The following is a 72,089-nucleotide window of genomic DNA, read 5'->3' on the forward strand; positions in this document are numbered from 1 at the left end:
TTCCCTATCTGGGAATATTGCCTTCACTTAGCAAGTGAAGGATATCATGGCTAGGTAACAGAGACTTACATAATACCTAGGTGCCAGGCACTGTTCTAAGCACATTAGAAGTATTGACTCCTTTAATTCTCACAACCCCATGAGTTAGATGCTGTTATAATCCCTAGTTTACACATGAGGAATAGAAGTACAGAGAGATTGAAAAATTTGCCCAAAGCCACAAGCTGGTAAGTGGCAAAACCTTTCTTTCTGCTAATATCAGCCAGTGTGCAATATAATATTAAAAGCCATAGCAAAATAAAAAGGTATTATATAGACAGTAGCAATTCGTGCGGAATAAAATGGTCATAATTCTATAAGCACTAACAGCATATGTAGATAGGTTTGACTTTAAGAAAATTTAATTTGTGAATGAGATAAAACTCAGGCCATTAAGTGATATACTTGTATAAGTATTTATAATGTGAAACAAATAACTCTAAGAAAATAATAGTAAAGAACAACTTGACAGAAACATGGACTCAGGATATAAACATGCAGAAGAGTAAAAAGCAAGAGAGAGGAGAGTAAATCCAAATACACATAGGAAAATATTTTCAAAACATTACTATACAGAGAAAAATGAAGTACCAATGACATTAAGATTCTATAGTCATCAGATGATCAAAAATTAAAAGCTTCAGCACCTTACCAAATTTCTTACTATGGCTGACAAGGCCTTTGGTAATCTAGCCCTAGACCACCCCTGCTGCCATCATTTCTTTCTTTTCTCCCCCTATCACTCCACCCCAGCTACATGTTCCAGCTAGTGACCTTCTAATAAAAACACAGTCTTGTCTGCCTGAAATAGTACCTCCTTAGATACTACCATGGCTTGTCCTTCACTTAATTCATGTCTTTACCCAAAAACCAATTGCTCAGAAATTTGCCCTCATCTCCCTAAAAGAGAACCCCCTTGCCATAATGCTCTGCCTGCTTATCCTACTTTACTTCCCTCTATAGCACTTAGCAGTCATCTTTCGTAACTGTTTCATCGTATGCATACAATATTTATTAGATTGCATTCATTACTTGTTTATTGCCCGTCTTCCTCAATAGACTGTCAACTCCATGCGGGCAGAACTTTTTCACTCTAGTGCCTGGCTCTAGTGCCTTGGCTCAGGTCATGATTTCAGGTCATGAGATCAAGCCCTGCATGGAGCCCGACATGGGGCTCCGCAATGGGCGTGGAGCCTGTTTAGGATTCTCTCTTTCTCCACCTGCCCCTCCCCAGCACATTCTCTCTCTCAAAAAAAAAAAAAAAAAAAAAAAAAAGATTGACTGAAATTAGACCTATGTCCATCAACTTTAGAGGATCTGCACTACATAGTAAGCAAGAAAAGGAAGAGTCAGATTAATGTATATAACATGAGCCCATTTTATAAAACAATGACTGAACCTCCACTCTATACCTGGGTGGATTTATAAACACAGTGAAATGTGAGCTAACAGATTCGTAATAATGCGTATATGGGGTTTGGATATTGTAAGAAAAAAATAATTCACTTTTGAAAAATGTCCACACCAAAACAAACATAATTTTAGGCACTATTGGATACTACTGCACATATACTAAGCGACAAACACTGTAGATCATCTAACACTCATTCCCTACCATTCTTTCTTGATATCAATGTCTACCCATTAATATGGAAGCAGAACATGCCAAAAGCACTCTTTCCCAATCTCACTTGCATCTGAGGCATAACCACGGAACCTGACCAACGGAAAGTAAGCATATGCTAGGGTTTCCTAGGAAAGATTTCATTTTTCCTTAAAAAGAGAGACACAAGGAAAAGTAGCTTATTTCCTTGCTTCCTGCCTTTGAACATAGTTATCTGAGTAAGTCGTGGCTGGAACTGTGAGAGCCATCTTGTGACTAAGAGAGGAAAGCCAAGAAAATCAAGAGAAGCCAATCCAAAGCCCTAACCTTGCTAAGTTGCTATAAACCCTGTAACTGTCAACTGGCAGTCTTATTATATGTTAGGTATTTAATTCATAAACCTCTATTGTTGATACTGCTTTTCATCAAATATTTGGGTCAATTATAGCTTAACATCTAAACTAGCCCTGGGTTTACCTGGGTTATTATGAATGCATGAAAATTTGACCACCAAAATATTAACAGTAGCCCTCATACTTTTATAAATTGTTTGAATTTTTGATGAGTAAATAGCATTTATATAGTCAGACCAAAATAATAAAGCTGATTTCATTATTTTTTTTTTAAATGATGACCTTCAGGGTCAGGTAGTAAATAAAAAATAGAGATAACTTTTAATGCTGTGAATGTGTTCATAAAACAGTATAAAAAACCCCGAGAATTCTAAGAATTGGAGTATTTTCTTAAACAAAAGGAGCTAAAAATGTTAAATCTCAGAATGGTTAATACTAACAAAGAACACAAGTTAGAGAATGCTTTGAAAACTTAAAATATCCACTACAAGAATCAAAAACAAAATACATTTAGGAAGACAAAAGCAAAGCAAATAGTTTACACCAAGACACTGAAAAATGCAGCAATCAAGCATTTAAGAAAAACTAAAAAGATGACTATCATCAAACACATTAGTTATATGGATACATTAATCTTCTGTATTAAAGGCAGATGAGGGGTGTCTGGCTGCAAAAGCATGCAACTCTTTATCTTGGGGCTGTAGTTCAAACCCCAAGTTGTGTGTGATTACTTTAAAAAAAAGTAAAAACAAAAAAGATGGGTATCTCGGAAAGGGTTAAAATGACCAAAATCTGGTTTCCCGTTGAAAATAACAGACTGAGGATAAATTTACCTAGAAATAGCTAAACCCCAGCATCTTTTCCTTTCTCTTCTTGGAAATTGTACAAAAACAAGAATATAGGGAGAAAGGAAACCTTGTGGCCTCTCCCAATGAAACATAGGAAAAGTATAATCTGCAGACACCGAATCATAGATAAGTACTGCCAAAAGCGCCTGAGCCTACACAGAAGTGAACATACAGCCTAGCAGTGGCAGATCTGAGAGAGCACCAGAAAAAATACACTTGCACCCTAAAATGCATGGCTTTCTTTACAACAACCAGCACAAGAACTAAAGTGAGGACAGTCGCAGACAAAGGGGAATGGAAAGCTTAGACAGTATCAAAAAGGCCCAGCAGAAGAAAATGTGAGAAATAACCAGTAAAGTACAGTTACATTTTGCAAATAACTAAATTTTTAAATGGACATAAAGATACTACCAGAAGTGAAATAGCAGTGCCTGGGTGGCTTAGGCACTTAAGGGTCTGCCTTTATCTCAGGTCATGATCCCAGGGTCCTGGAACTGAGCCTTGTCAAGCTCCACATCGGGTACCCCACCCCGTAGGGAATCTACTTCTCCCTCCCTCTCAGCCCCTCATTATGCTAATAATAAAAATCTTAAAAAATAGAAAAAGAAAAAAAAACAACAGAACTGACCAATAGATGAATACTCCTCCAGAGAATATGAAAAATTATGATAAAAAAGAGCCAAATGATTTTCTTTTCTTTTTTTATTTTAATTTGACAGAGAGAGAGAGATCCCAAGTGTCAAAGAGGCAGGCAGAGAGAGAGGGGGAAGCAGGCTCCCTGCTGAACAGAGACCCCGATGCGGGGCTCGATCCCAGGACCCCGAGATCATGACCTGAGCCGAAGGCAGAGGCTTTAACCCACTGAGCCACCCAGGTGCCCCCAAATGGTTTTCTAGGCTATTCTGGTAGTAATGAAATCCAATGAATTTAAGTGAAAGGCAAGCGGATTTATTTGCTTCAATGCAGAAACTGTTGAACAAAAAATAGAAAGAGCAGGGAAATATATGGGCTTTAGGAACAACTGGAACCAGGAACTGAAACCACCAGTTCCCACATTATCCTTAATGATTCTAGGGCATGCATGCTTGTGTGCACGTGCGTGCACACACACACACATATTTTGGGAAAGGAGTATAAATGTGGCCAAAGTGGAAAAGTATTATAAGAACAGAGCAGGAATTTTCAGTCGTGGTTGCAGTTGATAACCTGGTAACTACCTGAGGGGCTGTTAAATATACCAGAAAAATTATAAATAAGAGACAAGAACAAATTTTGAAAACACACAAACTCAGCCCTTAAAGTATATTCAACATCACTCAGAGTAAGAGAACATTAAAACTATATCAAAATATCACTTCTCCACTTTCCAGTGGCAAATATTCAAATATTAACAACATGATCAGTTGGTGAAGTAAAGGAAAAACAGGCACTCTCATTTACTGCAGGTGGCAATGTACATTGATGCAAACTTTAAGGGACCAACAAAAACTTATCTTTTAATCAAATAATCCTGTTTCTAGGAGTTTAACCTGAAGATGCAAGAAAATTTAACTGCAAAAGAATATCCAGTGCAGCACTGTTTGTAATTGTATATATTGGAACACATACAGTCATACATAGGAGAGTGGTTGAATTAACTATGGGACAGACAATGGAGTACTCTGTAGCTATAAATATGAATAAGATCTCTATGAATTGATGTGAAACAATCTCCAGAACACACTGTCAGGCAAAATAAGCAAACACAAGAGTGTCTGTAGTACATCACCCTTTGTGTAAGAAATAAGAGGAAGTAAAATATATATATGAATCTACTCCTTTGTGCAAAAATAATACAGGAAAGACAATGCAGGGACCCACGAACTGAGTTACCCAAGGGAGGTGGGTTGAAATGGGGTAGGGAGGACACAAGGAATGAGGGGGAAGACGAGGATATTATTTTTCTGAGTATAACTTCATAAGCAGTTCTGCCTCTTGGAATCATGTTAACGTTTTACACATTCAAGAAGATGAAAGAAAAGAAGGGAAAGGGGAGAAGGGAGGAAGAAAGAAAAAAGGAGGGAAAGGAAAAAGAAAGGGAAAGGACAAGAGAGAAACAAGAAGTGATAGGGCAAGGGAACCTAAAATAGAATACAAACAAAACCAATGAACAGAAGGGCATTTCAAATGATAACGTAGTCACACTGAAGGAAGGGACGGGTAGGAGCGAGAACTGAAGTTCTGAACACAGTATTTGAACTAAAAGCCCTGCATCAAAAGATCAAATGAACTCTGAACATGTCTTGAATTCTTAGATTTCTTTTTTTGTAAAGACAAAGGGTAGCAATTATGAAACTATTTTCTATTCCAGGACAGCACAAAAAATATATTGGGGATGATGTCCTGTTTTCTCACTGTACACAGAAGAGAATTATACATATGAAAAGAGAGAATACAAAGAGAGAATACAAAGACCCCTGTGAGGTATTTGAGTTAGAATTAGAGATACCAGGGTAAACTCATGGATACACACACACACACACACACACACACACACAGAGTTTATATATATATGTGTGTGTATGTGTGTGTGTGTGTGTATATACAATTATATATAAAGGATTATAGGAAGACATGTATGTAAGTACATACATACTTCTATTTCCTAGTTCTACTATGAGAACTTTTAAGGAATGACAACTTGGTATCAATGAGTATAACAACTGTCCAGATCTCAGTTATAAATTCCATTCTTCACTAAAAGAATCAGGGCTCCATGGTGAAATTACCAGTTTCAGAGCTGAAGGAGATAAAGTACATGAGTCAAGAAAAGTCTGGAACATTCGTTTGCATCCAAAAGTAAATTCCACTCAAAGAATGATTATGAACACACCAAAAGGACAAGGAGCCAGGTTGAAGGAGCTCCCACTGGTCAAATCTGGGACAGTATGAACATCAAAATCAAATAGAAAGCACGAGTCTGCACTTAAATAAGACAAAGTTCTAACAATAGGAAACCAACTAATACAGAAGGATAATGAAGTAGAAAAATCACCATTAGTCAATCATCATAAATGAAGATAATACCATCATTGAGTAGTAAAACCTTGTGGGTAAAATTTGTGAAGAAACAGGAAGTTCCACAACAAGATACTCATTAACTACAAAGTGAAAATTATTAAGTTTACAATGGAGAAACCCACAGAAATTACCTTACTCAAGTGATCAAAATTAACATCACCAGTAATGGAACAAATTGGCATCATTTGTCCCTGGTAGGATGCCCTGAGAAAAACACCTAACTTCGATTGTATACTTGCCAAAAGTTCATAACCTCATTATAACCATGAGGAAACATTCAAACCCAAACTAAGAAATATACTGCAAAATAGCTGGCACGCTCCCTTCAAAATTGTTACTGTCATTAAGCCAGAAGGAGGGCTGATTAAATTTAATTCCAGAATAAAGGAAACTAAAGGGATATGACATATAAACTGGTTTTCAGTTGCCATCAAGGAAATTATTGGGACAGATGAGAATATCTGAGTAAGATCTATGGATTATACCATTGTATCAAAGCTAAATTCCTGATTTTGATCATTGTATTATGCTTAGGTAAGAGAATGTCCTGGCTTTTAGGAAACATGCAGTAAATATTTTAAGAAACATACTGAAGTATTTAGGCAAAGGAGGACATCAGCTATTCTCAAGACGTTCACAAAAGTATTAGAATAAAATAAATGTGGTAAAATGTTAACACTGATGAATCTGGGTGAAAGTATATAGAAATTTTTTGTATTATTAGTTTTTCTGTAACTTTGAAATTATGTCAAAATGTTTTCTGGAATTCACATATAGGTAACTAATTATTGCTATGGAAATAAACTGCCTATTTAAAATCCTAAGCTATAGGAAAGCTGTAGAGACTTTAGGAAGTAGGGAGTAGAGGAGAGGGGTTCAGGGTAAGTAATATCAGTGGTTATCTACTGCAATGGAGAATCATTAGCCATTGAAATGTTATCTGTTAGCCTCAAATAACTTTGCACGGAACTGATAAGGCAAAAACTTCCACAAATACAAAGGGAAAATGAACATATCTACAGATCTATTAGAAGATTTATTATTTAAGTTAGAGATTTTTGTTCTGCTTTGTTAGTATAAACTACCCTGGCATACAGTAACCATTTAATAAACCTATTATCATTTACATTATATAAATTTACAGATTATCATCATCATGGGGGGGATCATGCCCTCTTTTGTTCATTGTCTATTCAAGACTTAGCAGTGCCTAGCATATAATAGGTCCTCAATATTTGTTGAATGGCTGAATACTGAGCCTGCTCATTAATACTAGTGGGAGACTGAGTACTAAGATTATCTTTAAATAGATCAGAATTCCAGCTGGATAAAGCTAATGAGCATATTCCTGCACTTTCTTTTTAATTTTTAAATTAATAAGTTGATACCACACTTGGGATGAAGAATATAGGCTCTTTTGTTATACAAAGTGAAGTATTCAGGTTATTGCAGATGATCCAGGTTTACTGTCATGAACTGTGACCTTAAGCAGGCAAGTAGCTTGCAATGTAATTATTGTTTCCACCCACCCGTCCCAAAAAGCGTTCCAGGGAGTATGTATCTAAAACCAGCATTACTGGGGCACCTGGGTGGCTCAGTGGGTTAAGCCTCTGCCTTTGGCTCAGGTCATGATCTCAGGGTTCTGGGATCGAGCCCCACATCAGGCTTTCTGCTCAGTGGGAGCCTGCTTCCCCCCCTCTCTGCCTGCCTCTCTGCCTACTTGTGATCTCTGTCAAATAAATAAAATTAAAAAAAACAAAAGACAAACAAACAAACAAACAAAAAAAACGCCCAGCATTACCGGGGCAACCTGAGCTGCTCAGCTGGTTCAGCATCTGACTCTTGATTTCAGCTCAGGTCCTGATTTCAGGGTTGTGAGACCAAGCCCTGCTTCAGGCTCCCTGATGGGGGTGGAGACTGCTTGGAATTCTCTCTCCTTCTGCCCTTGCCCCCCTCCCCAACGCACCTGCACCCTCTCATAATAAAATAAAATTAAAATAAAAATAAATAATACAATCAGCATTATCAGTTCTTACAATGTTGTTACTGTTTTAACTGATTAAGACTTAACAGTACCCACTCATTTACCTAGGAATAGATTTTGTATTTGTTAGCATCTAATTAAAATGTGAAAGAATTCAAACTACTTAATAGCAAAAAAAAAAAAAAAACTTATTAAAAAATGGGCAGAGTCTAAATATACATGGAAAATGGTATGGAGGTTCCTCAATAAATTTAGAAATAAATTAAAAATAGAACTACCACATGATCTACCTATTCCACTTCTGGGTATTTATGCAAAGAAAACAGAAACACTACTTTAAAAAGATACATGCACCCCATTATAGTCATTGCAGCATTATTTACAATAGCCAAGACACGAAAACAACCTAAAAGTCCATCAATGGATGAATGAATCAAAATGTGGTATACACACAGAACAGAATAATACTGAGGCATTAAAAAAAAATGACATCTTACCATATGAGACATGGATGGACCTTAAAAATATTATGTTCAGTGAAATAATCCAGAGATAACAAATAACACAATTTCACCTACATGTGAAACCTAAAAGACAAACTTACAAACAAAACTCAGATACAGAGAACAGACTGATCACTATCAGAGGAGATGAGGACTGGGGGGTGAATGAAATGAGTGAAGTAAGTCAACCGTATGGTGAGGGACGGTAACTAGACTCATTGTAGTGATCACCTTATACTGTAAACAAATATTGAATTATGTCATATGCTTCAAACTAGTATTATATGCTAATTTTACTTTAGTTTTAAAGAAGTTACACTAGGGGACCTGGCTGGCTTAGTATGAAGAGCATGCAACTCTTGATCTCAGGGTTTTAAGTTCCAGCTCCATGCTGGGTATAGAGATTACTTAAAAAAACTAAAAAAGAAAAAAAAAGTTAACCTAACCAAGTGTAAACAAACAATGAAGGCTTTATACTTTTCCATGGCCGATGTGCTCAAATGGTATAAACTGCTTTATAATTTTAGGGTGGTGCAGTTAGTTAAGCACTGGACTCTTGATTTCAGCTCAGACTGTCATCTCAGGGCCATGAGATTGAGCCCTGGGTAGGGCTCTGTGCTCAACACAGAGTCTGCTTGGGACTCTACCTCTCTCAGATAAATAAATCCTAAAACCAAACAAAACAAACCTACTTTATAATTTTAATAGGTTCACATTACCAGGGATATTTCCTATGGTATTTTTTTCAAACTGCAGATTGTGACTAATTAGATGAAGATAAAGACCAGCACAAGAAATGAATGAATGAAAGAAGGAAAGAAAGAGACACAAGGGAAGAGTAATGAAAAAAGAAAAACAGACAAGGGAAGAGAAACGAACAGATTAGCACAGAAAAATCTCAGAACGGGTCCCTCACAGTAAAGTTGAGTACAGCTTGGTAAAACTTGTTTTGGGATATATATATACACATATAAACTGAGCCACAATATAAAATGTATTTCTTATTGTAGGTTGTGGTAAGAAAGATTTTGAACAATGCTGTTTTATGATTCAGGACTCCTTCAATACAATCTAGATCCATCTCTGAAGATGTGACGTCCCATTCAGGTACACATCTTCAACTTTCACAAAAAGAATGAGCAATCTTATTCCAAACACTGCTCCTAAAGCATATGATCACAAATATAAACAGTTCTTTAGATAAATGGTCAGAAGTAAAACTCACTGATATTTGAAACCAATTAAAAGATCACTTGAGAGGGGCGCCTGGGTGGCTCAGTGGGTTAAGCCGCTGCCTTCGGCTCAGGTCATGATCTCAGGGTCCTGGGATCGAGCCTCGCATCGGGCTCTCTGCTCAGCGAGGAGCCTGCTTCCTCCTCTCTCTCTCTGCCTGCCTCTATGCCTACTTGTGATCTCTCTCTGTCAAATAAATAAATAAAATCTTAAAAAAAAAAAAAAAAGATCACTTGAGAAACAGTATTTGCCACAGCTCCCTAACAGAACTTCTTGCAATGAAAGAAAAATTTCCCTTTTGGACAGTGAAGATAGAGAGCATTATGCCTTAAGGTATGGCCCACAGATCACAATGATCACTTGAATCACTTCGAAACTATTTAGAAATGCAGAATTATAGGTTTGATTCCAAATGTAATGAGCAGAATGATTCATGGGCAGAATGAGAACAATCTTAAAGACTGGTTGTTAATGGGCACAGTACCACTGAGCACTACCATACTATGGAAATTTATGGGCTACTTTGGTTGTAGCAATTACAAGTGGAGTAATGCTGGCAGTACAGGTAAAACAATACACAGAACAAATATACACATCTAAGGACTATTATCTCGAACAACATTCAAACATCCTGCCAGACATTCATATAACCTTTAAAAAAAATCTATTTGTAACAGATTTTAAATTGAAATTTTGAATTTAACTATAGTACATAATGTCATCTAACCAATTTTTGCACAATCTTACCATACTCTTGAATTTCCTAGAAATACTGAATGTAAATTGAAAAAATACATTTGTCCAGAACTTTACTGCATATTATTCACCATTTCAGAGTAACTTAATAGCTTACATTTAGGGCTGTCACATTCCTACTGATAGAAGGTAGGTCAATTATCAGACATCATTATGTAGTTACACTTGAGCTATAACAATTTTACTAAAAACTACTTCCCTCTAATTTCCCTTCTCTTGTTATTTTACTAATATCTCTATTATTCTCGGGGCACCTGGGTGGCTCAGTGGGTTAAACCTCTGTCTTCGGTTTAGATCCTGATCTCAGGATCCTGGGATTGAGCCCTGCATCAGGCTCTCTGTTCAGCGGGGAGCCTGCTTCCCTCTTTTCCTGCCTCTCTGCCTACTTGTGATCTCTCTGTCAAATAAATAAATAAAATCTTTAAAAAATATATATTATTGTCTAGTTAGGGTATTTGTTAATTTTTCTTTAAAATGTGGATAAGCAAGCTGTATCATCCATGAATTTCACACTTCAGGATCAGAATGTGCAATGATACATTCCCTTTTATATATGGGGTACTATATCTGATAATTTTAAGAACCCCTGATTTAAAGATTTATGCACATGGCCATCCCCCTAGATCAGGAGCCCTTAATACAAGGACATTCATGCTAATTAATCCATGGTGTGGCTTCAGGAGGTCAACAAAGCTCCCAAATACTATATATAATTTTATATATATGCATAGACACCCTGGAGGGGATAACCTATAACTTTGTTTCATCAAAAACTATATACTCTGAGACTCTATGTATTGCACTGGATTATAAACTTCAATCTCCAAAGGTAGCTGAGCCCCTAACCAGTAACATTTACGGAACCAGTCTGCATCACTTCATCAGCTCACATTAACAAACTTTTTTTTTAAACCCCATGAAAGAATTACTATACAATGTCAGTCACTATCAATATAGCATGGTACTTGCACATAAACAGACACATAAATCAATGGAAGAAAACAGAGAGCCCAGAAATAGACCCTCAACTCTATGGTCAACTAATCTTCGACAAAGCAGGAAAGAATGTCCAATGGAAAAAAGACAGCCTCTTCAATAAATGGTGTTGGGAAAATTGGATGGCCACATGCAGAAAAATGAAATTGGACCATTTCCTTACACCACACATGAAAATAGACTCCAAATGAATGAAGAACCTCAATGTGAGAAAGGAATCCATCAAAATCCTTGAGGAGAACACAGGCAGCAACATCTTTGACCTCAGCAGCAGCAACGTCTTCCTAGGAACATCGCCAAAGGCAAGGGAAGCAAGGGCAAAAGTGAACTGTTGGGATTTCATCAAGATCAAAAGCTTTTGCACAGCAAAGGAAACAGTTAACAAAACCAAAAGACAACTGACAGAATGGGAGAAGATATTTGTAAACGATCTATCAGATAAAGGGCTAGTGTCCAAAATCCATAAAGAACTTAGCAAACTCAACATCCAAAGAACAAATAATCCAATCAAGAAATGGGCAGAAGACATGAAGAGACATTTCTGCAAAGAAGACATCCAGATGGCCAACAGACATATGAAAAAGTGTTCCACATCACTCGGCATCAGGGAAATACAAATCAAAACCACAATTAGGTATCATCTCACACCAGTCAGAATGGCTAAAATCAAGTCAGGAAATGACAGATGCTGGCGAGGATGCGGAGAAAGGGGAACCCTCCTACACTGTTGGTGGGAATGCAAGCTGGTGCAGCCACTCTGGAAAACAGCATGGAGGTTCCTCAGAAAGTTGAAAATAGAACTACCCTATGACCCAGCAATTGCACTACTGAGTATTTACCCTAAAGATACAAACGTAGTGATCCAAAGAGGCACGTGCACCCAAATGTTTATGGCAGCCATGTCTACAATAGCCAAACTATGGAAAGAATCTAGATGTCCATCAACAGATGAATGGATAAAGAGGTGGTATATATACACAATGGAATACTATGCAGCCATCAAAAGAAATGAAACCTTGCCATTTGCAACAATGTGAATGGAACTAGAGGGTATCGTGCTTAGTGAAATAAGTCAATCAGAGAAAGACAACTATCATATGATCTCCCTGATATGAGGAAGTGGGGATGCAACATGGGGGGTTAATGAGGTAGGAGAATAAATGAAACAAGATGGGATTGGGAGACAAACCATAAGTGACTCTTAATCTCACAAAACAAACTGAGGGTTGCTGGGGGAAGGGGGGTTGGAGGGGGTGGAGTTATGGACATTGGGGAGGATATGTGCTATAGTGACTGCTGTGAAGTGTGTAAACCTGGCGATTCACAGACCTGTACTCCTGGGGATAAAAATACACTGTATGTTTATAAAAAAAAATAAAAAATTAAAAAAATAAAGATAAGAAAAAAAAAAAAGAATGTCAGCCACTGTATTATATACACTACAGGTGTTCTAGCACATGGCAGGTTTTTTTTTTGAAGACCCATGGAGAGGACTAGTAGTCATTACACATTCACAGTGCACCAGACACTGCACTATACTCTGTACATACCACCTCAGTTGCTTCCCAACTGCCCCCTGAAGTACCACTTGTTTCACAGAGGAGGAAGCTGACTTAGATAGCTCAACGAATTTGACTAAGTTTATGTACCTAATAGAGAGCAGAACTAGAATCTGAACTCAGGCTGTCAGACTCCAGAGCATATGTGTGTGTGTGTGCTTTTCTGGAGCATGCAGCTGTATTTTCCTTTGATCTTTGATGGAATATTGACTGGATCCTGTCTTCCTTTGGCATAGCCTGTTAAAGTACTTACAGCAAAAACTGTGGCCACAAATGGCAGTTGCCCAAGCATGATATTAGGATCTCTGAATTACTTGCTTCTCCCTTTTATTTGGTTACTAGAGTGATTTCATGCAATGAATGCATTTTTCATGCTAACCTTACTCTCGCTTAATCTTTTCTCACATTTCCTCACTTTCTTCATTATTCTACTCCCTGTAATAAAACAAGGAACAAATAAATGCATACCACATGCTGCTTTAGATAATACAGTAAATATATTAGTAAGAGTCCTACAGGGTACAAGCTTTCTTGGGTAACTCAAAAACCACTCTGCAATCATTTTTATAATTAAAAATACCAACTATCACTTTGATAACAAGTACATAAGTTCCAGTACTTTCCAGTTTGTGAAAATCCTGGTTACTCTGCTTTCACAATAGCAGTAAGTCTTAACATACAGATAAAATAAGTATTTGAGGACATGGGCAAAAAGGAGGGAGTTCAGCTGGGGAGGTCTTATAACAAAATTGAGATACAAAAAGGAACAATTAGGAGAAACTGCGGTGGACTCAGAGATACCATATATATGTGGAAGGTGAAAGGAAATAATTAACAATGCACATACTTAATTATATTGATAATAAAGCCATCAGGAGGAAATGGGGTTAGGGGTCTACTAGAAGTGACAAGGAAATGGGAAGAGAAGATACTTGGCTCTTGCCAGTAATACCATTGCTACCATTTACAGTAAGGAACAGACGTTAAAAAAAGAAAAAAAGGGTAAGGGTCAGATAGTAAGCATCTTGGGCTTTGCTAGCTACAGTCTCTATCACAACTAGCCAACTCTGCCACTGTGGCACAGAACAGCCACAGACATATGTAAACAAACGGATGAGGCTGTTTTAATAAATTTTTACTTATAAAACAGAATGCAGACCAAATGTAGCCTAGGAGTTGGCAGTTTGCTAACCTCCGACATATCTAACAGGGAGGGATAAACAAATCTGAAGCACAAGAGAAAGGTCATGAATAAGAACAAATAGTTGGAAGTCACTGTCACAAATAAAGGGACAGAAGGGATAACCTAAGATTAGCAGAAATGCGAAATATGAATACGTAAAGACACTTTATGAAGAACAGCACTTCATAAAAAGCATAAGGAGGTAAATAATTAGCGGTTTCCTGAAAATAGAAAAAACGTGTGAAATGAAAACTCGTGATTCCCTTAAATGTCATTCTGGCTCAATTACAAATCCCTTATGCTTGAGCAAGTGCAGGACACTGCAACATTTAACCATAGTCATTATCTGCAAGGCAAAGCCAGAACACAGAAAAGGTCCCAAATGTGTATGTAATACACTTAAGGCCTTGACATGAGACAACCCAAAGCAGGGTCAGGTTGGAACAAAATCTTGTACCTCACATGCATTTCACAGAAACTACTCAAAATTGAGTCAAAGATTGAAAACAAAAATAAAGCAAAAAAATACCCTTAAAAACAAAACCGAATGCCAAGGGAAATGGTTTTGACAATACATAGATGTGTTTGGGAAATACTCTCATATCAAAAATTATGAAGTTAAGTTTATTACACTGTTTAAAAATAAAACAAGGTCCAGTATCAATGTATTTGATTCAAGCTTTTTCAACGTTTACAGGCCTAAAATACAATAGGTCTTACTGCTTGTCTTTGGGAAGAAGTACAATCTAGCAAAGAAACCACTGTATTTAAAACAAGTCATAAATATTGGCTCATTAGAAGAAAGTAAAGCAATTAAAAACCAAAAAAAAAAAAAAAAAAAAAAAAAAATCACAAGGCCCCAAACTGCAAAACTTACAAAGAAGCACTATAGGACACAGTTACAGAACTGATGATGATTCATGTATGTGGATTAGAACAGTCTAGATGGGGAAGGGGTAGAGAATATGTGCCCCTGCTAGAGAAAACAATACTATTTCCTTTACACAAACAAAAAAAACCTCAACTATACAAAGGTAAGACTACAATTTACACTGACGAGTATAAACGCAAAAATGACAAGTTCTGAATTAGAAGAAAACAGGACAAGATTAAAATGTGAAATTGGTTCCTCTCAATTAAAAAGATAGCAAACCATAGTACCACATGTGATCATTTGCCTGCAATTTCATTTCTGGCTTCTAGTAATGGAAAAGTGACAGCAACATTAAAGTCTAAACTACTTGAAGTACGAGGAAGGTTGGCTGATGTCTACTTTGGAATTCATAATAAGCAGGATACCACAGCATTATTTAATGCTGTTTATTTAATACCACAGCATTATTTAAAGATGTTACAGTTTAGGACTGAAATTTTGACACCAAGTCCCATAGTTGTGAGGAGATGAGGTGTAGACAAATAACAAACCTAGCTGTTTCAGGGAAGGATGGGCAAATGAGCTGGCCTTGGCTCCTAAGGAAAACCACCTAAGAGTAATCTTTCTCAAATTGTATGTGAAGGACCAATTTTAACCCTTAAATTGCACTCTGCCAAGAACATATTTTTGTAAAATGTATTTTCAAAAATTACTAGATTACTGATCACATACTTTAATGTGACAGTAGTATCAAACTGAATGAATGTAGACATTCTCAGTTTCTACACTGGGTCCACAGAGACACTGTGTAACAATGACCTACCATTTTGTTCTCTAATGTCAATCTGACTAAAAGCTTGTATTAGTCTAGAGAGTCTGACTTTGAGAGAGAAAATTCAGCTGTCCCCCCAATAAATAATGAAGAGAATCCGTAACAATTAGAGATAAAAAGTAGCACAGAGACTGGTCATTAACTTGTTTTAATTTTAAAATTTAAAACACCACATTATCATACTACCTCAGAAAATTAAAATTATCCTTTTAAATGCAAGCTATAGCTCTTAAGAATGTTCACTCCTATCGACCTGAAAATTTTGTTTTACCATTTATTTTAGAAGATAACAGGATATAGACACAAAGTATATGAAAATATTCGCTTAACTTATATAACTATGTAACTCATGTATCTGTAAACTCCTGTTATCTTTGTCTCCATGTTCTCAAAACTCCCCCAAATGATTTAGTTGCTTGCTAATAGGGTGAGCCTAGGAGGCTTATTTTAAGTTCATTACCAAAGGAAGTAAAATGAAAGAAAAATGCCTGGCCTATAAAACGACTACAATCTGATGTGATTTACTATAGCCTGTAAGATAGGCTCTACACTATTGAGAGACTATAATGTGATTTATAGGGTCTCTGTAACAAAATCCACTTTGCAACTTAAAAGCTATAAAGCAACTTACATCCTCACTGCTTCTGTTTCATCTATAAAATGGGGACACCAGCACCTACATTAAAGGATAATTGTGCAGGTTAAAGTGCATGTAAAGTGCTTAGAACACTGCCTGGCACATATTAAGTATTATATAAGTATTGTAATTATTTAATTCTTACACAGTATGTCTCAAAGCCTTCTCTTGAACTGAATAAACAATTAAATTGGTTAAATATGTCACATCCCTACAATTAATTACAATTCTTTTGTTAAAAGATTTTAATTCTCTATTATGAAAATATATTTATTTATAATCTGTTGGACAGGGAGAAAAAGATAGAAAATCATGTACAGTCTAATCTTATATTTAGAAAAGATGCTAATGAAGTTATGAAAAGTTGCAAGTCACTGTAATACTTATGTGGCATCTGCCAAAAGTGACTCAGTAATTTATCATCCTCCCCACCCACTGGGAGAAGACTTAAAATAAAACTGATTACGATTCTAAAATGATGAGAATAAGGATAATCAAATAAGTATTATAAATCAGGTTTTAAAAACAAGTTTAGAAATGTGTACATTTAATTCATTATTCCTCCTCCACTCCTGAAAGCTGATGCTTCTTAAAATGGACTACACCTTAGAATTAAGGAAACAGAGCACTGATTCCTAATATATTACTCCAATCGCACCCACTGTCAACACACCACCACCACCACCATCATGTATATATAAGCTCTTGTAGTGCTCACAACTACATATCAACAGACAACACCTTAACCAATCACCCAAGCTTAAGCAGCAGATATCAGGTACAGTCTATAGAGAATATAAACACAAAAGATTCTGTATTTCTAGAATACTAAGTAAGAATATTAAGTTTGTGGTATTGAGAGTACTCAGATAGTAGCCTGTGGTACCCTTTAAGCTGTTTTTAAATTCTTCAATGAAATCAATACTATTAATTTCATGTTTACTATACATAGGATTTTTGTCAAACTTATTTTTAAATTAATTCATAATCACCATTTAAAGACAAATTTTCCTCTTATCTAATGATTTTCATTCTATCTGTAAGTTCAGCTTACCTTTTTGTCTATAACAGCCATATTTCATTTTATCTTATCAGAAATACACAGTTATCTATTATGTACAAAGTTTTTCACATGTGCTTTCAAATGCCTACAAAGAGTAGATCAAGTTTTCAAATTTACATAAAACCACATTACACCAATTTACCAATATAAATATAAGTCTTCATACCTATTTATTCCATTCTATTTAGACAGTAACACTAACAAAATTCTTAATGTATATATCCCTACCATCTGTACTCTTTCCCTATGCTATCATATTGACACAACAGAACATCTCAATTCAGCAACCAAGTTTTACAACTACCATTCCAATCAAATGGTAATGCACCGAGATAATAATTCTCTTGAGTTTTAACATGTTAGGAGTATATTATTTATCTAAGACCGAAGGACCATGCCTTCCTGCATAAAAAACAAAGATAGCCACATCAATTTAATTCCATACATATGGTGCTACCTATTCAATTTATTAAAAATTTTAATAAACATAATAATCAAAACTAGTGCTCCAAACTTATGCTGTTCACGTGGAAGACACTACAAGAAGACACAATAGAGACTGCCTGGCAATAAGAGGTACAAATTCCTTCTATAGAGATGGAGAAATAAAAGGACAAATCTAGTTGTCTAAAAGACAATTCACTGTACACATTTTATTTACAGTTTTGTACACTGTCTTAATATGAATGGGACCGCTTTTCTACTTGAGCCATTTTTTAACCAAAGCAAAATAACCTAAGTAATACAAAGTGTTAAAATACAGCATAAAGATACAAAAACAGACATACTAATTCTAATTAGGAATGTAATTATGATGTTACATTTTTTATAATCCACAATTATGTTTAGGAAATCACACAAACATAGATCACTGATTTGAATGAAATGCATAAATTTGTAGCAAAGCTTTGTAGTTACAAAAAAACAAAAAAATTACCAAAGAATGCACAAAATTAATGTTTATTCCACCTTTGTGTCATATTCCTGGATCCTTCACCAATGTTACATGAGGAAAAAAAACAAAAGCAAAACAAATTAAAAACTGAAATCAGAATCACTAATGTTATCAAGTAGGGAAACAAATAAATTAAAATCTAGCAGCCATCAGCAAAAGTACAGCAAAGACAATGCTGTAAAAAGAAACAAAGAAAATTGCTAGAAAACTGTATGCATCATACTCTTTCAAACCAGCAAAATATGCTCCTGCATACAATGGAACATAAACAAAATTTTTTTCCTGTAAGGTATAGAAATGCAAGTTCTTTTTTGAATATTGTGGATAGGTAAAATGTGTTTGTAATGGTAATTCTACTAAGCTATTACAGAGTGGGCCAGGAACACACTTATGGATTCTGGGGATGATGTGTACTGTAATTCTTTGATTGGGATAGTGGACACTCTAGCCAAAATTAAAAAAAAAAAAAAATATGAACACAGAAGTACAAGACAAAGGCGAATGAGACTTCTCTTATATCTTAGCAACATTTAGATGGAAATCAAATTTAAATGCAGTCCACTCTGCTTTTGAAGAGGCTTTGGTTCAGCTCCCAAATCTCGATTGCTTGACGCAGTCTCCTATGAGAATACTCAGAAGGTGTCTTCTTAAACAACAAACCTATTTTTAGTGGTGGAGCCGCTCTTAGTAGCTGTGTCTGCATGGGACTGATAACCAATCACTATCTTTGGAGGAAGTCCTAACCTTTCCTTGTATACCCTCCTAGAAGAAGAAAAATAAAAATAGTAGACATTAATTTTCATTCACACACACTAAATTTGATATTCCAGTTCTTTACATTAAAAAAAAAAAAAAGTCCAGAGCATGAAACAGGAAACTGCATAGCCTTTTCCTTTTAGTAAAATTTACCCTTCATTTTACAGCAATTTCAGTTAATCACTTAACCAGTATCTGAGACCTGTTATGAGGTACTGTGTAATTACTAATAAATCAATAATAAGTAAAGCATGGACAGTCCCAGGGTGTTCATAGTATTTGATTATTTACAAACAATCACAAATACATACAGTGGAGCTGTATGATATGCATAACTCATTTATACAAAATTGCCTATATGTCTACTTTAATTTGCTGATATAAAATGCTACAATTTTATTTTACATATAAACCATAACAAATATTGTATATTACTACAAATTACATTTACCACACTTACTTTGTGGTATTTTCAGGGTAATTTAGAACATATATGATTTCTGCTTTAAATACTAACTCTGCAACTTAATTTTCAAATAACATGTGACTCTATTTTAAGAACAAACTATGATGAGTGCCAAAATGGGTAAGTGTAGGGGCTGTGATATTGTATAACAAGGATGATCTAATCTTGTCTGTGAAATTAGAGAAATCTCCCCTTTAAAAGTCATGAGGTTAAAAGTAAAATGCTGAGAGAAAGAAGCACATATGAAGGCTGGGGAACAAAATAAGGCTGTGCGGTTATAGCTCATAAAGAAAAAGAGTATAGCAAAAAGGGTGACAATGTAAAATTGGGGCCAGATCACAGAGAGCACCACAGGTAAAGTTACGAATCCAGCAGCACTTCAAAAATAAACACCAAAATAAAGACATATGTTTATACATATTGGGAGCTAAATCCTCCAATATGATACTAGGATAGTTTTTATCCATATTCAACCTTCCAGAAGATTCTACTACCTTCCTTCAAATAAACGTTCTAAAAACAGTTTTATGATAACCAAAATTATAACTATTATCAGATTTATGTTATGATACAGTGTATTCCCTTCCATTATACTTAATCATTAAAAATGCCAGAAAGCAGAGCACTGAGCCATGTAACTTGGAAGGGTTTAAAAAAAAATCCTCCCTTGAAAAACTGAAGTCAAATATTTCACAAACATTTCAATAATTTTTAATACTGACACAAATACAAGATTTTCAAAGAAAAGAAATTTGTACTTATTTTTAAACTGTTTTAAAATATTAAATCCCACAACTAATAACTTTTGATGCTGACAGGAAGATTGAGTATGACCACAAACAACAGTCAACCTCTCTTTAAAGAAAACCTCTGTGGAATGGAACCTGGTAGATCTCTGTACCTTTAAATCTAGAAAGAAATTATGTTCATAGGAGAATTCATAATGTTTGGAAAAAAATCACAAAGAGCGAACCAAACATTTTGTGACCTATGACCAATACTTAATTTTAAAACAAAATTTAAAGTCAAATTTTACTAAGTTAAATGTAATAAAAAGATGATCCCAGTTAACAATGACCAATATATGGGGGTGGGGTGGGTGGAAGTGACAGGTAATTTTTACAAGGAATAATATTCACAAACAAAAAAATTAAAAACAAAACGTGGGTTTTAAAAATATGGTCAGAACTAAGATACTATTACTTAAATGTGACTGGAAGTTTATGTACAGTGTACACATATGTACACACAAGGCACATACATTATTTGCCAATACTCACTGAATTACTAAGAGTATTATAATATTAATGTTATGATTTTAAAATCTGCTTCTAGTTATCTTAATATATTTTTATCTTAATATTTTAAAGGAAGTATACAAACAGCAAAACTTACCCTATATGTGTAACAGCCTCTCTGTTTTCACATTCAGTAGTCCATATTGCTATCTTATCACCTTTAGCTCTAACATTAACAACAGCTCCACATACATCATCACTGTAGTCATCAAAAGATTCTCCAATAAGGCACAGCAGCTTTAAAAAAGAAAAAAATTCAATCCCAAATTACATTAAATAAATTATACATTGCTTAATGAACTACAAACGTTTCTTTACAAAACAGTTTTTTAATCAAAAGTTAACTTTTTGAACGTCTAAATTCTATTTATATATATAGTTCTTTGTCCTGATTTTTCAAAAATTCATTTGTGTGTTTAATATCAAGATCATTAACAGTTATTTTAGCTTTTTAAGCAAGTGGGGCAATTGAGGTCAGGGCAAATGTAAAGGGCAAATTATCTTAATATTCATTTGCTCTGCTGCTGCTTCAACTTGCCAGCAAACAAGTATTAATGGAATAACTGAATAGTTGCTCATGCTGCCTCTTGTTCTCACCGTTTTTCATGAACACAATTTTTTTTTTATTGTGGCAAATATAAAACTTACCCATTTTTACCATTTAAAAAAATGGGTTTTTTGATTTGAGTATGGACGACACAACATTAAATCACTTTTAACCATTTTTAAGGATATGGTTCAGTGGCATTAAGTATATTGACAACATTGTGTAACTATCACAACCATCCGTCTCCAGAACATCTGTCATCTTATAGAGCTGAAATGACTTTTTTAAAGTGGAATTCTAAAATGGATTTACTGATAATCTCCCCCCAAAACAAAATCAATCTCTTCATAAAAAAAGAAAAACCAAACAAATAAAAAACCCATTCATTGAAATACTGACAAACTGCTTAACTTCGTAAGTGCTAACTATAAATGAAACACTATGACAAGTGCTAAAAATCCAAAAGAGATTATTATCCTTATGTCTGATAGGTTGGGGTTTAGAACTTCTCACTAGAGAAAATGACAATTACCTCATATTTAATATATGTCTTATAAAGCCAAAAGTTCCAGGTTATAGCACAATATATAGGATCAATTTCATTGTTTGCTTCAATGATCTAAAAAATTTAGTATACAAATTAATACTCTTAAGAGGGCTGTAAAACTTGTATAATACAAAAATGCAAGGTTCTAGAATTTTGAGGCTAATGAAATGACCAGGATGAGCTTACTATGGAAGGTGAAAGTAAACTGCCAATCTCTTTATATCTGATTTGTAATATGGTAAGAGGTTTCACTGTACCAATATGTAAAACACACAGTATACACTGATAGTACAAAATTAATTGCTGGCTTAAGATTTTATAGGGTGGGCATCCTTATCTCTTAAATTAAGTAACCAATGTAAAATGTAACCCAAACTAAGTTTTAATATTCCAAAACTGCTTTATAATTTTAAAACCTTACTGTCTCTAGCCAAAAGCGATCCAGGTCACTTCGTCTCTGCTGCTTGTTCAATGTAATTAGCCATCGTCCTCCTCGTTTGTTTTTCTCATCTTCCCACATAGGCTCAATACCATCCTACAAGGTTAGTAGGTAACAATATTAGACAAAATTGTTACTTTAATTGAAGAGAGCACTACAAAGAGGAAGCAACAACTCTGTCAACTTCTTACTTTGTTCTCCATCAAGCTGTTACTGATGTAGTGGGGAAAAAACCAGGCAGGATTTAAAGCTATGGGACTACAGATTAGAGTCCTGACATCGTTATTAGCTATAAACCTTGGGGTTCCTTTAAATTGAGGTTCTTAAACACCCAGAAACAGATACCCTTGAGAAGCTACATACATTTCTATATATAGAAAATATATGCAAAAATTATGCAATTTTGGAGTTAATGAATGCCCCACCCCCTACCACTTGACAAAACCCATTTGTAAATATGAATATCCTGAAGACCAATGCATCCAAGGTTAAGAATTCTTGATGAACTCTAGAGTTCTAGACTTCAGTCTACTCAAATGTGTAAGAAAGACTGGACTGGATGGTCAAAAATCAATCACAGTGTGTGTCCACAGAGTAAGATTCTCAATTGCAATTATTTATAGCAGTAAGGCAAAATCTGTTTAGGCTAAAGCCCAGTAAAATTAATTTAATTATTCTCCAAAACTCAGAGTATTAACTATTCCTAAGTTTCTGACAAGATTTCTTACTGAGTAACTGAATGGTCCAGTCTTATAATGAATGTATGAAATCACCAGTTAAACATACCTTAAAAAGTGAGTAGTCACAGCCAGGCATTAAATTACTAGACAACTGGATGTGGTTGTACAGACTAGGTAAAAGAAAAGGACAATTATAAACACAGAATATGTAATGCAGAGTTTAGGTACTTACATAAGCATTTAGAGAATATGGTAAAATAAAAAGATAAAAGTTTGTTTACTTGTTTTTCTACTGAGTCAATTTCCATAATGGACCAAACAGGTATCTTAATAATGGTCAATTCAAGAATCAGCATTTGATCATTTTCTAGAAAATACTTTTAATGATTTTATTCTGACAAAAGTATATTTTGATGTATTAGTTAACTCAGTGCATACATATGTATATATAAGAAACTGAGAATAGGAGGTATGAGGCTGTTTTCTGTACATACAAGAATTCATGATGCTAATAAGCAGTTTTAAACACACAAAAAAACAAATCAAGGAAAAGCAAGACAAACCTCCTGACTATCAGCACTGCATGACTGAAAGAAGACAACATTATTATCCTTGAAGTTGTCCAAGAAAAGACCAATGGTTCTCAAATACTGAAGTCATTACTAGTCAGTCGGCATAGCAATTATTTGGAAAGTTTTGGAAAAAAACAAGGAAGCAAACAAACAAAAACCACCCCAGGCCCTACTCCTGTGATTTTAATCCCTTTATGCATAGGGTGGAACCCTGGAATCTATATTTCTAAACTTTTCCCCAAGTATCAATATAACAGAGTAACACTTGCAATGACTTAAATATTCACTAGCCTGAAGGTAGAAGGCTAAATCACTTGACCTCCTAAAGTTATAATAAAATTGGCAACAGATTTAAGGATGTTTTGCCTGTCTCCAACATTAGATGCAGAAACATGATCTCTGCTACATCTGCAGACCATGGACAATGCTATTATCCTTAGTCAGATTCTCTTGATGCTATTTTAATCCAGAAATATTTCAAGTAGAATTTTAAGAAAGATTCTGGCATCGTTTGGATCACATTCCACAGGATTACATACAAATCCAATTTGGGGGAAGGCAGCCCAAGGCTGAATAAGATATGCAGAGTTACTCATCAGTCACTCTTCCAAACTACATTATCATTGGCAGCTTCCACTAGGCAAAAGAGAAGAGGCCTGGATAGTAACAGTAACTATAGAATTAGTACCACCACTTTACGAAATTATTGGAGAGGGTGGAAATGCCTTCTTCAATGGCACTCAAGGTAGAAATGCCCAATGCTTCTTTATGCCTTCTCCTTTCTCCTTCACTGTGCTCTAAAGTCTATTAAGTTTATAGTAATGAGTATTTGTAGTGACACATTTAAACAGAATCAGAGCATTACAGATGAGACTGGTTAAGTCCCAAAGGGCTCAACAGTTGTTTAACACTAAATCTGCCAGGAAAAAAAAGTGAGAACTTAAGTGCTTAGGTATTTACAGAAAGCTAAAGAATTCCTTCATATGTCTAAGTGTGAAAGTCTACTATGCAATGACATTGCTTACACAAAACTAATGTATGGGGCCATGCTGTAATTACAGGCTCACTTAGAAACCCAATTATGTAAACCGGTAAAAAGCCTAACAAACCAGATAAATGCAGATCTGGTTCAGAGGGGGAAATGGTTCCCAAGACTCTTGTTCTTCCTCTTCCATAGGAGACTGAAGACTTTTTAGAGGACTCAAATAAATACAATCAAAGAAGAAAATCACTTGATGTTTTGATGGAAGGGCAAAACACAGTAACCCTAGTTTAATTAGACAACTAAACCTATGAATTACTGGGGATTTAAATACAGTTCCATTACTTCAAAAAAAGATAATGATTTCAATATAAAGTGACCAAAGTACAGAGCTCAAAATTTAAGAGTTATCTCAAATTTTTCTATGCTTTTCCCCCCAGTGATTCAAATGCACATTTAATGCCTATTATGGGCAAAGCACTGCAAAGATACAGAAGAATACGATTTCTGCCCTGGAAGAAGTATACATATATGAATATTCTGACAATCTGTTCTTTTTTGTGGGCAAAATATACTCAGGGGTTATGTTAATACATAAGAGTTATATCACTGATTCAACATATATAGGATCCAAAAAAATACTAGATGTACAAATTGGAATTTTTAGATAAGTTTACACCTCTTAAAAATGTTTTAAAAGTTTTATCTTTGAAATGAAAATCATTTTTCAAATAAATTACATCCTAAATTAATTTGTTTTTCGAGAATCAATAGAACAAAACTTCTTCAAAAGACTTTACAAATTTTAAATTTTACTTTACCTAAATTTTACCTGGACAAACCTTTCAGCCTTTGAAAAATCTCAGAATCCGTATCACAGAAAATCCTAGGTGTTACACCAAAAAAAATTTGCAAAAATGGAACCTAACAAAGCTCCTGAGTATGGGGCAAATGTATCTAGGCAACCAAGAAAGGGGACAGGTTCCAACATATTGTCAAAAGTTCTAGAAGCAACAAAGGACTCTCAAGGGAAGGATCTCTTAGGCCAAGAATATAAAATATATACAGGGCTAAAGGCTGACAAGACTAAAGCTTTCCAATTCAAACAGTTCTGAGGAGATGGACAAACAAAAAGGTAGGTCTACAGATGAACATCTATTGTTTACTCTATCCTCCATTTTGGAAATGTGACTTAAAATGAAAAATTACACATTTAATAAAACAAACATCCTAAATGGTTACTTACGCCCAAAAGTCTTCAACAGTATCAAACTTAGAGATCAGCCGAAGGTTTGCTTGCCAAGTTTTGCTTTTATCATTTTTAAAAAACCAGAGTGCCCATCTAAAAGTAAAAAGTCAGTGTCAAACATGGTAGTTTTTACATTCACATTCCTAGCCGCATTCTTCACAACAGCCAAAGGAAGGAAGCAGCCCAATTGTCCACTAACAGGAGTAGATAAATAAAATCTGGTTTAAATATACAGTGGAATATGTGTCAGACTTAAAAACAAAGTCTGAGGATGAACCTTAAGGACATTACAAGTGAAATAAGCCAATCACGAAAGACAAACAGTATGAATCTACTTATATGAAGTATTTAAAGTAATCAAATTCAGAGACAGAAGGTAAAATGGCAGGGGCTAGAAGGAAAGGGAATGGACAACTGTTTAATGGATACAGAGTTTTAGTTTTGCAAGATGAAAAAGAGTTCTGGAGACTGGATGCACAACAGCATGGATGTACTCAACGCTACTGAACCATACACTTAAAAAATGGCTAAGATGGTAAATTCTGTTATGGTGTATTTTACCACAATTAAAAATTTATTTTAATTTAAAAATAATTTTAAATGGTAGATAATATAGTAGCAAATAATGAGTAGTTTTCGCTCTTTCATTTAGAAAGTATGTATTCTGGGCCCCTGGGTGGCTCAGTTGTTTCACATCTGCCTTCGGCTCTGGTCATGGTCCCAGGATCCTGGGATCAGGCCCTGCATGGGGCTCCCTGCTCGGCGGGAGGTCTGCTTCTCTCTCACTCTCTCCCCCTGCTTGTGTTCCCTCTCCCTGTGTGTCTATTTCAGAGAGAGACACAGGGAGAGAGGGAACACAAGCAGAGGGAGAGGCTGAGGGAGAAGCAGGCCTCCCAGGACCCTGGGACCATGACCAGAGCGGAAGGCAGATGTGGAATGACAGAGCCACCCAGGCGCCCCTAAAAAAGATCTTTAAAGGAAAAAAAAAATAAGTATGTATTTTGTACCTACTTCCTAACAGATTCTCTGCCATACTTTAGAGACCCATTGGGTTCATCCATTAGAGTAATTCACAGAAGTGTTAATAGACAATTACAGAGTGCCAACTGCTCTGACAGAGATAAAGAAGCAGTTACTTAAGAAAAACAGTAGAAGCACTGAAAAGTGCAGAAAAGAAAGCAGGGAGCAAAAAAGCTGAATTTTCAGAGAAATGCAAAGGTATTAGCCAAGAGTGGAAAATAAGAGACTCCTAAAAAGGGGGGGGGGGCATGAAATGGAATTCTCTCTTTACACAAGCACAGAAATGAGAAAATAACAAAATAAAAGGATTCACTGAGTAATGCTGTCACATGCTGTGAAATAATGTATACTAGTTTCTATATATCTCTATATAACTGTTAAAAAAAGTTTTATTCTAATACCTAGAATACAAACTCATGTCACATCAAAGTTACACTTAAATAGCCCAAGATAACATCTTTAGTACAATTATCTGAATTACGATACCAAAGGTAACTCAAGGGGGAAATTTCATTTTCTCACTGAGAATAAGGTTGTCTGAAGACAGGTTTCCAAGCACATTATATATACTTCACAACTCCACAATTAACGCTTGGATTATCTGACATAAAAATGAGATGCATTTCAACATCCGTTTGACAATGTGAATTTGCCAAGCCGCTAAGGACAAAAAAGAAAAAAAGCAAAGGCATAGAAATTATTAAGGACACATGTAATAAGGTCAAGTACTGTATACTCTGGTTTTCCAAAATTAATTTAATCTTTTCTGAAAATATTCAATAGAACGACCATATCATCTAGCAATTCCACTTCTGGGTATTTACTGAAGAAAATGAAAACACGAACTCAAAAAGATGTATGCACCACCCTCATGTTTATGCAGCATTATTTACATGTGGAAATCACCTCAGTACCCATCAATGAATGAATGGGTGAAGAAAATGTTGTATGTACACAACAGAGTATTATTTGCCCACAAAAAAAGAAGAAGAAATCTGTCATTTGAGACATTGGATGAACATGGAGGGCACATGTTAAGTAAGTCAGATAAAGAAAGACAAATACGGTTATGTTTCTCATATGGGGAAATCTTAAAACAAAAAACTAAAAAAACCAAGGTCATAAACACAGAAAGAGTGGTGGCTGCCAGAGGTAGGGGTTGGGTAAAAAGAAGTGAAGAGGGTCAAAAGGTACAAAGTTCCAGTTATAAAATACATAAGTCATTAATGATATACAACATGGAGACTATGGTTAATGACGATGTATTATGTATATGAAAAGTAGATAGAGTAAATCTTAAAAGTTCTCATTACAAGGAAAAAAACCTTTTTTTAAGTATGGTGACAGATATTATGTAAACTTTCTACAGTGATCATTTCACAATATAGTTATGATGGACATTGGGGAGGGTAGGTGCTATGGTGAGTGCTGTGAATTGTCTAAGACTGATGATTCACAGACCTGTACCCCTGAAGCAAATAATACATTATATGCTAATACAAAAAAAAAAACCAAAACAAAACAAAACACAAATACTGAGTCATGTTTTACACCTGAAACTAATGTTATATGTGAATTATACCTCAATTAAAAATGATTAATAAAATTCTTTTTTTGTTTTTTTACTGCATCCAGCGATTGGACATATAAAAATTTATCCTAACAAAATAATTAGATGATTAGGTAAAAATGTTTGTATGAGAATGTAGTTCATGTTGGAAAATTTGGAAACATCTTAAGCACTTTCAACAAGGGATCATTTAAATCCAGTTATCAAAATGTGGTTTGCAAATGCTTAGGGGACTTCAGGACCCTTTCAGGGAACTCTGATCCGTAAGAACTATTTTCATAACAATGCTAAGACATTATTTTATTTTCCCCTGTGTTGACATCTGTACTAATGGTACAAAAGCAATGGTGGACTAAATCGGCTTTAGCAAGTTCCATACAATGGTATCAAATCGTACTAGCAGTCACCACACCCTTTACTTTTCACCACCTCTGAGAGTAACAACGTCAGATGCAATTAAGAATGCCACTGATGAAACACAGTAATTGGTTTCATTGAATTTTAATCTAGCTACATCTTTTTCATATTCTGCAAAAAATCAAAATCAACAACAAAACATTTCCATATACCAAAGTACAATCAATGCTTAAGGAACTGAATTGTAAACTAGCCACTTTTTTCATAAAACTCCATTTTAACCATGACTGATAGATAAACACAGTTATTTCTTGAAAATGAAGAGAGTGAGCTTCCAGGAGAAAATCAGAAGTCTGGAAAGACTGCATGTGCCACTGTGACAAACTTACCACAACTAAAACACATTTCTGATGAGTTTAGTAGTGATATTAATGAACGTTACTGTTTCCATACTGCATAATAAGAACTATCAGTACGTAGAAGATCTGCATAACTCACTGAAGCAATGTTTTCCAAAGGACCCCCCTGGTGTTTCAAAATCATGCAAGGGTAAAAGGTCTATGCCAAATGCAAGACAGGCCAATAGATATTAATGAAACAAAGAAGGAAAGATTCTTGGATAGGTTTTCAGATTGTACATTGCAGCTGACCTATAAAAAAAGTATTATCAAAGGATAGTATCTATAATTAACTTACAAGGCTATTAAAAATCCTCCTTTTCCAACCATGTACTTATATGAGGACATATACTCTTATACTTCCCATGAAACAACTTATCTCCTTCACAGACTGAATGCAGCTACACAAACTGCTGTTAAGACAGGCACTTAAAGAGATTTATAAAAATGCTATTCTTCCCACTATATTTTTCAGTATTTTTTCATAAAAAATATTTGTTAACGTGCAATGGATTTTCTAAATGAATATATAATTTTAGATTTTCTCAGGTTTATTTTCTAATATACTAAAGGGAAATAGATAAAAATCTACATAACCAAAGCTCTGTGGGGTCCTCAATAAAAAGGTCTTGAGACCAAAAATTTAAGAACTGTTGACTTAAATAAAATATACACCAATAAAATAGAACCATGCAGCTATTAAACAGAATAATTATGTGGATAAAGTTATTCCTAAGATGGACATGAAACCCATAAGCCATGGAGGAAAGGTGCTACTGGACTACATAAAAACCAAAACTTGTTAAAAATAAAGAAAAGAAAAAAACTGTTTTAAAAAAATATAATTCCACAAACAATGTTAAAAGACAAATTATTTGGATAAATCATTTTCACCTTAATGTCCTACATGGGTAAGTCAGCAGCCCTAATTACAATGCCTGGAAATAAACTTTTTTATTTTTAAAGATTAATTTATTTTGGAAAGATTGCTGGAGGGGCAGGGAGGGGGGATCTCAAGCAGACTCCCTGCTGAGTGCAGAGCCCAATACCAGGGCTTGATCTCAAAACCCTGAAATCACCATCTGAGTCAAACTCAAAAGAGGGACACTTAACAAAGCCACCCAGGCACCCTTTAAAGAATACCCGCTTCCCATACCTAGACAAAGAGCAGACTGTCCACAGATAAAAACAAAAATGTTCCATATATATGACAAAGCTGTGCAACGTCAAAAAGAAATGCAAATTTAGGGACACCTGGCTGGCTCTGGTCGGTTAACCATCTGCCTTTGGCTCAGGTCATGATCCCAGTCCTGGTATTGAGCTCCCCAGCCTGCTTCTCTCTCCCCCGCTCCTTATGTGCTCTCTCTCAGACAAAGAAATAAATAAAATCTTTTTTAAAATGCAAATTTAAAATGAGAATACATTGTTTTTTTTATAAATCAGACTAGGACCAATTGCAAAGATGTAGAAACCAAGAACTCAGATTGCTAAGAGCCTAAGCTGATAAAGGAGGATAATTCGACAATTATCTATTTAGGCTGTTAAAGCATAGTCAGTCTTTCACCTAAGAAATCTGAAATCTTGGGCCTCCTGGGTGGCTCAGTCAGTTAGGCATCTGCCTTTAGCTTGGGTCCTAATCTAAGGATCCTCAAATCAAGCTCCCTCCTCAGCTGGGAACCTACTTCTCCCTCTGCTCTTCCCCACCGCTCTCTCAAGTAAATAAAATCTTTTTTTAAAAATCTGAAATTTTAGCTAATAAATATATTCCCACAAGTACACAAAAAACATACAGGAATGCATATACTACAACAGTGTAAAGAGGAAACAGAAAAAGTCTAAATACCCATTAATATTAAGCTGACAAAATACGTGACTATTTATTTATCACAAAGTTTAAAATAACAGGGCAAAATCTGCACAAACAAAAATGTTAACAGTTTTGTCACCTGTATAAAGAAAGAAACAGATAGACCTGCACACTGAAAAGCTTTGGAAGACTACAAACCAAAATTAACACTGACTACTCCAGGGAGTGAAGAAAAGTAAAATGGAAAAGAGAGTATCTAAGGAAAACAGAGAACTTTTACTTAACATACTTGTACCCTGATAATTTACTCTTATAATTATTATACATTTTAATAATGCATAATTATGCAATATTTACAAAAAAGTAAATAATGAGGAAACTACCAAGATCTGAACATAAAACATCTTGGAATATTTTTCCAAATGCTAGTATTTTACACAATGATATTATTACTGAAGTAGAATTCATAGAAAAATTAAAATCCTCAGAGACTTCATTTAGGGTTAATCAGTTTATCTACTAATGACATTTTCAAGCTCTTCTCGAATTTTATTCAAGCTGTGAGGGATATATGCTTTGATTACCTCTCCCAGCAACAGCAATACCAAAAACTAACTTCATAGACAAAAGGCATACAAAGTTAGCTTTTTGTAAGACAACACTAAAAATATGAAAAGAAAGCACACAAAAAAACCAAAACAGGGGTGCCTCAGTGGCTCAGTCGATTGAGCTTCCAACTTTTAGTGGGGAATCTGCTTGAGATTCTCTCCCTCTGCCCCTTCCCCTGCTTGTACATGCATTCACCATCTGCCTCTCTCTCTAAAATGAATAGATATTAAAAAAAAAATTTTTAAATACCTTCCTTAAGGGTTTTGGTGCAACTTTTATGTTGAATTATATGAAATTGCCACTCATCAATTGTTCAACTTTGGTACAATGCTTTCCCCTGAGGAAGGATTTTTACCCTTTATGGACTATTTGACTTTTGATGGCTCACTCATTTGCTGACAATCCCCACTTACAAACAATGAGTTTCTTCCTCACTACAGGATATGCTGAAACAGGTATCTTATGAAAAAACTACCTAAAACATGTTTGGACTTTATTTCAATAAGTCTACCATGATAATGAAGAAATGATGAAAAAAAAATTCAGGCCATAAAGAGAAAATGTATTGTTTGGGTAAGTGAAACTATAGGTATATCTCAGAGATACTGCAGATGCGGTTCTAAACCACCACACTAAAGTAAGTATTAGAATAAAGGAAGTCAGACTACTGAAGTTTTTTGGATTCCAGATGCACATAAAAGTTATGTTTACACTATTACTGTATTCTAGTAAGGGTGCAATATCATTGTCTAAAAAACCTAATGAATATACCTTAATTTAAAAATACTTTGGTGTAGAGGCACCTGGGTGGCTCAGTTGGTTAGGCAACTGCCTTTGGCTCAGGTCATGATCCCGGAGTCCGGGGATCGAGTCCCACATCAGGCTCCCTACTCAGCAGGGAATCTGCTTCTCCCTCTGACCTCCACTTTTCGTACTTTCTCTCTCTCTCTCTCTCAAATAAAAAAATAAAATCTTAAATACTTTATTGCTAAAAAACATCATCCAAGCTTTTGGTGAGTCAAAATCCTTTTGCTAATGGAAGGTCCTATTTTGATGATGCTGGCTGCTGACTGATAAGGGGGTGGTTACTGAAAGATGGGGGAAGCTGTGGTACGACAAACAATGAAGTCTCCCACATTAATTGACTCTTCTTTTCACAAACGAGTTATCTGCAACACGCAACGTTGTTTGGATACTTTTATCTGCAGAGCTTCTTTTGAATTGGAGTCAGTCCTCTTAAACTCTGCTGCTGCTTTATCAATTAAGTTTATGTAATATTCTAAATCCTTTGTTGTTATTTCAACAATCTTCACAGGATCTTCACCAGGAGTAGGTTCCATCTCAAGAAAATATCTTTGCTCATCTATAACAAGCAACTCCTCATCTATTCAAGTATTATGATGAGTTGTAGCAATGCAGTCCTAATCTTCAGGCTCCACTTCTAATTCTACTTCTTTGCTATTTTTACTACATCTGCAGTTACTTCCTCCACCAAAGTCTTAAATCCCTCAAAATCAACCAGGAAGACTGGAATCAACTTCTTCCAAACGTCATTCATGTTGATATTCTGACCTCTACATATGGAATCATGAATGTTCTTACCAGCATTTTAGAATGGTTGAATCCTTTCCAGAAGGTTTTCAGTGTACTTTATCCAGATCAATCAGACAAACCCCTATCTATATGGCAGCTACAGTTTTACAAAATGCATTTCTTAAACAGTAAGACTTCAAATTCAGAATTACTCCTTTATTCAGATGTTGTATACACTGCCAAAGAGATATATTAGCAGGCATGAAAACAACATGCATCTTGTGTATCAGAACTCTTGGGTGACCAAGTACATTGTTTTAGGAGCATTAGTATTTTGAAAGGAATTTTTCTGCTCTGAGCAGGTTTGAACAGTGGGCTTAAAATATTCAGCAAACTGCTTTGTAAAACACAAGTGCTGTCATTCAGACTTTACTGATTCATTTACAAAGCACTGTTAAGAGTAGATCTGGTATAATTCTTTAGGACTCTGGTATTTACAGGACGGTAAATAAGCACTGGCTTCAACCTAAAGTCACTGGCTATATTAGACCCTAACAGGAGTCAGCCTGTCCTTGGAAGCTAGGTACTGACTTCTCCTTTCTAGCTATGAAAGTCCATCCACATGACATCTTCCACTAGAACGCTTTGTCATTTACACTGAAAACCTGTTATTTAGTGTAGCCAGCTTCGTAACAATCTTAGCTAGATCTTCTGGATAACCTGGAGCAGCGTCTACATCAGCCCTTGCATTTTTATGTTAGAAAGACAGCTTCTTTTCTTAAGCCTCAGGGACCAAACCTATGTTAGCTTTAAACTTTTATTCTGCAGATTCCTCCACTCTCTCAGCCTTCACAGAATTGAAGAGCATTAGGACCTTGCTCGGGATTAGGTTTGGCTTAAGGGAATATTGTGGATGGTCTGATCTTCTATCCAGACCACTTAAACTTTCTCCCTATCAGCACTAGGGGTGTTTCATTTTCTTATTCATGTGCTCACTGGAGTAGCACTTTTAATATCCTTCAAGAACTTTTCCTTTGCATTCCTAAGTTGGCTGTTTAGTGCAAGAGACTTAGTTTTTGCCCCATCTCAGCTTTCAACACGCTTCCTCGCTAAGATTAATCGCTTCTAGCTTTTGATTTAAAGCGAGATGTGTAGGACTCTTCCTTTCACTTGAGTATTTACAGGCTACTATAGGGTTATTACTTGGCCTAATTTCAATATTGTTCTGTCTCAGGGAAAAGGGAGACCCAAGGAGAGGCAAAGAGATGGGGAACAACTAATGAGTAAAGCAATTAGAACACACAGTATTTATTAAGTATGTCATCTCATATGGGCACAGTTCATGATGCCCCAAAATGATTATAGTAATTACATCAAAGATCATTGATTTCAGATGACCATAACAAACACCATGAAAAAGTTTGAGACAGATTCTAAGACTTGCCCAAATGTGACAGAGAGACAAAAAATGAACAAATGCTACTGGAAAAATGGCACCAACTTGCTCAAAGTAGGGTCACCACAAAACTTCAATTTGTAAAAAATGAAGTTTTGGGTGCCTGGGTGGCTCAGTGGGTTAAGCCTCTGCCTTCGGCTCAGGTCATGATCCCAGGATCCTGGGATCAAGGCCTGCATCTCTGCTCAGCAGGGAGCCTGCTTCCCCCTCTCTCTCTGCCTGCCTCTTTGCCTACTTGTGATCGATCTCTCTCTCTCTGTCAAATAAATAAATAAAATCTTAAAAAAAAAAAAGTTTCTGCAAAATGCAATAAAACAAGGGATGCCTGTGAAACATATATAGGATTATGGGATTTTTAGAGTAGATAGGGTTAAAAAGTCTTGGGGTAAGGGAATGAATGGAATTGAAATATTTATATATCCTCAAATAAATTCTAATTTACTTCCCTCTAAATTCTTAAAATATTTCTGCCTTGCCCTTTTCTTTCCACCATCAGCTCTTAGAGCATTCATGTTACTTTTCATTACATAAACCATAAACACACAAACATACTGGGAAGGGGTGGGGTAGAACTGGAAAAATATATAATGAGCTACTACTTGACTATGAAACTTAACTCATCCTTTTTTTTTTTAAAGGAGGCTCCACACTCAACATGGAGCTTGAACTCACAACCCCTGAGATCAAGAATTGCATGCTCTACCAAGTGAGCCATCTAGGTGTCCTGAAACTTAATTCATCCTAACCTCTCCTAATTTGTCTTAAAAAGAAACCAACCAACCTCTAGACTCCACATCCCCCAGCTTTTTCTCCTTCACAGGCCGACTTCAAGTTGCTTATTCTTGCTCTATAATACATTTGTATTCACTATACCAACTACTCCAAGCTTTTTCCATCATCTACATTCTACTAAACTTTCTTCTACATTAGCAAGGACTTTATCATTCAATCCAATGGCCATTTTGAGTTTTCAAATTGTTTAATCCAATGGATATTTGACCTTTTTGTGTAACATATGCTATTGACCACCTATCCTTGAAACAAACCATTTTCTTTGTTTCCCTGACTGCCACTCTGTCCTAGTTTACACAGTTTATGTCTAAACCTTTCATAGGCATTATCCCTCCAAAAAATCCATATTTTTTTTGGTATCCAAACCTCTCTGTCTTGAGTCAAGTTCACTTCAAAGAGAATTCATTTGCTAGAGTTTCACTTACCACCAATTATTACTGATAAGACTTTACACCCAATGTCTCAACCAGTTCTCTTTTCTGCGCTCAAGACTCGCACATAAAACTGCTTGCTAAAAACAGGTTATCCAAGTGAAAATGGAATCCTCAGCCTAATATAACTAAAACTAGTCTCACCTAATTGTTCCCTAAACCTGTCCTATTTTACCATTCTCCTCATTGCCTCAGTCAAAAGAACATGCGTCAGAAGGCTTACCTGTTCTGTAAAGGATGTTTAATATAGTGTTCTGGGTTAGCAACCTCCTGATTAGATTCTGTTTTCTCTTCTTCTGTAGGCGGGGGATTAGGAGTAGGGGTGGTTTCCTAATGGAAAATAATAAAATATTATTTTAAATTTCTTAACATAACTATGATAGCAATACTCTAAACAAATACTGCCAATATTCTTTAAGAATTATAAAAGAATTTCATAAAATAGGCCAAAAACAAACGCTGAGAAAACCACCAGATTCTCCAATCTAGCATCTCTTCACTAAGAGCAAAAGGCTTCTCAATAAAAACACAGTAACAATACTATATACAGTTATCTGACACACATTTTGGTATCAGAAAGATTGTTAGACACCATGCAACAAAGTTAAGGAATCAGCTGTCTTTCCTAACATACCACTAAAGTACTATGTAGGGTTTGGAGGGTGGGGGAAGTGTGCCTAAAGTTTGGAGAGTATAATATGACAAAAGAAAGCTTATAAATTGATGAAGCCAATACTGCACAGGCTCTTCCTTCTTGTCACACTATTTATTATATGTTAACTTAGAAGTTCAGCAACTTCTATCACTTTCAAAAGCCCCAGGCAAAAAAGCTTGATGTTGGCTTGATCCTAAATCTCCTTCTAGGTTAGACATAATATTGCAATCTACAAATGTCGGGAAAAGGGATGGCTGGGTGGCTCAGTCACTTAAGTCTCTGCCTTTGGCTCATGTCATGATCCCAGGGTTCTGGGATGGATCCCTGCTTCTCCCTCTGCCTGCCAGACCCCTTGCTTGTCCTTTTTCTTTCTCTGTCAAAAAAATAAACTCTTAAAAAAAAAATCCTTAAAAACTCTCAGAAAAAAAGGAGCTTGGGGATAATCTGTGTTCTCCAGATTGCTCCATGTAGCTCTTCACCTAATTATAAACTACTGTCAACACAGCTGGATACCACGGAAAGGCACCAGAAGCTAAAACAAAAGCTGATTTTTTTTCAAAAAGGGCACCACAAAAAGAGTCTAGGGATCATATTTCAACTGAACTAGCAAAACAACAAAGATCTATGTTCACATTAACAGGATTGTGCAAGTCAGGGATGGAAGATCTATAAGACAGGTGTTAAGTATTCATTTTATAAAATACATTTTCCTTAATAACATGACATATCTAGGAGCTAATTTCTACTAGCCTATGAAGTCGCTTATAATAGAGACTATGCCTTGATTTTGCTCACAACTGTAATGCCAATGAGATCAGCAGGAACTTAGTGGCTTGATTATGTAAGAAATAAAATAAATGTAAACGTTTAAAAGCAATTAAGACCCCAAAATTTATACAGTCAATGCCCTAAAATCACCATTTTTACTAGGATTTTTCTATCACAATTTACATCTGCATATAGATAATTACAAAATGCCATTCCTTAACCCACCAGCTTAAAATTAATAATTTCCAGACAGAGGCAATCTCAATGGGTCAAGAAACAGGCAACAGTTACAGACTAAGTGGGCTTAGATAGGGTAGTAGAGAAAAATGGGCTAGAGAGATGTTAAGCCTCAACAATCTATGTAAAAGTCCCTCAGAAATCCTTGGCTAGTTCCTAAGCTGTGATGTTCAGAGTACAGCTCTGGGTAGTCTAGCAGAGAAAGCTCAGCCAAGACTTCAGGGGCTGAATACCATTAGCAAGACTGGGTTCACACCTGAAAGCTGAGTTGAAAATCCTGGGTTTTCACTGGGTTCACACCTGAAAGCTGAGTGAAAATCCTCAGCTTTCAGATGAAATCCTAGAAAGGAAATCAGGTGAAATACATCTGTCTAACAAATCCTAAAACCAATCTTTGACAGGATCAAGGTAATCTACCTACAAATTAAGTGCCTCCAAGAACCAAACTCTACATTCTTCAGAAGAGAACATAATTCTGTGTCTCTATGAATGCTATTTACAATATCCTATCCAACAATCAAACATTACTAGACATGCAAAGAATTTTTTTTAAAGATTTTATTTATTTATGGGGCATCTGGGTGGCTCAGTTGGTTAAATGTCTGCCTTTAGCTCAGGTCACGATCCCAGGATCCTGGGATTGAGCCTTGCACTGGGCTCCTTGCTCAGCAGGGAGACTGCTGCTTCTGCTTGCTCCCTCTGCCTGCCACTCCCTGTTTGTGTTGTATCTTACTATTTGCTTTCTTTCGAATAAATAAATAAATAAGTCTTAAGATATGTTATATATTCTTATATATTCAGAGAGAGTGAGAGAGTACAAGCAGGTGGGAGCAGCAGAGGGAGAGGGAGAAGCAGGCTCCACTCAGGGCTCTGAGATTGTGATCTGATATGAAGGCAGAGGCTTAACTAACTGTTCCACCCACACGCCCCTGCAAAGAATTTTTTTAAAGTCACTAATGATCAAGAGATTAATCTGTCCACAGAAAGACATCGAGACCTGAAAACAGCAAACAAAGACATAATAACTAAAATTACTCTAGTAAAATAGGAGAAAAGATGAAAAAAAAATTGTGGAGTTTTTGAAAAGATAATGGAAATCAATTTTTAAAGAGAACCAAATAAACATTATGGAAATGCCAAGTACAATGTCTGAAATTAAGACTTCCCTGGGGGGGGGGGGCACCAGGGTGGCAAGGTCGGTTAGGCATCCGACTCTTCGTTTTAGCTCAGGTCATAATCTCAGGGTCATGAAAGTGAGCCCCACATGGGGCTCCACACTCAGCAAGGAATCTGCCTGAGATTCTCACTCCCTCTGCTCTCCCCCTGCTCAAGCTCTCTAGCTCACCAATAAATAAATAAATAAAACTTAAAGAGTTCACTGAATGATTAACAACAAATTCAACTCTACAGAATGTGAGATTGGTGAACTTAAACTTTATTGTTATAAGACCTTTCAACTTTGATTCAAATAATCAGGATGCTTTTTTAAAAAACCTTAGATAAAACAAAAGAAAAAATATAATCAGTGTAGGAGGTTATTTAAGACTTCCAGGCTAATTCTGTGACAGTAGTTCTCTATGGGGAAAGTCCAATTCCTACATAAACTTCTGAATCTACAGCAACATACACAATGAAAAATGATGTGAAGAATGAAGGTCATCCTGAATTAAATCCTTTGATTTAAAAATGATTTATAATGATGAACATATGCCAAATTAGAAAAAACCAAATAGTGCCCGCTTCGGCAGCACATATACTAAAATTAGAAAAAAACAAATTTATTTTTTAAATAACTGGAACAAAAATTCTTTCAGTTCACTCATCAGTTAAGCATAAGCCTCTAACCATAACAAATCTCCAAATTACTCACTTTTTGTTCTAATTTATTAAGTACTTCTAATATAAATTGAATTTGAAAATAAATTATCTTGGAATTTTTATCTCCTCTTAGAATTTAGAAAGCTACGAAGACTTAGGATTACCAAAAAAACAGGTACAGTTTTGTTTGTTAACACCAACTTCATAAAATTCTCCCTGGATATCTGTAACAACTGATTCAGTTTCTTATTTTTAAATATGTAAGATCATCAAAGGAGCAAGTAAAGCAAATAAGATTATGATCTGTATAAGAACTAAAAAATGTGTTCCATAACTTGTCATTTTTATGGTTGCTTTGTATATAGAGCAGACAATAAAAGTTCTAAATTTACATTCAATTTAAAAACAATTCTTTACTTCCACCACATCCTCTACCTTCACTCTAAGATCCTCTGTAAGCAAATTTTATTGAGAATTACATCTTAAATATCCATGTTTTACCAGTATTCATTAATTTAAAATTACACAAAACAAAAAAGGCTAATTTAACAATTACTGTACTCTCAGAGTAATCAAATGCATTTTTTCTTTCCAAGTTTTTATGTAAAGTCCAGTTAACATACAGTGTAATATTAGTTTCAGGTATAGAATTTAGTGATTCAACACTCACATACAACCCCTGGTGCTCATCACAACAAGTGGCCTCCTTAATCCCTATCACCTATTTAACCCATCCTCCCACCCACCTTCCCTCCAGTAACCCTCAGTTTGTCTATACTTAACATTCTGTTTCTTGGTCTGTCTCTTTTATTTAACCCCTGTGTTCATTTGTTTTGTTTCTTAAATTTCCCATATGAATGAAATCATGGCATTTGTCCTTATCTGAGTGACTTAGTTTAGCATAATACTCTTTAGCTCCCTCCATGTACTTGCAAATGGCAAGATTTAATTCTTTTTGATGGCTGAATAATATTCGTGTGTGTGTATGTGCGTGCACGCACATCTTCTTTATCCATTTATCAACTGACATACACTTGGGCTCTTTCCATAATTTCGCTATTGCTGATAATGCTGCTATAAACACTGGGGTGCATGTATCCCTTTGACTCAGTATTTTTGTATCCTCTGGGTAAATACCTAGCAGTTTAATTGCTGGATCATGGGGCATTTCTATTTTTAACTTTTTGAGGAACCTCCATACTGTTATCCAGAGTTGCTGCACCAGTTTGCATTCCCACCAACAGTGCAAGAGGGTTCCCCTTTCTCCACATCCTCACGAACACCTGCTGTTTCTTGTGTTAATTTTGGTCTAAGTTATCAAATACATTTTTAACCTAAAAGACAAACTATACTTGAAAAACTCTTGTATAACCTATTTCAGGTGGGTAGAATGGAGAGCACAAAGCTATTAGATGGTACAAGGTTTAACTAGAAGATGGTAAGGAACCAATGAGACTGAAATAGAGGGCTCATGAAACCAAGGACAAACTAGAACAGGGGCTGAAGGGAAACTGAAAAGCCTTAACGGTCAAGTTAACCTTTCACCTTGTGAGCAATGGAAGCCATTCACTGACAGATCAAACTAATTAAACACTGATGACAAGTATGGGAATAGAAAAGACAACCAGTTTAAGTGCAAAATATTAAGCATGGTTTTAGATTAGTTTATGAGATTCAAATAAAAATGTAGTCTTATAATTTAGTGGTCCCAGAGATCAGTAACTGTCATAACAAGAGAAGTTGAAAAAAAGTAGAGCAAGAGTAGGGCAAGTTTAACAATCAGCTGCAAAGAATCTCAGGAAGCTTCTAATTGTTGCTACATCTCAGAATGTAGTAACATTCTGTGAAAACTAGCACATGTATCAAACACAATATTAAGTTTGTTGGACAATCCTAATATAATAAAGCTTAACATAGTGGCTCAGTCCTTAAGCATCTGCCTTCAGTTCTGGTCATGATCCCAGGACCCTGGGATGGAGCCCCACAATGGGCTCCATACTCTGCCAGAAGCCTGCTTCTCCCTCTCCCACACTCCCCTGCCGTGTTCCTCTCTAGCACGTGCGAGTTCTCTCTCAATCTCTCTCTCTGTCAAATAAATAAATAAATCTTTAATAAAAAAATTAAAGCTAAATACTTCCCAGATACAGTATCATTTCTCTAATCTGACAAGTTTAGATTCTTGCTTCTAGCCATGTTCAAATCTACAGAGCTTTAATTCCAAAACCACAGTATGCTTTTCCATGGTTGTAAACACTCACAATTTTTCATTAACTCTCAACTCAAACACACTTACAAACTATCTTTCCTAGAAATAACAATGAGCCTTCCCCTCAGAAGACTTAATTAGTGTCTTCCCTTACTTCATTGAACAAATATTACTAAGAACTTCTACCATCCCCCCTCCACACACACAGCTTTAGGACATCACCTAAAATTTAATTTGAAGACAGTTCCCCTGGCACTAAAAAGAGTTAAAGCAGTAACTCAAAATGCAGTCCACAGATTTCTGCTGGTTATAGTCTACAACCAGGGTAGGTATAGAAATGGGAAGTAAGTACTTAGAAAACTTTACAACAATTTGACAGTATTTTTGTACCTGTCAAAACTAGTAACAGCAAACTCAGGCTTACATTTTTGCATTTTTCTTTATCCTATTTTTAGGATTTATAAAAACATTACACGAGCAATTGTTTAAAAACAAAAGGGGTGCCTGGATGGTTTAGTCGGTAGAGCATTTGACCCTCGTTCTTGGGGCTGTAAATTCAAGTCTCACATTGGGTACTGAGATTACTTAAAAAGTAAAGTCTTTATAACTAAATAAATAAATAACTCACTTTCTACCAGAGTATGAGAGACACTGGTTTAGATCAGAGTACCGAATAATGGATAATATCCTATTTTCAGTCGCACTTCCTTATATATATCCCTTGCTTCACTGTTCTTTAGTTGAGTTAGAAAAGATCATTTGTGGCCTTAAGAGAAATGTAAATGCTATTTTGACAAAGAGAGTTGTAATTATCTCTACAAGTTACTCACCCAACATTTCAGTAAACTGAAAGCACTACATACATTAAAGATGCAAAATAATGAGAATAAGCAAATAAGAACAGAGAAGAATGGTGCATTGTGACTTTTAAAGTGGTAACACCCACCCTCACACTTCATCCAAACTATGAGTTTTTACTTGACAGTAATATTTGCCAAGCAGTTACTATCAAATAATGTGCTACACATTTTTACATAATTATTTCAATATTTACATAATCTCAATATATTCAATCTTCACAATACTGTGAAACTACTAATGCTCTCTGCTCTTCAAATTTAAGTGCTGGAAGTTAATGTGGCCTAGCTGTATGCTATATTTGAATCCAGGACCATCAGGACTCACAGCTAGGGATATCTCTATCATATGTCCTGGTTTTTACCGGTTTATTGTTTCAGTGTGTCAGTAGAATCTTCATTCACTCCCAAAAGTGCCCAGAGTTGGATAATAAATTATATAAGGTTATCAAGGTACGCTTTCCAGGCTGCACAACACTACAGTATGTACTATGCCTTGCGCCACAGCCTCGGACTCAGTACCTTCACTATCCTGCAAATGCATGGCACTGTCAATACACTAGAAAAAAGGCATGAATGGTATACCTTACTCCCGACACACACACAAAATTCCACCAGGAAAAAAAGCAAGCAAATGCCAATTATCAATTACAGTGAGTTTGTAGTATTTTTTAAGACAGCATACTAAATGCCTATATGGTCAAAAATCTCAGAAATACAGTCAAGTATAAATAAAATCCTCTCTTAATGGATACAAATAACTGAAAGGAGAAAATCATTTCATGTAAGATATGTAAACAGACCTCAAGATATATTGCTCTCCCCTTTAGTCTCCAAACAGTGAGCTCCCAGGTCTCTTTTTAGCAAACAATGCATTTCCCCCAGCACTCTCCATATGCAAATTAGTATGACTAATTAACTAGTACAAAAGAACAAGTAGTCTTACCACTTGCCTTGTAAGGAATAAAAAAAAAATTGGTGTAAACACTGAAAATTAACCACAAATAATTAAATCAATTATTTCGGTTGTTAAAGTAATATCAGCTAATTGACATCACTCTTCACAAAAGAGGAGGCTGTGGATTTTGCAGATCTTCTTCCTTGTCTGTAATGAAGAATCAAAATAGTGACTTTCATGCTCTAAAAACGTCGAGGTGGAAAAACAACATAAGCAGATTTAGCAAAATACAAACCTTTTAAGTTTAAGGCACTGTTTAAATGGAGAAATTTTTTTCATGTAAAGGACTATGAGACCCTAAATACCAATTCTGATTCAAAAGACAGTACTTTTTTTTTAATTATTTATTTATTTGAGAGAGATCACAAGTAGGCAGAGAGAGAGGAGGAAGCAGGCTCCCTGCTGAGCAGAGAGCCCGATTCGGGGCTTGATCCCAGGACCCTGGGATCAGGACCTGAGCCGAAGGCAGAGGCTTTAACCCACTGAGCCACCCAGGCAACATTCGTTTCAACTGATATAAAATGGCATCTACACAACAAAAAATATTGGAAGCTGAGGTATAGAAGGGAAGAGCTGTGAGGATTTGTACAAATTGTGTCATATCTATAAGTACTACAAAATTTAATAGCTGTTCAATCTATTTAAGTAACAATAACCTAATTAATTACCTGACTAAAATTAATGACTAGCAAGCACTAAACTTTTCAGTGAACAGAGTTGATTAACTTTGCAGCTCTATAGCTAAAAATGGTTATTTCTGGATAGACAGCAAGATATACTTAACCACATTTTACTAATATTAAAAAAAAAAATTCCCTACAGGCCACACTTGAATTTCTGACCTTATGGAATAAAATTCTTAAAACTTGGATGCATCTATCTTTAACCATTTACTAGAAAGACTTGCAGGCATCTTGTTTCATTTGAAATCTGTCAGCCAAATTACATTGCACATCTTATGTAGCTTAGGAGAAGATTCCAAATTCAGAAAGGAAAATGTGATGATAGAGACATAAAAAATAAACATGTGTGATATAGTATAAGAAGGCTAATGATAAAACTTAAATGTCAATGCTACTTAAACCAAAGACTACCAAAAGACTCATATATAAAGACTCATCATTATAACAACTAAGGAAATTTATAGGAGTTAAACATTATACAAAATTTAAAAGTGCTCCAAGTAACATTAAAATCATGTAAGGACAAGCATTTTCACTGCACAAAATTACACTGGTTCCAGTAGCATGGCAATTTCTATTTCAATTATTCTTCAAAGCTTCATAATTACAATCTGTAAGGCAAACATTTTGAAGAATTTATCTTCTGATTCTTTTAAAGTTTATTCCTTTAAAAATTTAACTAAAATTTCATGACACTGATTGAAATCTTTACAGTCCCAGTTAAGTAAGCAGCTTTTTTTACAGCTGAATTTTCTAAATTCTACATGTTTTTTAGAAGTTCTATAATGTTAAAAGTTAAAGATTAAAATTGTGATATAAACTAGTTCTTTTTTTTTTTAAATTTCTACCCAGGGAGGGGATCAAACTCATGCCTCTGAGATCAAGAGTCATGCTTCACCAAATGAGCTAGCCAGGGCCCCAAAACAATAATTTTACCAAGAAAATTAGAGTTGTCCTTTCTTATTTCAAATATCTAAATTATCTTCCAGAAGAAATCAACCTATATTACTTTTTAAAATTAGAAAACTAGAGACAGTCACAGTTTCAAATGTCCCCAGGTTTACAGAGTAGGTTATACTCTTCTACTTACTGAGCTTAAGTTAATGAACTACAAGCTTCCAAATATAAAAAGAGCTTTATTCTTTAACTCAGTAATTATACTTCTCAGATTTCTTTAAAAAAAAAAAAGTATCATGACACTAACAGTTTTGTGTATTTTATGTTAGTAAATAAAAAGTACAGTCAGCATATATCAAAACATATGACCAAAAAGTAAGAGATCTACTATGGTGTTCACACTAAATGTGATGCTTAGAAAATTATTTTAAAATGCTAATGTAAGGGGCGCCTGGGTGGCTCAGTGGGTTGAGGCCTCTGTCTTCAGCTCAGGTCATGATCTCGAGGTTCTGGGATAGAGGCCAACATGGGGCTCTCTGCTCAGCGGGGAGCCTGCTTCCCTCTCTCTCTCTGCCTGCCTCTCTGCCTACTTGTGATCTCTGACTCTCTAATGAATAAATAAATTCTTTAAAAAAAATGCTAATGTAAATGTGAGAAAAGGTAGATTACAGAACTGTACAAACAAGAACCACTTTGCTTTTCCAGTGGAGGGGAGGCACTTTTTAAGAAGTCCTAAATAAACCATGGTTAACATATTGTTCTGCGCAAAAAGAAACGAGCTATCAAATCGTCTAAAGACATGGAGGAATGATACTAAGTGAAAGAAGTCAATCTGAAAAGACTACATGCTGAATGATTCCAACTATATGACAGTCTGGAAAAGGCAAAACGACAGGGGCAGTAAAAAGATCAGTGGTTGCCAGGGGTTAGAAGGGAGGGATGAATAAGCAGAAAACAGAAGATTTTAGGCAGTGAAACTCCTTCTGTATGATACAATGGTAAATACATGACACTATGTGTCCAAACCCAAAGACTGTACAACACCAAGAGTGAAACCCAATGTAAACTAGAGACTTCAGTCGACAATGATGTGTCAATGTAGGTTCATTTGGTATAACATATGTTCCACTCAGGTATGGGATGTGGGGGTGGGGGTCTGTGCATACAGAAGAATACCAGAAGCCTCTCTACCTTCCTCTCAATTTTGTAGTGAATCAAAAATTGTTCTTAAAAATACTGTTATTTAAAAGCAAAAGAGGCAACTGGGTGGTGCAGTCTGTTAAGCCTTCAACTCTTGGTTTCAGCTCAGGCCCGGATCTCAGGATCCTGAGATATGGAGCCCCACATCAGGCTCCGGGCTCATTGTGGAATCAGCTTGAGATTCTCTCTCTCCTTCTGCCCCTCCCATTCATAAGCCCATCTCTATCAAGTAAATAAATAAATCTTTAAAATATAAATAAATAAATAAAGGAAAAGAGAGATAAAAGATGAGGTAAGGGGAAAAAAAGCCCACAAACAAGAAAAACCAAAATATTACCAAAGAAAACCTAGTTGTTGTGATTACAAAGGACTTTTATTTTCTTCACACAGATCTAAATGTTCCAAATTTATTACAGCAAAATTACTGAAACCAAATATATACTTGAATCTGTATGATACAATGGTAAATACATGACACTATTTGTCCAAACCCAAAGACTGTACATCACCAAGAGTGAAACCTAATGTAAACTAGAGACTTATAGACGACAATGATGTGTCAATGTAGGTTCATTTGGTATAACATATGTTCCACTCAGGTAAGGGATGTGGGGCTGGGGGTGGGGGGTCTGTCCCAGTGATCTGTCAGTCCTATTTACACCAATACATTTTTAAGAGTTAACTTTGTTCAATATTTTTTTCTCATTGTAAGTCAAGTTCTCCATTCCTCTTTTCTCTTTAAAAATGTACTGCCAATTCTCATCTATTTATCCTTTCAAATAAACTTTATAATCATTTTATAAAGCAGGAGTTTGCAAACTTTTTCTATAAAGGGTCAAGGAGTAAATATTTTAGGCTGATATCTTTCTATCACTTATTCTGTTTTGTTTTACAACCCTCTGAAATACAAAACATGTTCTTAGCTAGCAGGCCACACAAGAACAGCACTAAGGCCAGTCTGTGGACCTCAGCATATAGTTCCCCATCCCCTGCAATGATTTTGGCATTTTGATTCAGTATATACCAAATTTAAGCATTAAATTCAGGAAAAATTAACATCTTTCCAATACTGAATCATTCCCAAAAGCAAATTATGATTTTATTAAAGCCCTCCACTGTATTCCTCAGTAGAACTATATAGCTTTCATTTATAAATTCTGCAAATTACTTACTAGGTTTATAATTTCTACGCACTTGAAGGCACTGGTTCCTGGGTACATGAAAGTGGTCAATTACTTGCTAAGTTTACTATTCCTGGCACTATCTGCCTAGTTAGAGAAAAACTGTAATACTGTGTTCTATTACCAGAATGCAACAATAAGTTACTTTTTCTTTCTTTCTTTCTTTTTTGCTATTTAGTAATTCAGTAACTTTAAGCTCAAAGGAGAGCTGGGTTAAGCACTCAGAAGTGTCTAACACATGATAGGTACTCAAATGTTCGAATAAAGTGATTTTAATTTTGTTCCCTCTCAAAATCCCACAACTTTTTTCTAAGCCCACAACTATGGAAAGAGCAGGGAAAAAAGGAAAAGGGCTGGAACACAGATGGACAAGTGGTCACTAATCAATATATATAGCTAGATCCTAAAAGTCTCAAAAGCCGGCAGCACCTAAAAGAAAGCACCTTTAGAACTGACAGTGAAAGGAGGAGGTAAATAAAGAGATATGGCAAAAGCTATTTGATTCTTCAATTTCCTCCCTCCACCTTCACAGGATTGCTGCCATGAGTTCAAAAATAAAAAAGAAAATAAGCAACTTGGAGGAAGAGGCAGGAAAAAGAAAATGCCTTCAAAAATATGGGGATGTCTGGATGGCTCAGTTGGTTAAGCAGCTGCCTTCGGCTCAGGTCATGATCCCAGTGTCCTAGGATCGAGTCCCACATCGGGTTTCTCCCTTGGCAGGGAGCCTGCTTCTCCCTCTGCCTCTGCCTGCCATTCTGTCTGCCTGTGCTCACTCGCCCTCTCTCTGATAAATAAATAAAATCTTAAAAAAATAAAAATATGTACCAATCTATATCCTCCAAAGGATAAAATGTTGCATCACAAGTATAGGAAGCTATAACGTTAACACTGAGAAGAGAAGAGAAAAAAGAAGACATCTGGAAATTGAAATTATGACAGAAAAGATTGGAAAGTAAAATTTCCCAGAAAACAGAAGACAGAAAATGAAAGCAAGATTTAAACTTAAAAAAAAAAAAAAAAAAAAAAATCAGAGAACCACGCTAGGCGATCTATTATCTGAATAATTGTTTTAAAGAGAGGAAAGAAAAGAGAAATGAAAGTCACAAATAAATCTAAAGTGATGAATAGGTGTTACTACATTAAAAAGTGCAATGAGTACCTAGCATAGTGGAGCCTGTCACTGTGAAATGGGGACAAAAAAATTGCGGGGCTGAAGTAGGAGAACTGGTCACACAAAGAAAAGAAAAGAAAAGAGAAAAGGAAGTAGCCATCAGAATATCTGACTTTAGGGGCACCTTGGGTGGCTCAGTGGGTTAAAGCCTCTGCCTTCGGCTCGGGTCAAGATCCCAGGGTCCTGGGATCGAGCCCCACATTGGGCTCTCTGCTCAGCTCTCTGCTCTCTCTACCTGCTTGTGATCTATCTCGCTCTCTCTCTCTCCTCTCTCTGTCAAATAAATAAAATATTAAAAAAAAAAAAAAAGAATATCTGACTTTGAACAGCCACCAACAGATGACGACCTGAAATAACAACTAAAATTCTGAAGCAAAGAATTTTCCACCCAGCCAAACTACAGGATATTGCTTAATAGGCCAGGTATCAAAAATATCCAACTCTTCATGTATCTTTTCTCAAAAAATTACTTGAGATGTGACCTACTGAAATGATACAGAAAACCAAATAAAACAAGGGACACAAAGGAAGTCAAATGAGGGAATCACGAGCATAGTCAAAGACAGGTGTGCGCCAAGTATAGAGAGCAAGGTCCAGATCCGAGCAATGTGATTCAGGCTACATTCTTCATCTGATGGCTGTAATGATCAAGATGCTTATTATTCTACACTTAAAACAAAACACTGATTGCCATGGTTAGTCTAGCCCAGATTTTTAACTACACTTAATTCATCTTAACCCTGTGTTGACAAAGTTCCCATTCTCTCCTTTGCACCCTTTCCCCTGAAACAGCTACAAATTTCACACTGAGGAACTCGCACTTAAAACAACACAAAAGCATCTTACTAGCACAAAACATTCTCCTAACTGAAGGTTCTTTGCCTGACTCACACCGTAACCTGCTAGATAACAACTGTGGAGTCCTATGTTTCCCAGAATATGTTCATGATCTTGCCCACTGGTTCCCCCAAGTAGGGCTTTAGTAGAGATTCAAGGAAACTGAAGCCATCATAAAGACATGATGATGTCTTAGGTAATGAATACACAGGTCATCAACTTATTACTCTAAAACCTATGCACATGTGCATCTTCTACGTTTTTTACATATAAATCTATCACAATTAGAAAAAGAGGTGTATTAAAGCCTCTGCTTTCAGCTCAGGTCATGATCCCAGAGTTCTGGGATCAAGCACCACATAGGGTTCTCTGCTAAGCAGGGAGCCTGCTGCCCCCCTCTCTCTGCCTGCCTTTCTGCCTACTTGTGATCTGTCAAATAAGTAAATTTAAAAATCTTAAAAAAAAAAAAAAAAGGTGTAGTTCTAAAAAAATTATAGCCTAATAGCCAACTGTAATCACAAAGTACTTTATCTAACCAGTAGAGTTTTAATTTTCAATTTATTGCCAAAACACTTACCTTGCAGCTATACTACCTCATGTATGGAACCTTAGTAAAAGGCTATTATAAAATGAATTAGCAAATAGTTGGAAATAAACCAAATGTATAGAAATACAATACAGAAATAACTATGTTTAAGACCAAACCATGCAATACATACCATCAGAAAAAAAAGGCAAAAGATTTATGTGCTGATATGCAAGGCTCTAAAACACATATTATTAAAGTGAAAAACAATGTGCCAGATTAGTGTATACAGTTGACCACTTTTTTTGTTTTTAAAGAATATATACCCTTTTTGCTTATATACATACAAATTTCCATGGAAAGAAGTGATGCTGGCTGTGTCTAGAAGTGATCTACCTGAATGGGATCAGCGTGAGACACAGACTTCACTAGTCTTTTGTACAAAATCTGAATTTCAAACAACATAAAGTACTGCCTATTCACAAATTTTTTTAAACAGCACAAAAAAGGCTATAGGACAATTTTAATTATACATATAAGCGCAAATAATTGCCTTTGAAAGTTTAAAATACAGACAGAAGTTTCTCTAGGATAAAATTTGATAATTTCTCCAACCAAACTGGTTATAGTTGATTGTACCTTACAAAGTTAAGCCAAATACAATATGCATATGTTTATACCAGATAGGTCTAGATTCTACAGCTACACTGTCCAATCTGGTAGCCACTAGTGACAAATCAAATTAAATTTCAATTAATTAAAATGACATTTAAATTAAAATTAAATGAAGTTTAAAATTCACTTCTTTGGTGGAATCAGTCACAATTCAAGTGCTCAAAAGCCATGTAGGGCTAGTAGCTACTATACCGAATAGCACAAATATAGAACATTTCTACCATCACAGAAGTTCTCCTGGACAGCCCTTATCTAAAAGAATCTTCAAAAAAGTGGGTAACAGTGCGGATGCACTGGAGAAGGGAACTAGATGGCTGGAAAGATAGATAGGAAATAGGTTTTAAACCATAAAAAGACAGGACAGGGTGTCCATGTGGTTTAGTCAAGCTTTTAACTCCTCATTTCTTGGTTTCAGCTCAGGTTGTGATCTCATGATCATGCGATGGCCCATACAGGCTCTGCACTCAGCAGGGAGTCTGCTTGAGAGTCTCTCTCTCCCTCTCCCTTTACCGACCCACTCATGTGCGCACTAGCATGCACTCTCTCTCCCTTCCCACAAAAAAAATCTCTGGGGGTGGGGGGGAGATAGGACTGAGCCTAGGCTAGGCAGCATCCTTAATGCTGCATGTTAACTCAGTTAATCCTTACTGTACTTCAAATACGGTTTCTTTTGTAATCCTAAATATTTTACTTAATGCACTTAAAAACATTATTCTGATAATGGAGCCATAGACTTCACTGCTAAAGGGATCCATTTGAATTCTGGACCATGAGCATGTATTACTAATTCAAGAAAAAAGTTTAAAAAAAAAAAAAAAGAAAGAAAGAAAAGCTAAATGGGAATTACCTATAAGCCAAAATCCAAACGAGATTTTATAATCCTGAACATTATTAAAAATACAGCGTACAAGTTCAAATGAAGAGAAGAGACAAGAAAAAAGAAAAGAAAAACCCAAATTGCTCCATACCACAGCCCATAAATCATTTGATATATCTTTTCAACAATGGGTTTTTGGTTTTTTGTTTGTTTGTTTTTTAATTTATTTGAGACAGCATGCACATGCGTGGGGGAAGGGGCAGAGGGAGAGAGAGAAGCGGACCTCCCACTGGGCATGTAGCCTGAACCAGGGCTCAAACCCAGGACCCAGAGATCATGACCTAAGCCAAAATCAAGAGTCTGCAGCTTAAACAATGGAGTCACCCAGGCGCCCTCAAAGACAGAATTTTATATTTAATTTACTTGTGCAAAATGATCTATATAGCAATTTATGCTTAAGGCAGGAGATTTACTGATAACAAGGACTTAGACTTTTTAGTCTTGAATTTCAGTTTCTTTCTTTTTTTTTTTTTTTTAATAGAATAGTAACACAACTTGGGCCCAAGTTCTAAGTTAGACAGGGGAAAAAATGACTTGAAATATGAATTTCCCAGCTATTATTTATCTCAAAATATTAAGAGAATTAGGGAGAAAAACTACAAGAAAAAGATGTTTCATCTTTCCATTAAAATATTAAATTTTCTTTCCTTAGTTAATACTTGGGGAAGTTATCAGACTTTGTGACTGCATAAGGTGTTGCCCTAAGATGACTATGTAAAACCCCATAAAAATTCTTCATAAGAACACTAACACGAGACGCCTGGGTGGCTCAGTCATTTAAGTGTCTGACTCTTGGCTGCAGCTCAGGTCATAATCTAGGGTCCTGGGATCAACCCTGTATCAGGCCCCATGCTTAGTACAGCCGCTTGAGATTCTCTTACTCTCACCTTCTGCCCTTCCCCCCACTGGCACTATCTCCCTCTAATAAAATGTTTAAAAAAAAAAAACACTGACATTAGTTCAGATAAATATAAAAATCTTATTGATGGTCACTGTAATAAGCACAGTATTGAAAGACTGTAATTTCTCCTCAACATTTTATAGTAACAAGTTTAAAACATACAGCTAAAAACATTTAAATATACATTTTAGCTCTAACAATTACTGCAAAGCCTTGAATTTCAGAGAAATGGTCTTACTACTATCTTCCTCAAACACCTGAGCTTCTTAAGACTAGCAACATTAGGGGTGCTTGGGTGCCTCAGCTGGTTAAGCAACTGACTCCTGACTTAGGCTCAGGTCATGATCTCATGAGATCAGTAGAGAGTCGGCTTGAAATTCTCTCTCCCTCTCCCTCCACACCTCCCCAACAGGCGCTCATGCTCCTGATCGCAGGCACTCTCTCTCTCTCTCTCTCTCCCGTGCTCTGTAAACAATAAATAAAATAGATCTGTTTTAAAAAAAAAAAGCTAGCAATTATTATACTGAAACATTTTCAAAACAACTGCTTAACTCTTAGTCCTTTCATCAAAATTACTAACAGTTCAAGGTAGTTATTAGTAAATTCCATAATGACAAATTCTTAAAAACTTACTGTGTCTTTACTAGCAAAATATTTTAATTGGCAAATCATTTGATTTTGATTTTGATTTGACAAGGTCCAAAAGCAAATAAGGGGGGGGGAGGGAAGTGACCATTTGCTTTCTTCAGAAATCTATCCAAAGTGTTGTGGACCAGTTTCTAAAATATAAACTTAGGTGTAAAAACTTGTTTAGTCCTTGGATTTAGACACCACAGTGCTATTTTCTTACTGTACTTCAGTTATCAGTTATCTAACACTGTAGTACAAAAGAGCCTAAAATGTCCACACATTTTCTTTTAGAGCTGCAGCAAAATACCTAGTTAATCAAATTACTGTTCCCAAATCACATAAGGAAAACACATTACATGGCCATTGGAAAGACTGTGTCACAGTTAAGAACACATATGCTGAAATTTGCTGCTTTAGTTTGAACTCCACCCCACCATTTATTAGCTGTGCGATCTTGATCAAGTTAGTCACACAAAGTAACTTAATCGCTTTGTGCTCTGGTTTCCTCATCTGAATTGTGGACAATAGTATCTCCCTCACAGGGCTCTGTAGGATTAAGTGAATTAATATATGTAAAGTAATGTAGTGCCCAACATACATAAGTGCTACATTTTAATTAAGAAATAAAGATCTGCCTACATTAAAAATCAGTTACAAACAGGTTCTGCTTAAAGGTCATTTTTTTCCCCAAAGATTTTATTTATCTGACAGACAGAGCGGGGAGTGGGGAGAGGGTGGTGAAGGGAAGGATGGTAAAGGGAGGAGGAGGAGGAGCAGGCAGGGAGCCCCACATAGGGCTGGATCCCAGGACTCTGGGACAATGACCTGAGCCAAAGGCAGATGCTTAACTGGCTAAGCCATGCAGGCACCCCTTAAAAGTCATTTTTAAGACAACTGCTTAGAACTCTGTATCCATTTCCCTAGAAATTCAATGCTGGTTAGATTTGTCCTAATGCCACAGAAACTTACTGAACAATGTGACTAAATCACAGCTTTCCATTGTTTCTGTGGAATAATATATCAAAAGTTCCAACTAGAGGGGGAAAAAAAAATAACATTTTCTGACCACATTCTAAGTACCTGCAGGACAAAAGTGATCCTTTCTTTTTTTCTCCTGACATAAACAGGAACTTTTGAACAAACACTAGTGATTTTTATGATAGGGATAGGAGTGGGAAGAGTATCTCAGGACTGTACAGCATAAGTTTTGCATTTCTTGCCAAAGACTAAGAATGATAATCAAAAAGCAGCCACATGAATTTCTGAGAAAAAAGAGGAAAAGGTGAGTATACGTATGCGTGAATACACCTGCATGCAACACATTCATGGACTATTAACTTGGTATACCTAGGTCTCCATAACTAACAAACTGTCATCCCTGAATACTGAACTTGAAAATCAAAATCACTGTAAGATATCTTATTCCCATTTTCTCAGCTAAACTTAGAAATTTCAGTCAAGGTCAAACATATTAAAATTAGACTATAACCCCTACTCTTTTCCACTTCTCTAAAAAATCTCTACAACAAAAATCTCTACAACAAAGATGGAAAAACTAACAGGTACCAGAAGAGCAAGAAAATTTCCAGTAGTAGCAGAGAAGGAAAAGTAGAAACTATCTTTGCCAGAGTAACCGTTTCACCAGTTCCTTGTTATATTCAGGTACTCTACTACATTTTTAACCTTATATATATTAAACAACATATTTTTGTATTGTCTAGAATTTGCTGTCCAAATTGGATTAAGCTTACCCAATTCATTTAACACTGTATGCTCTGCAACTTCAGTGTACAAATTAGGACTGCTCTCTAAACTGGATTTCTCTAGGTCAAATGATTATGCATAGTATTAATTCAAAGTATAAAATGAAGTGAAATTTGAAATATAAACACCAGAACCAAATTTACTTGGTTTATGAATGAACTTTGATATATATACTGGGTTCTTTCATTAAGGTGAAAACAGAATATTAACTTGCAAGGTCTGCTTGTCAATCAACAGTCTCTGATTAACCAAAAATTTATTATATACAACAGATTTGTCAATATATATGTAAGCCTTATTTACTTTTTAAAAAATTTTTAAAAAGATTTTTATTTATTTATTTGATAGAAATCACAAGTAGGCAGAGAGGCAGGTGGGGGCGGCGGGGGGGGGGGGCGGCCTCCCTGGCTGAGCAGAGAGCCCGATGTGGGGCTTGATCCCATGGCCCTGAGATCATGACCTAAGTGGAAGGCAGAGGCTTTAACCCACTGAGCCACCCAGGTGCCCAAGCCTTATTTACTTTTAATAAGCTCTTTGTAGTACAAAACATGTTTCTAAAGGGTAAAAATGGAAACAACAGTTCAGCCCACTGTCCAAGTTGATTCCGGTTATGCAATTAACATAGTTTTAAAAACCCAAGAGATACAATGTAAAACTGTATACCTCCAGTTTAATTAAACAAACAAAAAAAACCCTTTAAAAAGAACTACAAGTCAAAAACCAGCCCAACAATGAAGAATGCAGAATGAAGATAGCTACAAAGAAACGTTTTGCTACTAGAAGCAAGATGGCCTGGGGAAACTGCCTTGCCATCTTCACTACTAATATTAAGTCTAATTTTGATCTAGCCACAAAGTCTAATTTTGACCTAGCCACAGTTCAAATGCCAAGAGACTAAAAGGAAAACATTGTTTATCCCAATGTTCAAAAATTTCCCATATTACCTACAGAGAGGTAAAATGCTTCCTTTACTTTGCCCTATCAAGCTTCTTAATAAATTTAGTATCTGTAAACCACATCTTTATGTAACTGATCTCTTAAACACATCTGAAAAAAATCAATTAATATCAAACAGAAAATGACTGATATTTTATGTAATTTCCATCGTTAAAAATCTCCCAAATATCTACGAAAGGTGGGACAAGCAGGAAAGGCCCATGACTCCTTAAGTGCTTACTGATTATGCCCAACAAAAAAGCAGTAAGGAAACTCACAAGCTAGATGAAATAGCAATGAACAAATATAAATATGGTTTCTGTAGGCTTCAGCAGGAACACCACAACTACAATCAATACTAACCAGCTGCAGTTTAAAAACAACCACCTCCCAGTATTTACAATCATCAAAGAATTCTAAGAATAACCTGTGAAAAAGGTGCATTAAAGGTGCAAAAAAAAAAAAAGCCATTCTCACTAAAAATAAACATGTCAATGTATTTTACATACATCTTCAAACTACTATTGGCCTTCCACTTTCACACACTTTAGGTTTTTAGGTTCCCTACTCCCTAAATTTAAATGCACTATCCAAATTTCCTTCTGTCAGCAACAGAACGAATACTATACTGTATCACCCACCACATCACTGAGAATTAAGCTCCTTAAAAGTTAAATTGAACAAGGTATAGAATCACATTTTGTATAACGTTGTATCCTAAAAAACATTTGGTATAGCCTCCTAAACATAAGAGACTATAAATGTACACTGACTCAAAATAGTCCTTCAACACTTTGTAGTTCTGTTCTGCGCGGCTGAAAGAAAACTGCATAGCTTTGCAAAATCCAAAGGGCCTAAATGTTACTTAAACTTCACAGGATACATCATTATTTCACAGCTTAGAGGTTTCAGCCTTGCCCCTATTACTCTCTGTAATGCTTTTTAATGATATTGGTTAACAGTAGGGAGGAGAGCAGATCCAGTAAAAAGTGGACATGGGAATCTGTTAAAAGGGAGTATTTTCATTTCATTCTTTATCTTTTTATTTATGTAACATTAATGTTATAAAGTTAAGTGTATCAGCAAGTTAAGAGACAGTTCTGCAGAACATAAATGAAAACACGCACCAATGAAGAACAAGTAACCGAAGAGAAGAACTGCCGTAAACTCTGGCAACAAGGTAAAGATAGTTCACACCAACGTAATGAAAAAATAAGTCTTTTTGTATTCTACAAGCCTTCCATGACTAATTTTTCATCTAGCTATAAAAGTCTCTAAAAAGTCTAAACAAACTGGTTAATCCATTATCAAAATCACAAACTATCATTAAAGATACACAAAAATATCTAGCAACCAAGGTCTAGAACTGCTTCCAGAGTGTCAAAGGTCTTCTAGTTGTTAAAACAGTCCATTATGCCTCTAAAAAAATTTCACTTAGATGTGACATTCCTAAAACTGCAACACAGGCCTGTAAGTTTCAGTGAGCCAGTGCCGGCAAAACCAAACATGACCAAGAGATCCTCTCCTTCGGGCGGTTAACTACCAAATTACTGTTCTGGGATCGGCTTGCTTCACTAAGTTTAAGATGGTGCCTAAACTGAAAAGAAAGCGGCAGAATAGGTAAAGGAAAAATAAACAAAAAACTGATTTTAAAAAGTTAAGTTCCTATTTCCAATAAACGATGTCTTAGAAATATTTCAGACTATAAAGGTTTGGAAGAACAGATGGATCAAGACCCATCCGCATTCTCTCGAGACGTGCGCACTGCGCGGAAAACGATGAATGAATGGAAGACAGGCGCGTGTGAAATGCAGCAGGTCCGGCCCGCAACCAGACCAGCAGCAGCGATCTGTAGGCCTCGCTCCTCCCCCTTCCCTCCTCCATGACAGCCCAGTATCAAGCATGGAGGGGAGAGGACAATGTGATCCCCCTTTCTCACCACCACTACCTTCCACCCTACTCTGAGGGCTCTACCGCGCAACACGAGGTTCTCCTCCCCGCCCCAAACCTTTCTCGCCTCCCCTGCCGCCAACCCCGGCAACTCTCGGGCGCGCTGGAGTAACATGCGCTCGCCCCTCTCGGCTCCCCTCGGCGAGGTCGAAGCTTCTCCGCGCGTGCCGCGGAACCACTCCCGCCCAACCCACCCTCCGGCAACGCGCGCCCACCGGCCCCTTGGCCCACCGGTATAAAGACCCGCGCGCGCCTCGCACACGAACCCCCAGGCTGGAGCTCGGGAGGGGGAGAGGGACGGAAAGGCTACCCCGGGGCTCCCTCCTCCATCTCATTCCGGGCCGGCTCGCCACCCACCCTCCCTGCGGATCCGGGCACCCGCTCCAGCCAGTCCTGCGCCGTTCTATCCTGAAGACACATACCCCACACACCCTGCCCAGGACCCCGATCACTCTCCACCCTAGCAGACCACCTCACGGATCCGCAGGAGGCGCCGTGCCGCCCCTCCCCCACCCCTCTCCCCTTGCTCTCGGGCCCCCACCAGAACGTGTGCGCTACACGCCGCCTCGGCCAGCCTCCGGGGCGCCCCCAGTTGCCCGCGGAGAGGTCAGGCCCAAGAAGAGGGGGAGGGGGCAGCAAGCAGTAGCGTGCGCGCCGGGAACGCCGTCCCGCGGGGTCCCCCAGTCCGAAGGGAGACGGAGCGCGGGGACCGGTGGGGGGGGGGCCAAAGGCAATACTCACCGGTTCCACAGTCGCCATCTTAGATCGATCTGATCGCACAACCGCTCCTGAAGGGGGGGTGAGAGGAAAAAAATGAGATTCAAACCGGATTGGCCGGCTACTGTCCACGTGACGGACGTGTCCGTTTGGCTCGGCGGCGCCTGCGCACGACTGCGGCTGCGTGGGTAACAAGAGGCTTCTGGGAAGTGGAGTCTCTCTCGCTCACTCTCGCTCACCCTCTCTTTTTTAAGGGCAAAGAAGTTAAAAAAAAAAAAAAAAGGAAAGAAAGAAAAGGACTGGTCACGTGGTTGGTGGGTCGGGTTCGCGGTTCTCGGCAGCCGACCCTGGCGTGGCGGAGGGTGGTTTTCAGTCCTGTGCTCTTCCGCCTGGATAGCTGCTGTCGCGTTTACTGCCAGGCATGCCTGCTGGGCCCTTTGTTGCCCTGTCCGCCCATCTTCCCGGGAAAGTTGGGAACTGCAGGCTCAGCACGCACAATGAGGCTTCATTTGCTTAGTTGGGGTCCTAGGACAAGTTGTTTATTTAAATTTTGTTTGACTTCCCACCATTTTCTCTTGCTTTCAGAAAGAGGCGGCGATGGAGAGTCGTTGTTTAAAGCAACCGACCCTCCCCCGTCCCCCTGTTCTGCTAAAGAGGGTGGTCACTCATTGCCATCGCTGCGAAAGGGGGTGGCGGAACCGCCCGCAGTACCCACTAGCCGCAGATTGGGGGAGGGAGAGTGCGCCCGACAGTTTTTCCTGTCCCAAATTCTGAGATTAAGACCTCAGGGCTAAATCTTGAGTAAAAGTAAAAATTATTTGAAAGTTTTGTCCTCTCGGTCCCACTAGTCTGCTTAACGAGAACGAAAATAGCCGAAGTCCAGGTGCCAGCCAGGGAAGCCACTCGGCCCCGCTGACTGAGCCCTGGACTGATCGGCAGAAGTTAGGTCGGTCAACTATGACTCTTGACGTTGACTCATTCTCCTTAGGCGAGTGACTTAATCATTCAGTGCCTCAGCTTTGTCATTTATGAACCACAGATGATAATACACTTACCTCACAAGGGTGTGCTGTGGTAATGATTGTAACCAGCTTTGAAAATGCATCGAACTCTATTAACTACTTAATAATAAGGCAACCTCATGCCTCCCTAAGGATAAGCTGCTTCCCCTAATGTTTTCTTAAACAATGTTAATTTTTTTTCTGTTGACTTTGCTACATTATCATGTACACTAAGGAATTTAAATTTTAAAAAGTTTCAAGACGACTTTTTTCGTTACTACTGTAGGTACCTTCTACAGAGGCTTTATGTTCAAGAATATATTGTTATTCTCGCAAAAATCCCTGGCAGTTATCCCTACACCGGCATCGTACATTTCCTTTTCCTTTAAGACATTCTGCTGTAATTTCTTAAGACCGTGTTATTCTGCACAGCCTGGTTGTTAATAAAAAGTGGAGGTAAATCTAAAAGAACACTGCTATAAAGTTCTAATGAGGAAGACATCATTATTATTTTCCATACTTCTTAAGAATGTCAACACTAGAAACATCAGTATTAGCAGGCTACCTGTGCCTGCCTGCTTTAGTGTTGCTGATGTCCAGAGCTGTGTCATACCTATTATTGAGTACATAATGGTTGCTTGAGTTGACTAACACATAATTGAGGCTGTACACACAAAACCATCGCCTTTTCATATGCTTTGGTTTCCCTGGATGTCAAAGGTGATTAATGAAAGCTTTTTTCCAATCAGCTTACCTCTAGCAGGCTTAAAGTATATGAAATTCTGAGTAAATAAATGAATTTCTACTTATGGAAACTATCTACTGTTACTTATACTACCCAAAGTAATTACAGTTGATCTCAGTGAAATCTTCTGTAGTATCTGGTTATCTTCTTCGAGGGGATAGCATAGATGTATTTTGATAGTGCTACTAGATAGTAGCAAAAAATTAAGGGAACTTCAGTCCCCATATGAGACTGAAAGCCAGTGATACTCTTAAAACTTTAATTATAGCTTCCATTTTATTAACTTTTCTCAATTAAAAATCTCTCCACTTTTGTGAATCATCCCAATACTTCTATAATACTTATATATGCTCCTATTCTTTGTAGCTTAATTTATCTCCATTTTGTATACAGTTTGTTTATGGCACATTCGTGTGTCTTTGCCTAATATCACCATTAGATTCTACCATGTCAAAGATTTGGTGATTAGATTTTTATCTATGTGTTTATGTGATTGTATTGTTTTTGTCAGTCTGAATTGTGCAGAGTAGAAATGTTATACTTTAGTTATTAATATATAAAAAATTACATTTTTTACCTTAATACCATATTTATGCTTATATTTAAGCAATAAAGAAATGTATGAAATGGAATATAGCATTGAAATACTATTTTATTTCATCAAATTAGCTAATACATAACTAATGACCCAGCATTGTATCATGGTAACTGTTACTTATAAGCCTGGGATGATTGGTTATCATTTAGCATGTATAGTCATGATCTTTTTCCTACATAATATATTCCACAAGCTGGTATATTACCAGCCTTTATAGATTTAACTCATGGTAAAATATTTTAAATAATTTGATAGAATACATCAGGTGTTTTTTTTTTTTTTTTCATTTATTTACCTCTTTGTCATTGGAACTTTATTTAGGTTTTCTAGATAGCCAGAATCATTGTTTTACTGGATGTTGTTCAGCTGTGGTTCAAACTGATCACATCTGTTACAACCCAATCCCTCAAAAATGTTACTGTTTCACCCTCTGGGATTTTTATTTATTTTTTTTTTTTAAGGACTTGGAATTTTAGACAATCTGTTCTTCTTAGATGTCTTTCTTAGTCTCTGGTCAGTATTAAGCAACCATTTTTCTTAAAATGAGTAGATCTTCAAACAAGATATGAAATTGCATAATAAAGTAGATGATCCTTAATATTACAGTGCTGGCTATTAACTTCAGACATAATCTAAAGCAACCTCTAATTAACATTAACATTGAGGCTTGGTTTTTTTGCTTTTTTTTTTTTTTTTAACCTTATTCACTCTCTTTTTAAACTTGGTCATACCTTAAACTCTATCTTTTTTTTAATGTCACTTTCTACAGTGATGTTCCTTAAAGAAAGGCCTGAGATGATGGCTTCAGACAAGATAATCTTTTAAATTATAATTGTATAGTTTAATAAAGTTTAAAAATGAGCTGTGATGTCAAATCATCTAATTCATAACCCCAATCCTACCACTTACTATATCACCGTATGCAGATTAATCTCCTTTTGCCTCATTTAAAGAAATTTTTTTAAGTAGACTCCACATGGGGTTTGAACTCATGACCATGAGATTAAGAGTCACACACACTTCTGACTGAGCCAGCCAGGAGCCCCATCTTTGAGCCTCAATTTTGTCATGAGTTAAAGGGGCAGAATAATAGTACTTGTATGGTTAGTGTGAGAAATAAATGATTTAATCTATGTAACATTCTTAGGATAGTTCTTAGAACATAGTGAGCACTCAATGTTAACTATAATTGTTATGACTGGGATATTGTAGTAACATAAGTTTCTTATTACTACTTCTTAGTTTAGTCTAATATGCTTAAGAATTCTTTAATGCAGAGAACCAACCCCAGACCATTATCTTTAAGGATACTCTAAGCTTTCAAATTCAAGTAACATTTATTGATTTCATATAACATACTAAGTATTATTCATATCAATTACTTTGGTGGACCTTTACAACAATTATGTGAATCAAGCATTATCATCCCCATTTTATAGATAAAGAACAAATGCCTTAAAGTTAGGGGACATATCCACACAGCCAATGGTGAGCTGGAATTCAAACCCAATTCTCTTGACTCAAGATTCTTTCCTCCATTCCATAGCGGCTTTCCTCTGATAGGTTCTTCCAAATGCCTGTTCCTTTTCAAAGGACTTCTAATACTAAGTTCATTTACAGAACTGACAAACTATTCAAGAAGTACTAAGTCAGTAATGGGAAATGTGTAATCACTGGCAGATATTTAAAGCACATGGAAAGCCCAGGCACTTCCTTCCTGGACTGTAAAATCTGCTTGGCATCCTAAGTCATAGAAATATAAATAGTTCAGTACCCATATAAAGAAGTGTGACTAAGAACTAAAAGGATGCACTAACAAACACCATAACAAGCACTCATTCATCTAATGAATGAGACAGTCACAATTCCTTCCCTTGTTTCACTCAGTTTTCTGTTCTGATGCCGTCTCCTCAGAGAAGACTTCCTTGATCACCCTACCTAAGTTAGCATGCTCATTATTTTTTATCTCCTTACTTTGCTTTATTTTTCTTCAGACTACTTCATTACCCCAGCTCAACACCCAAGAGTATATAAAACATTGTTTAGCCAATTATAGGTGGTATCCAGTATTAAAATATTAGCTTTTTGATGATTTGTAGGTAGATTGCTAACAAATATTGGGAAAATTCAAATATAATTTGTAAAACTATGTAAAATTTCTAGCCTCAAAACAAATAATGTAAGTAATAGAAAAATTATTATATGTCAAGCCCCATGTTACTCAGTTTACTTGCCACAGTAATAACCTCACTTTATCTTCAAAACAACTTTCTGAGATAGATAAGGAAACTGCAGTTAAATAATTTTCCCAAAAACACAGTTTGGTTTTCAGGGCTCTTAACACTATATAATATTGACTGGATTGTGACTGGACCACCTAGTAAGTGAAATCGTTGTCTGAAATAATGAGAAAGAAATAATCTGCAAAGAGTATGTGAAAAATCCATATTAAGTAGTATGTTGGGCAACAATAAGGTAGCTCCCAAAATGATCTACCTTAATTTCCCTTTTAAAACTGAAATTAAGAAAAATGTAAATATATGAGAGGAATCTATAGTATTTAGAAGTAACCTGCAAGATTGTAACACCCAAAATTCAGAGGTTTAAGTGGAACTCCCAGGGAGACATGACTGAATTGTCATTGCCACATATGTGAGTAAATGCCTGCATTGAATTTGTCTAAAGAGAGAAATGTATTAATGGGTGGCAGATGGTCTGCTTGCTATCTGTAGAAGAGAAATCTAGAATAACAATATTTGATTATCTGTCTCTAGTATTTTTCTGCAGACAAGGTGCTCTGGTGCTAAAATATGGATCTCTGGTTGATTGTTCCTCAATCTATTAACTTCAGATATAATCTAAAGCAACCTCTAATTAACATTAACATTGAGGCTTGGTTGATGAGATGATGAGAGAGATGATTTCTTGAGGACACTAATCATACAACGGATTCACCTTGCTTTGACTCCAGGTTCATAATCATATGGTAAACATATCTTCCCATGTTGATTCGTAGAAATGTGGGGCTGCTAAGGAAACACTAATATTCAGATCCATAATAGTTTCATTGCTCAGAGTCCTTTTTAAAAAGTTGGGTTTTGGGGGGGAGATTGTTTGTTTGTTTGTCTTTTTTTTTTTTTTTTTTTTTTTAACATAAGCTCTTTAAGCTCTATATGCAACATGGGGCTTGACCTCATGAATCCAAGATCAAGAATCACATACTCTACCTACTGAGCCAGACAGGCACTCCAGAGTTCCCCCTTCTTTTTTTAAATAGTACAAAGTTTTTTAGTTTTTTATAATTACAGTCTCTGAGCTTGGAAAACAGCTACCCCTGCAGACTGGATTTTCTTTGTGTCCTCAGACTCTAATGATTCTCTGAAGAAATGTCAATCAGTAGGAATTGTCTGGATGGCTAATCAGCCTTCATTAAGACTTGCCACATGCCTTTCTATTCCAACTGTATCTTTAGAGACCTGTGAAATAAACATTTTTGACTTATCTATCTCTAAACTCTAATTTCAAAGCCTAAGAATACAAACCTCATTCAGGAAGTTGCTTAAAAACATGAGATGTACTAAAAATTCTGATATGACACTATGTGTTTCAAGTAGCTAGTGGAAAACCATGATTATTGTTTTATTAATATAAATTATAAAATAATGTTAATAATACTCAAAGAGAGCCATTTATATATTGAAAAAAATAAATCACTAAGTCACACTCTCTGGGGAGACCTTTTGCCAGCTCTACAGATGCATTTAGTACAAATTAACCAACAGCATTAGTGTTCTGAAATGGAAAGTCAAGAAACAAGGGTTTATAGTTTATCATATCAGTACCTGAGGTTATCAGGTTTTAAGGGGGTTCCAGATATGGGTATTAGCAGACTGTATATTTGGTTTGTGAAAACTGACTTCTGGGAAATGACAAAATACAATTTTCAGCAGACTTCTGAAACTGTTAGTTTAATTGCCAGGTAATTTATGGAAAAGACACCTTAAAAGAGATAATCTCACCTTGTTTAAAATTTCTTCCTTATATACTTATATACTTCCTCCCAGCCACTCCTGTTAATTTGAGAGAATTTATTCAGATGAAAGTTAAATGTGGTAACTATTTCATTTTACAATAAAGTAAGATGGCAAGGTGAGTGAACACAATATTATCATTTTATTAGAGCTTAATTTTTACATTCTGGAAAGGATTTTTGGAAATATATAGGGAAATATCAGCAGCCATTGTCAAAATTGAAAAGCCAAGGGGAAAATATTGTGTTTTGTTAATTACAAAAATTGGCTAAATGTAGTATTTCAAAGCCAGAGCAATCAACATTACTTGACTGAAAATCCTTGAGTGAAAGCTTTTTAAAATATTTTAGCTGTGCTCACTTTGGCAGCACATATACTAAAATATTTTAGCTTATTACTTCTGTTTATTTTTGTCCTGAAAAGCATTGTTACAGTCTATGTAAGGCTATACCACAATAAAACTTTTTTAAGCTGAAAAGGGAATGTTTAATATAGGAAATTCATGCTATTTTCTAAACTTGCCTAGAGGGTAAAGGTATTGAAAGTACTGACAAAGAAATGTGCCTGGGTGGCTCAGTTGGTTAAGCATCTGTTTCAGACCAGTAAGTTGATTTCAGCTCAGTAAGTTAGTTTCGGCTCAGGTCATGATCTCAGGATGGGGAGATCCAGTCCCATAGGCTGTGTGTTCAGCGAGGAGTTGGCTTGTCTCTCTCTGCTGCTCCCCCTCCCTTGTTTCTCAATCTCTCTCAAATAAACACATAAATAAAGTCTTAATAAAATAATAAAGTACTGATAAACTTGGAATTATGTTGCTGTTTTGGGAAATTAAGTCAGATATATGATAGAAGATAACATTACTTAAAAGTTTGGTTCTTAGTTCATTAAAAAAAAAATCCCACCCACACCCAAAGGTGAATTTGTTTGCTTTAAGTTAAAAAGAGCTGGACTTTTTGAGACTTCACTTTGGGGTTGGAACAACAGCATAAATCAGTTTGAATCTACAAATTTTTGTTTTTCAAGATGGTTAAGGAACCTTGGAGAAGAACTGGAACTTTAAAAATTATTTTGTTTTTCTTTTCATTTCTTATAGTTCTTCCCCTTGGTGATTTTTAAAATGCATTTAATCTCATGTCGTGGTTTCATTTAAAATACAATATAACAAACAGTATTAAAAAAAATTTTTTTTAAGATTTTATTCATTCATTCATGAGAGAGACAGAGAGAAAGGCAGAGGGAAAGGGAGAAACAGGCTCCCTTCAGAGCGGGGAGCCCAGTGTGGGACTGGATCCCAGGACTCTGGGACCACAGTCTGAGCTGAACACAGACGCTTAACCAACTGAGCCAGCCTGGCACACAGAAAAAAGTGTTTTACAGATGTTTTTATTTATTAGAGAAAGAGAGAGAGCAGGGGGAGTGGCAGAAGGAGAGGGAAAGCTCAAGCAGACTCCCTGCTGAGCATGGAGCCCAAGGCAGGGCTCACTCCAGGACTTGGTCTGTATACCACAATCCTGAGATCACAACCTGAGCCAAAACCAAGAGCTGGACAGTGACTCAACTGAGTGCTGGTGCCCCATGAAAAAAACTTTTTTATTTTTTTTAAATTTTAAATTTTTTATTTTTTATAAACATATATTTTTATCCCCAGGGGTACAGGTCTGTGAATCGCCAGGTTTACACACTTCACAGCACTCACCAAAGCACATACCCTCCCCAATGTCCATAACCCCACTCCCCTTCTCCCAACCCCCCTCCCCCCAGCAACCCTCAGTTTGTTTTGTGAGATTAAGAGTCACTTATGGTTTGTCTCCCTCCCAATCCCATCTTGTTTCATTTATTCTCAAGAAAAAAAACTTTTTAAAGGAAAATCTATTCTACTCCAGTATATCCAACATGCCAAAGCATAAAATCACATTTTATGCTTTTATAATTGTAGGGCACATGCAATTTTGAACTTGGTATTTTTTCACATGATATTTTGTTGGAAATACTGCATATTGAGCATTGGTTACAGACTGGATAACATTTTTGAACATTTTATATTGAAAATTTATCAAACTTACAGAACTGTCTTAATGGTAAACTTCCACAAATGCTTCGAAATCCACTGATCCTTAAAATGTTGCCTTGTCTCTTAATCTTCAATTATTTCTAAGTCATTCGAGAACATGATGCAGACATAATCTCTAAATGGTTCAGCGTATTCCTTAGTATAAAGACATCTACTTATAAAGCCATACAATTAATTAAATCAGGAAATGTAGTATTAACTCAATACTTTTATCAAAAATATATAATAAATCTTTTGAATTTTGTCAATTATTCCAATAATTATTTTCATAGAATTTTTTTTTCCAGTCCAGGATCATGAATGGCATTAGTTGTCATGCCCCTTTAGTTTTCTATAAATTGGAACAATTTCTCAGTTTTTCTTTGTCTTTTGAGATATTGACACTTTGAGGAATAAAGAATAGTTGTTTTGAAGATTATCTCTTACTTTTGTTTATCTGATTGTTTCCTTACAACAGTTTGACATTCAGTGCTGGTAGGATTATTGTGATCTTATTATGTTGATACAACATTTTGGATTGTACGTTTTTGGCAGAAATACTACATAAGTAATATTGTGTCCCATCTAGTACATCACAACATTGGTAACATTAGTAACTTCAGAATATTCCACTGAATAGGTATATTACAATTCTCTTACCCAATTCCCTATAGCTATATACTCAGACTATTTCCACTTTCTCCTATTATGAATAATGCTCCAATACATACATTCATGAGAAATTTCTTTCATATTTTAGATGATTCCTTCAGGATGAATTTTCAGCAGGGGAATTAAACAGTTTATAAAGTATAAACAAAATGTTCACTCTTTATACATATTGGAATTCATGCTGCTCTCTAAAAGTGTTATATTGACATAACAGGTCACACAAACTCTTTAGTATTGGGTGTTAAAAGGAATGAAGAGAATATATTGTTAATAATTTTTAATCACCAGTTTTTGTATTTACTTATTCATCGGCTTTACCTTTGTTCTCTTCCTTTTTTTTTTTTTAAGATTTTTTATTTATTTATTTGTCAGAGAGAGAGAGAGAGCGAGAGCGAGCACAGGCAGACAGAGTGGAAGGCAGAGTCAGAGGGAGAAGCAGGCTCCCTGCAGAGCAAGGAGCCCGATGTGGGACTCGATCCCAGGACGCTGGGATCATGACCTGAGCCGAAGGCAGCTGCTTAACCAACTGAGCCACCCAGGCGTCCCATGTTCTCTTCCTTTTTATTCTGGAAAATTTTAAATCTACAAAATGTTGAAACAGTATAATAAACACTTGTAAACTCTTCATCTAGATTCTCTGGTTGTTAATCTTTGAATGAATAAGGATTGATAGGAATACTTGTGTAATTAAAAAGTGTTTAGAAGCCAATGGGGTCTGTCCCTCAGAATTACGGAAATAGTTAATGGGACATGAAGCTGGTAGGTGCAAAATAGATGGGCAGCCAAAAATAAAACTATTTGATTCGTACTATCAAAAATTTGTGATGGATGATAGAAGCCCAAAGGCAGTCATATCAATAAAAATCACAATTTTTAAAATTGTACAGTATTATATTAGTTTCAGGTATACAATACAATGATTCAATAATTCTATACATTTATCAGTGCTCATCAAGATAAATGCACTCAACACAATCTTTTGCCCAATTTCTGGACCTGAGCCAGTTTTTTTTTTTTTTTAAGATTTTATTTTTTTGACAGAGAGAGAGAGAGAGATCACAAGTAGCAGAGAGGCAGGCAGAGAGAGAGGAGGAAGCAGGCTCCCTGCTGAGCAGAGAGCCCGATGAGAAGCTCGATCCCAGGACCCTGACATCATGACCTGAGCGGAAAGCAGAGGCTTAACCCACTGAGCCACCCAGGTGCCCCCAGTTTTCAGACCCATATTCCATTGACTGAAGGAGCTGGCAGCTCAAGAGAAAGGAATCGTGGCCAGCAATGGGGAAATGATTTTCTCAGTCCTTTCTCCAATGGATCTAAGACCATTTATTTGGGTAAGTGCACACCCTGGAGAAGGGAATATGTAAATATTTCTAAAATTCTTGGACTCAGGTCTAACTTTACCTTGATACCCAGAGCCCTGAAAAGTCATCCTGGCTCCCTCTCTTAGAAGGAGAGCATATGAAATTCAAGTAATAAATTAGTGTCTAGTGCACAGTAAATTCACTGTATCAAGAAATCCACTGCATAGTTATTTTACCAGTCTCTGAATGCGTAACTGGAATACTTCGTAGTTGGAAACTTAGCCCTTGTGAGAAATGTTTCATAGTATTAAAGGCCAGGTGAAAACCTCTGAAACTGCTCCTCCTCCCCCACTGTCTCCAGTTAAGATAATAAATGAAAACCAGTACAATTCTGGAAACAATGATAGTCCTACTCCTAAAACTCAAAAAGATGCAGGAATGGTGGTCCCCCTTATATCTTGATTTAATCCACAAGTTTTGCCCATTTAAAAACTAGATAGATCCCAAAATATCACATTAGATCTTTGAAACTCAAGTAAGTAGAAGCTCAAATTGCTGCTACTGTACCAGACATAGTATCTTTGCTATAACAGATTAACATGGCCTCAATACATCATGTATGTCCATTAAATTTGGTGCAATTTTTTCCATCTTTATCTAAAATGTGGATTTAAAGGGCTTCATTTACATAGACATTTACATATACATTTATATTTACATATAAATTTATATTTTTGCCCTCAGTCTATGTTATAATACAGTATACCACATGCTTCTGTCATAATACAGTTCTATGAGGTTTTGAATGTCTGGACATCTTGCAGAACATCACATTTACTTGTTGTGTCACTGACATCATTCTAATCCAGCTGGATGAGCAAATAGGGTAGCACATTGCAGACTTTGGTAGGACATATGTGCATCAGAAGGTAGAAGATAAATGCTACTAAGATTCAGGAGCCTGACAGGTCATTACAATTTTTAGGTATCCAATGGTCAGGAGTATGGCAGGATAGCCCATCCAAACTAAAGGACTAATTGCATCTCACACCACCTCCAGTGAAAAAGGAAGCATATGGGCGCCTGGGTGGCTCAGTGGGTTAAGCCGCTGCCTTCGGCTCAGGTCATGATCTCGGGGTCCTGGGATCGAGTCCCGCATCAGGCTGTCTGCTCAGCAGGAGCCTGCTTCCTCCTCTCTCTCTCTCTGCCTGCCTCTCTGCCTACTCGTGATCTCTGTCAAATAAATAAATAAAATCTTAAAAAAAAAAAAGTTAAAAAAAAAAAAAGAAAGAAAAAGGAAGCATAACATCAGATATATGTTTCTTGAGGTTCTGGAGGCAGCATATTCTCTTTCTGGAATAAAGTGATAAAGGCTGCTAGCTTTGAATGGGGCCCAGAGGAGAAAGGGCTCTAGAGTAGGACCAGATTAAGGTGCAAATAGCTCTGCCCTTTGAACCATATGAACCTTGGGGGCACCTGGGTGGCTCAGTAGGTTAAAGTCTCTGCCTTCGGTTCAGGTCATGATCCCAGGGTCCTGGGATCGAGCCCCACATTGGGTTCTCTGCTCAGCAAGGAGCTTGCTTTCCCCTCTCTCTCTCTGACGGCCTCTCTGCCTACTTGTGATCTCTGTCTGTCAAATTAAAAAAAAAAAAAAGAACCATATGAACCAGAAGACCTATGATGTTAGGGGTGTCAATGATGGTGAAAGATGCCGTGTGGAATTTTTGGCAAGCTGTAGAAGAATAATCACAATGTAAGCCTCTGGGGCTCCATAGAAAGGCCATGGCATTTGCAGCAAAGAATTTTACTCCTTTTGGAAAACAATTCTCTGGCATGCTCTCAGACCCTGATAGAAGGGAAATACTTGCCCATGGGACATCAAGTGACCCATATGGTTGCAATTACCCATGATGAGCTGGGATCTGTCAGACCTATTCCACTAAGTCACAAGGCTAAGCAGCCTAGCAATGATTCATTACGAGATGAAAGTTGTACACCTGGAATCTAGCATAAGCAGGACCAGAGGGCACAAGTGGGTTGCATCAGCAGCTCTCCTTCATCTTACACTGTGGCTGTATGGAGAATTACTCAAGATCACCTGATGGAGGAGGAAAGGTCAAGGTTGAATCATGGCTGTGTCCATTCAATGAGTGGGTACAAGCTGAAAATAGAAGTTCACTGCAGCTCCACATGGGCGTGGCCTTAAAAAAAACACTGGTGAGTGCCAAAAACAATGAGATACCCAGGAATAAACCTAACCAAAGAAGTGAAAAACCTGTACTCTGCAAACTATAAAATGCTGATGAAAGATATCAAAGATGATACAAAGAAATGGAAAGACATTCCATGCTCATAGGTTAGAAGAACAAATACTGTTAAAAATGTCTATCCTGTCCAAAGCATTCTATACATTTAATGCAATTCCTATCAAAATACCAACAGCAGGGGTGCTCAGCTGGCTCAGTTGGAAGAGCATGTGACTCTTGATCTCGGGTCGTGAGTTCAAGACCCATGTTGGGTGTAGAAATTATTTAAATAAGTAAAAAGCTTTACAAAAAATTCCAATAGCATTTTTCACAGAATTAGAAAAAAAAAATCCTAAAATCTAGATGGAACTACAAAGACTCCAAGTAGCCAAAGTGATTTTGAAAAAAGCAATCCGGAGTGCCTGGGTGGCTCAGTCAGTTAAGCATCTGCCTTCAGCTCAGGTCGTGATCCCAGGGTCCTGAGATAGAGTCCTGAATTGGCGGGAAGGGGGGGTCCCTGCTTAGCAGGGAGCCTGCTTCTCCTTCTCCCTCTATCTGCCTGCCACTCCTCCTGCTTGTGCTCTCTCTCTGTGTGTCAAATAAATAAAATTTTTAAAAAAGAAAAAGGAAAAAAAAGAAAAAAGCAAGCAAAGCTGGAGGCATTATAATTCCAGACTTCAAGTTATATTACAAAACTGTAGTAATCAAAACAATATATTATTGACACACACAAAAAAAGACACATAGATTGATAGAACAGAATAGAAAACCCAAACAAACCCACAATTACATGGTCAATCAATCTTCAACAAAGAAGGAAAGAATTCGATTGGGAAAAAGACAATCTCTTCAACAATGGTGTTGGGTTTTCCCAACTGGACAGGAACATGCAAAAGAGTGAAACTATACCAAACACAAAGTAAATTCAAAATAGGTTAAAGACCTAAACACGAGATCTGAAATTATAAAAATCCTAGGAGAGAGCACAGAGAGTGATTTCTCTGACTTTAGTTGTAG

The 72,089-nt window shown here is 36.4% G+C and overlaps 1 protein-coding gene across 3 annotated transcripts; it reads right to left on the reverse strand.

The window, feature by feature from the left end:
• Positions 1-17,955: 17,955 nt before the first annotated feature.
• Positions 17,956-59,504, reverse strand: EIF4E (eukaryotic translation initiation factor 4E). Of its 3 annotated transcripts, XM_004756021.3 has the most exons (8): positions 59,487-59,504; positions 58,456-58,502; positions 36,211-36,317; positions 26,012-26,107; positions 23,318-23,381; positions 22,514-22,627; positions 21,096-21,235; positions 17,956-19,240 (listed from the first exon to the last, which is right to left on the reverse strand). In XM_004756021.3, exons 2-8 carry the CDS (start codon positions 58,471-58,473, stop codon positions 19,126-19,128), a joined length of 654 nt encoding a protein of 217 aa, XP_004756078.1. In that variant the 5' UTR covers positions 58,474-58,502; positions 59,487-59,504; the 3' UTR covers positions 17,956-19,125. The 3 variants fall into 3 exon arrangements, with proteins under 3 accessions (XP_004756078.1, XP_044922987.1, XP_004756076.1); XM_045067052.1 differs by lacking the exon at positions 59,487-59,504 and having other exon boundaries at positions 58,456-58,654; XM_004756019.3 differs by lacking the exons at positions 58,456-58,502; positions 59,487-59,504 and adding an exon at positions 57,773-58,037.
• Positions 59,505-72,089: the final 12,585 nt, after the last annotated feature.

This window comes from Mustela putorius, unplaced genomic scaffold (genome assembly GCF_011764305.1).
Source record: "Mustela putorius furo isolate JIRA1106 unplaced genomic scaffold, ASM1176430v1.1 tig00003871_pilon_pilon_pilon, whole genome shotgun sequence".
Classification (NCBI taxonomy): domain Eukaryota; kingdom Metazoa; phylum Chordata; class Mammalia; order Carnivora; family Mustelidae; genus Mustela; species Mustela putorius.

Coding starts and splice junctions, on each gene's coding strand:
- EIF4E (XM_004756019.3), bottom strand. CDS start 57,829: ATGTTACTCCAGCGCGCCCGAGAGTTGCCGGGGTTGGCGGCAGGGGAG. Junction 36,318..57,772: donor CGGCAGGGGAGGCGAGAAAG/GTTTGGGGCGGG, acceptor ATTTTCCATTAG/GAAACCACCCCTACTCCTAA. Junction 22,628..23,317: donor GTGACTACTCACTTTTTAAG/GTATGTTTAACT, acceptor CTAACCTTGTAG/GATGGTATTGAGCCTATGTG.